The sequence below is a fragment of the Anarhichas minor genome, unplaced genomic scaffold, assembly GCF_050575085.1.
Source record: "Anarhichas minor isolate MPS153535 unplaced genomic scaffold, ASM5057508v1 ptg000033l, whole genome shotgun sequence".
NCBI lineage: Eukaryota > Metazoa > Chordata > Actinopteri > Perciformes > Anarhichadidae > Anarhichas > Anarhichas minor.
In genome coordinates this window covers 3951461-4015301 of record NW_027466479.1, presented here as the reverse complement: position 1 = coordinate 4015301, position 63841 = coordinate 3951461, and the positions used below count along the sequence as shown (strand labels likewise).

Sequence of the window (63841 nt, the reverse complement as noted above, 5' to 3'; positions counted from 1 at the left end):
CTCTCATTCTTCCTCCCTCGGTTCTGGGTCGAGTTTTCCTTGCATGGCTGTCGACACTTGTCCTACTTCTCCATCTTTCACTCTCCCCGCCTCTGCCTCCTCTGATCCTGCGTCCTTCTCCCTCTTCTTCTTCTACCCTTTCTGACCGGCCCTCCCTCTGCCTTTACATTTCCTTAGCCCTCTCTCTCTCTCTCAATTTCCCCGCCTCTCTCTCTCTCTCTCTCTCTCTCTCTCTCTCTCTCTCTCTCTCACATTCCCTGTCTCTCACTCTCTTCCTCTCCTCATTTCATGCAGCGCTGGGGTTACCTAAGAGACCGGGCCTCAATAGAGAAAATCTCCTTGGGTACAATGAACTGGGCGAGAGGCAGTGGGGAGGGGGGAGAAAGGGGGGGTAGAGAAGGATGAGGGGGTGTTGGACACAGGAGTGGAGGGAGGGAGGGGTGAGGGAGGGAGTGAAACTAGAGGGAAGGATAGTGGTATGCACATGCACGCAAGGATGGGATACGAAATCCCCAAAGATGAATAAGTGGCTTCTGTTGTGTGATTTAGCCTCAATGGTCAGTTGTCTTTAATGCCCCCCCGGACCTACTCCTCAACCAGCCCAGTTGGTTTAACTAAAAAATACATTTCAAGTATGTGGTTTGCATGAAACTACCTCAAGAAGAAGTGCTCTATTTACGTTGATGGTAAAATGAAAGTTCCATGCCTTTCTTCTGCTTCGACACAGTTGAAAAAAACAGCCTAACAAGCATGAGAGCGGAGATCTCCCAGAACTCCGTTTCGTATCGGCGGTCGCCATTTTGTTTGTTTACTTGTTTGTTTGCTCTCTGCTGGGGGTGCAGGATGAGACCCGGAGAATCCCTTTACAAAGACAAGTGCGTTTCAACAGTATCAACCCTCTCTTCATGTGCACGGCGCCCATTCAGCACAAGTAATTACACTAGCCTATAATGTGTTCACAGAGTCTGTCCGAGAGTTGTCCCCCCTGATGAAGACAAAGCACGCGTAACCTTGTTTGGAGGTTAGTTACTGATTAGCACCAAAACTGTTGCAGTTCATTATTGAGCATCATTATTGAGCTCCTCAGCGATGCTATTCACTTCGTCGCTTGTCTCCGAGTTAGCAAACAGATCCCCCGCTGCTCAGCTCAGTGTCTTTACAACTCCCCCCCAGCCCCTCTTCTCATCGGAGGATGTGAGAAACAATAGGGCTAATAAAAGAAGCAGAGAGATAATTGTGGCACGGTGATGAAGTTAGTGCTCCTACGCCCGGGACCATAAATACCAGCAGTGTGAAATGGGATATGTGGGTGACTCCGGTGTGTCTTTTTATGCTTTTCTGTACCAACAACGGAAACTTATTCTTACTCCTATGTAAGTGCCAGAGTGAATCTGGGATCCCTGTGTTAATGACTCTATCAGGCCCTGATACAGAGGCCCCTGCTGAGGGAATGCATCCAAGGGGATTGGGGTGTTAGAATGTGGCCCAGGAGGTGTCAAAGATGGGTTGGGGGTGCTGTGTGTGTGTGTGTGTGTGTGTGTGTGTGTGTGTCCAAGTACGTGTATGTGTGTGAGACAGGGGAGGGGAGGAGGGGGGCTTAGGGCAGATTGTCCATGGTGCTCACCCCTCCGGGCGGGGCTGAATGAAGTTATTTCCAGGCCCCTGTCCATCTGTTACCGTGGCAGCAGCAGTGGCCAAGGTGTTGCCATGGCGAGGTGGACACAAAAAGGCGTGGCGTGGGAACGGGTCCAGGGGTCAGGAGTGAGGTTCAGGGGGTCAAGGGTCACAGCCAGCTGGACAGCACACAAGAGGAGGCCGGGTGAGAAAAGAAGGAGGGAAGGTTTGGTTTTCTTTCTCTGTTTTCACCCTTTCTTCTCGGGAGGGAGACGTCCGAAGAGTGGACACCACTGGACATTAACATTGAACTGAGGCGGCGAGATGAAAAAGAGAAGGGGGGGGTGGGGTGTAGAGGGTGAAGGGGTGTGAGAGGGGCCGTGGGGGTTCACAGAGTGGGGCCCCCACAATGTCCAGGCTTTGGGAGGCGCGCTGCATTAGGCCTCATACCTACTGGTGCCTAATCGCACATAGCATTTGACAGGCAATTGACTCTGTTCAATGTACACGCCAGTGCGACTATTGAGAGGACGTGGACGGCTGCGTGTGCGTCTGCCTGTCTGTGTGGCCCGCACTTTAGCCAGATAAGTGATACCCGGAGGAAACAAAAGGCCATTCGACCACATTTCATTCCGGTCCTTTTGAGCTCCAAACCGCTCACAGACAATAAGCCGGGTAATAAATCCATAATTTGTTGAACATGGGAGAACACATTTTTGGACATCTTCTTGCATCTTAGACCTAGAACTTCTCTATCATACTTCTTGCTGTCTGGGCATGAAGTGCTTCTTTCCACTGACTGCTGTTTGCACAGCTAAGGCACGCTGTAAAATTTGGGAAAAAATTAAAGTTTGTTCTCGAAGAACTGAATATGAGGAAAGAGTGAATCTTCGGTGGTGTGTAAAAAGACATTTGAGGACAGTTGATGCTTTCAGCTTGTGTCTTTGTGTAAGGTTTACTTGTTCACATTTTCAGTTTGATTCATCATTCATCTTTATAAAGCTTTAATATTTAAGACTTGAGACTTAAGGCCTTTACACACCGGGGGGTCACGAGAATGCAACATACTCGGCTGCAAATGTTTTGCATCAAAACTATTTATTTATAAGTTGCAGTACTTTTTCTTTCAGAAACAGCTGCCAAGATCCTGTTGACCCAGAAGCAGCATTTGGTAGTCTGTCTGATTTAAATTGTTGGATACAACAATAGCTTACGGTAGTTCAGGCTATAGCTCTGAGTGAATGTCAGTTCCCTCTGGTCTGGGGCTTTTATTGTGAAAGGTAAGGACTGAAGGAGTGGATCTGTTCCGCGCCACCTTTGTCAAGGTTAAAAGGAGCAATAAAGTTTGCCATCGTGAAGTGCAAATTAAACGCACAAGAAAAAACACAAGTGCTGTGTAAAGACTCTTGCTCTGGTATTTGTACAGATGTGGCGACAACAAACATTTTGAAACCATTTTGAAAAAAGGCTTTATTGTTTAATTTACGAAGTGTATTGTGATGTGAACCTTGTAAAAGTAAATACAATCCGGCATGCTAAACTATGATCCAATCCAAGCTATTCGACCTCCACGATGCCAACAGAGTTGTCACATGTCAACATTTGAAAGGAAAACATCTGTAAATAGTGAGCTTTATTTTGTTGAAGATAGTTATTGTACTTATTTTATGTCCTTTTCCTGCAAGACATTCAAACTGAACCTTTTTTCACATTGCACCATCAAATAGGTGAGGCTCCATCATCGATAGATCAAGCGGCTGAAGTTGTGCTGAGCTACGGCAGCAGGAAAGATTGAAATGTCCACCTGCCCCGTAGCAAACAGAAAAAGACGGCAGAACCTTAAGCCGCATCAGTGGATAACACATTATGACAACGTGGATAAGAAGTCGCTTACAATGCAATTACACACACAAGAACACACACACACATATACGGCGTAAATACACAGGGCCCCTTAGACTTTAATAGTTGCTGAGATCCATACTCCTCCACAGCCCACAGTAATAGGATTAGGAGCAGCCTCGGGAGGACATGGCAGGCCAAGTCCAACGCTCCGTTTGACACCTTTTGTCCACAAGCCCTGAGACGCAGATCACAGCAATAGGATGAGGGACAAAGGCTTTTGAACATTGCGTTGTAACTACAAATATACCCCGATGGGAGAGCGCTGAGCCCCAAGTTCCACAGCAGATAAAAAACATTTTGACAACTCAATTCATTTTTGAGAGAAAACCTGCTTTTTTCCATTTCCCTATTTAGTGAAGGCACAATCTCACAGTGTTCACTCATTTTAATGAAAGATTTGATTGAAAATGGATTTGTGCTCTTCACTAAATTGAAAGTCTAAATGATCCTTTGGATGGGAAATGTTAATCCACAGGCCCTAAGCAACTTTTCACAATTCAAAAGTTATATCAGTTGTATTGATTAAGTACATTTTTATCCAATTGCAAGTTTTTTTCTTAAAAATTAACACATTGAACTCATTGATAGTTCTCCTTTTGATTTACCCATCATGCATGTTGATCCATGAAATGACTGGAGAACATGATTTGAACCCTTGTTATTATAGTATATATTGTTATCTGTTAATCTGTTGTATGGATTGTCTGCGTATAAAGTTCCTGTAGGCCGTGTTCTTTCCTCAACCCGTTTTCTTTGTCTGGTGCTGCTCTTCCTGACTTTGCAGTTCTTCGACTTTATTCCAAACAAAACAGAAACATCAAAAGCATCACTACACGCCAGGACTTTCCCCTACAGATGACAAAATCAACACATTTATTAACTAGCTGTAAATTGTAGTAAAAGTGTGTAATATCACCGTTAATAGTTTGATCACACCTTTTCTTCAAACTGTATATGAAAAGGTTTTGTTTATACTGACAGATCAGATTCTTTTATCACACTTTTTTCTGTTACATTAAAACTCACATAGAAAAACACAAATGTGAATTCTGGATATATTGCTTAAAGCAGCCACGACGTAGCTACAGCCTATCTTACCATCTCGTCACACAGTGATGCTTGGTCCGGACCCTTTGAAGTCACTTTCTAACGCACTGGGTTGCTCAGCACGTCTGTGATGCTCAGCTACAGTCACCTATAACGTTGGAATTTCAACCTAAAAACACTCGCTTAGGTTTAGGCAACAAAATCACTTTCTCTGTCTTTCTACTACGTCGCCGCTCTTCCGGAGCAGTTTCTCCGAGTGTCATTGATGTGGAAGGGTTTAGAATACAGTTACTTAATAATAGTTACCATGAGGGTAAAACCCACTGTAAACATGCATACAATGTGAAAATGATAAAATCAAAGGTGTTCAAGATGTTACATGTCACAAAGGTGTGTATGATGTGAAAAGTGAAGCTGTATGTATACCTTAGGACGGCCATAACATGAGCTGACGTGGTTTCGTGACAGAATCATTTGAATCTTTTATTCTACGTGCGGGTTTCTCTGCGTAGTTACTCTGAAAAAAGGGCACTTCAAAAATATATATTTTTTTAAATAATGAAAACAGGGTTTTTGCTTGCAGTACGTAAAACAAATCTGCCAATGGAACAAGGGGATACTTGCTTGGTAAGATGTGTTGAAATAAGTAACATTAAGGCTTTCCAAGATTGAGAAAAAAACCTTGAAATTGGCTGAAAACTCATTTTGAGAGATATTTCACATATTAGGAAGTCTTGTGTGTCATAATAAGGCTGTAATGCTAAAAAGTAGTATATGTTCACTAGATTTCACTGGCTGGCTGCGGCTCATGGGGCAGACTGGTCGTCCTGTAACCAGAAGGTTTCACATTCGATCCCCGGCCTCCTGCAGAAGTGTGTCGAAGTGTCCTTGAGCGAGACCCTGAACCCCAGGTTGCTCCCCGGGCGCTTCACAGCAGCCCACTGCCTCTAAAAATGCTTAGAATAGGTAAAAGTGCAGAGGTCAAATTTCATGTATGTATGTATATATGTATGTATGTAAATGATGATTGTAATATAGTTTTTGAGATATTCCAGATGCATTGTCTGAAAACAAGTCCCTATATCTCACTGAAATATTACTTTATTTGAACTATAATTAGACAAGAATTTGTAAGATTTTGCGTTTCTGCAGTGGAAATATTGGATGTGCATCAACAGGGGAGAACCTGCTACACATAACTCAGAGCCTGATGGTGTGACGTCACTCTGGCCGTGCGGACAAGCTTGATATCAACTCACATGGCAGCCTTTAGCGTCCGAATGAGACGCACTGTGCTTTTAATAAGTAACTTTTTAATTGAAATTGGCCCTCCACTGCTCACGATAAACAGATAAAACAACATGCATCATCTTCGCATTATTTAGGAAACAAAAGCGCCATAATTGCATTTATCTTAGAGTGACGTTCAGGTGGCTCTGTTGCACTGCGAGCGGGCAGCAGCTCGTCCTCGGTTCGAGCGATTATTGACATTCCCAACGATCTCCTCACATCCCGTGCCACGGCGAGGCGACACAGAGATGCTCTGTCCTCTCCCCTCCCAATGCACTCTGGGAGAGCGACCAAAAGCAGTTTTACGACCAAGAGCTGCTGACGCTCACTTCCTGCCAAGAATCCGAGAGACGAGGTTCAAAGTGACCAGCGGCACACATGCTGACACGCGTGCAGTGAGGAACACACATCAACCTTGGCACAGGTGTTTCAAGGTTCACACCATCAGACTTGAGTATTTGTCTTTTTTAAAAATCCTGCATATTTGTGAGAATGTTCAGCCAACAGGTGGATGTAACAAGTCCACGCTTGTTCTCTGGCCGCTGTCAAAAGGCATTCTGGGAAGAAGATGAAGACGAGACAGGTTGAGGGGAAGTGAGATGAACAAAAGAGTCAATCACAGCACCTTATCACAAAGCAATAAGAGAACTACGGTAACGGCCTCCTTTAAAGGAACTCATCAACAAGGGAAATGTACTTGTTTGCTGTCCGGAGACAGATGAGGAGATGGTTCACTCTCTGTGCGTTGAGTAGTACAGACAAGGTTTCTGGGTGTTTGAATGCCCCGCGTGGCACACAGAAGCCACAGACAGCAGGTTCCCCCAGCCTCAGTTCCACCTGGCTACATGTAGCACAAAGACTTTCAATAAGAGGGCACTGCTGTTAAAGGTTCATACTGGGAAGTTGATTTTCCTCAAAACACATTATCCGCTGAGTTACAGACGTCTCTTTCACAATGTAAGTCTATGGGAAAAAGTCTTTTTGGGCCCCATGGCATCATGTGACAGACCCAGAAGTTGTAATTCCATAGTTTGGCCAATGAGGAAATCAGCTTCAAACCCTGACAATCTTCCTGGGTCTTAGAGCAACTGCTCTGAAAGTCCGGTGACGTAATATAAAGAGCGACAGAGTCCATGGCGGGAGGACTACATACTATGTCTCGTACTTATTTTACCTCAAACCACGATCTTTTACTAAACCAAACCAATACCTAAACCTAAGTTACACCAAGGGCTCCTCACCAAGCGTCTGTATGAACGGTTTGAGATGCTGCATGCACAAACACAAAGCTTATTATTGCTCCTAAAACCACAAAATGACTTGTTTTTATAGCTTTTGCTGCTCCATAACTCAGTCAGAGACACTTACATTAAGAAATGAACCATTTATAGCAAATGTTTATTCAGTTAGATTCAGCAGAAAATATTCTTGATCTGTTGGGAGAGCACATACGGATCCTTGCCTTAATGCAAGATAATCACAGTACATTGTACATTTTCAGTCTATTACATATGACAAACGTTGGTTTAGCACGATTACATTAAGCATTCACTCTCATTCACACATGAGAGCGGCAAGGATGAACTGCAGCAATAACTTAATAAATGGATGCTTTTAACCAATTGTAAAAATGTTTGAAATGGTACTCAGAGTAGTTTACGGGGCTTAAAATGACACAAAACACACACACACACACACACACACACACACACACACATATATATATATATATATATATTGATTTCAACCTATTATAATTATCATGTGATAAGTGTCTTCAAATCATTAGACAGGAAATGGGCAAAAATGTGCCTATTTTTAGTGAAATGATAAACTTCACACTTAAGAACATACTGTGTCACCAAAATGTAAACTTAAAATATATCAGCAGTTCTAACAACAGGTTCTGGTAGGTTTTATTGCATGGGCATCACATCACGTCTCAACACAGCATTGTGTGGTAAGGCTCAACAAATGTTGCTTTAAACGTCTTGACATGCTCTCTCTCTCTCTCTCTCTCTCTCTCTCTCTCTCTCTCTCTCTCTCTCTCTCTCTCTCTCTTTCCAGCACTGAAAGACCTGATGAATCAATACGAGCGATAAAAAAGAAAAGGAGGGAAACCGTCTGAGTGGCAGAGATGTCTGAATAAGAGCCAGCGGTCGGATTTGATTACAATGGAAAAGCTCCAGAGAAAGGAAACCCTTCATTTTCCAGGCAAAGTCGTGTCTTCTCAAGGAAAAAAGTTGTGATGAAAAAAAGGAGTGTGTGTGAGAAAGTATGAAAAAAAGAGCGGTGCATGTGATTATTGGACAAGGGCCGGACCGGGGCCACACAGGGCAGCCCGCAGACGGACCCAGAGAAAGGGACATTTACCTTGAACTCCAATCGTCCCGTCTCTGGGGCGGGTTCAGGTATTGTAGCCGGGCCTGACAGGGTCAGGAGGGGAGACAGGGGGAGGCGGGTGGGGGCCAGGGACAGGCTGCCCCTGGGGTCGTGGGGCGCTACCCCCGTGGGGGGGCCAGAAAATGTGGGGGAGGGAGAGTAGGTATTGGCAGATTTTCATGGGGTGCAGATGCTCAATATGCAGATGTCTAATCGAATTGTGCGACGATGAATTGGTTCCCCCTCCTGATTAGCATTAGGACAATCCCCAGCAGTGGCTCAGGGGTCAGCGGAGTTCCCCCGGACAAAATGAGCAGCCGGCTGCAGACGCCCTGAGAACGTGTGAACTTGGAGTAGACTTTACTCAATGACAAGGATATTGATTGATTCAAATTTCTGTCTGTGTGTTTGGAGAGAATCTGACATCTGTCATTCCAGTGAAGATGTGTCTCAAAGTATGACATGGAAAAACATGTAACGTTTGATGATACATGTTGAGTACAAAGTTTCAGATTGAAGTGCTAATACACGTGCATGAAGTATACTTTATCTGCTATTGTTCATGTTTTGGAGTATGGCCTAATCTCATTGGCCTACTTGTGCTAATGCAAATGTATTCTGATACGTGTGAGTTGGTTCTTCGATAGCCGATGCTGCAAAAACACGGTTAATGCTTTGCTAACATTGTTTATGATACAACATGAATATTGACAGATAAATTATACTTCACACACGGACCAAAACCAGCATGAATTCTTCTCTTCTACATGAATCAGTGCGATGAGCAGCCAGCACCTCCTGAGCAGAGGTTCCAGAGGCAGCAGGACCGACGAACACAGAGACGACAGAGAGCAGCAGCTCAAATGAAGAGGCTCTGAATCTCAGTCAGCCTTCTTTAGCCTCACAAAGTGCTCACTAAGATACAGCAGAGTGCAACTGGAAAAAGAGATAAATTAGAAATTTAATTTTGAATTTAGATACATCAACAGAAATGACTTTTACAAAGGTCTGAATAACTTTTCTGATGTTATTAAGTATTGGAATAATCCACCAGCATTGGACAAACACTGGCAGGACGAGTGTGAGGCAGCAAGGAAGAGGACCCAAATGCAGACAACTGGGCACACAGGAGCAGTTTGGGGATTATTTGCAAAGGTGATTGTACACAAGCTCGTGGGAACAGAGGTATTGAGTCCAGAGGATAGCAGGACTGGCTGCAGGTAAAAGAGACTTAAAAGAAAGAGCAAGAAGCAACATTGGTGGATGTGGCATTGAGGTGAAAGTCAGAAGGCATCGTGTGGACAGGTAGAGAATAGCAATGAATGGGTTTGAGGAAGTGGGAATGCGGCCGGAGGGAGGGACAGAGAGTTCTGTGGGTGCCAATTTTACGCCTCCACGATTCCTCGCTCCCCGATATCCGAAAAATCAATCTCAGAACTCCATCTTGAAGGACCTCCCTATTCCTCAAATGTATTTCAAGGAGCGAGGAAAGAGGAGCTATGAGCGAGGATACACCGGTGTATCTTTTGAGGAACTGTTTTCGGCACCAGTGACGTATAAAATACACACAAAACCTTCTGCCGTTCACAGTCTGTGTAGCACCTCGCACGGTACTGTTGTAGCCACATTCCTTAATGATATTCATCATGATATTACTTATGTTTTTATCTTAAATGTAGGCTACATCCCGTTCAACTGCTATAATCCTGAAATGAGTGTGTGTTTGCGTGTATTTAATATATCACTCAATCATACGTCACTCTTTATTTCTATAGTACTTTTTATGCAGAGCTTCACAGAATAAATTATATAAATCCTACAATAAATACAATGCCTTGCATAAGTATTCACCCCCCTTGGATGTTTCATCCTTTTGTTGCTTTTATACATGAAATCATGGTCAGTATAATTTGGATTTTTTTGACAATAATTTGCAAAACAAACCTCTTTAATATCAAAGTGAAAACAGATTTTTACAAAATAATGTCAATTAATTAAAAATATATAAGGTAAAGTAAAGATTGCATAAGTATTCACCCCCTTCAGGTCAGTGTTTAGTAAATGCACCTTTGGCTGCAATCACAGCACTGAGTGTGTGTGGATGTGTCTCACTCAGGCTGGCACATCTGGACACTAAGATGTTTCTCTATTCTTCTTCAAATCAGCTCAAGCTCTGTCAGGTTGCTCAGGGATCGGGCGTGAACAGCTCTTCTCAAGTCCAGCCACAGATTCTGGATTGGATTGAGGTCTGGGCTTTGACTTGGCCACTCCAGAACATTCACCTTGTTGTCTTTGAACCATTTCTGTGGAGCTTTTGCTGTATGCTTGAGGTCGTTGTCTTGCTGGAGAATAAATCTTCTCCCAAGTCGTAGTTCTCTTGCAGACTGAGTCAGATTATCATCCAGGATTTGGGGATATTTTTCTGCATTCATGTTCCCCTCTACCTTTACAAGCCTTCCAGGGCCTGCTGCTGAGAAGCATCCCCAGAGCATGATGCTGCCACCACCATGCTTCACAGTGGAGATGGTGTGTTTGTGGTGATGTGCAGTGTTTGGTGTTCACCAAACATAGCGTCTAGTCTGATGGCCAAAAAGCTACATTTTTGTCTCATCAGACCAAAGAACCTTCTTCCAGTTGACCTTGGAGTCTCCCACATGCCTTTGGGTGAATTTTTTCAACAGTGGCTTTCTCTTTGCCACTCTTCCACAAAGGCCAGATTTGTGGAGTACACGACTAATATTTCATCATGGTAGAACCAAGTCAACATTATGAAGCTTTTCCTAAATCCTTCTGAATTCTCCTTCACATCTTTCCTTGACCTCGTGACGTTTTCCATCGAGGTCAAGTTAAAGTGGTTAGGAATAGACGTTAGTACGTCATTTTACTTTAAGCGCATACTGCAGCTGTCCTTACAAAGTACGTACTGTTGCATGCAGTATGCATTCAATGGGGACATACTACTTCTCATAACATGGCAGCTTGGACTAAATTGAACTCTTATATCTGCAGCGCAGAGCATTGTGGCCAGAAAAGCCTGCAGGCCTGCAGACTGCAAAATCGTACGGGATGCAGTGGGACATCCTGGTGTTTTTTACTATACTATGTATTCGGAAATACAAAATCTTTTTCTGGCATCCTAAATAGTATGGTAGTATGGGTAGTATGGGAATGCACAGATATTGTTCTATTACCCATACAACTATACTAGTAGGAAAATATCTATTATGTCCCAATACAGTATGTCAAAAATACCAGGATGTCCTCTTGCATCCGGTCACATTTTGCAGTATGCAAACCAGCATGCTTTCCTGCTATTCTGACCCACAACCCTCTGCACTGGGTATAAGAGGTTCAAAGTTCAAGGTGCAAAGTAGTGTGTCTCAACTGAATGCTGCATGCAACAGTGCGTATTTTGTAAGGGCAGCTGCAGTATGCACTAAAAGTAAAAAGAAAGAGTTTGCGTGTTGAACCGCAGTGAGAACGTGACATATACCCGTTACCCACAGGCAGTGGTGAAAGTACTAATACCACACTGTAAAAATACTCTGTTACAAGAACAAGTATCAAGTATTGAAAGTAAAGTACTCATTGCAGAAAAATGTGATCTGTTGCTGTTATACTATTATATATATTCTATCATTAGATTATTATTACTCATGAACTGATGTAAAAGCAGGATTGTATTGTTGTAGTTGTAACTTTTAACTGTTTTAGTTAATGATTGGGCAGTAAACTAGTGAAATATCTTCAGAATTACCCAGAGCCCAAAGTGACACCATCACAATGTTTGCTTTGTCCAACCAACAGTCCAAACCTCAACATTCCTACAAAGAAACTGGCTAATTCATTAATTGACTGCAAAACATCATATTTTATAAGCTCTTCATATGTTTTGTGTGCAAAAATCTTAATTTGTAGTGCAACTAAAAAATGTCAGATTAAGAGGAAGAATAAGTACAATATTTCAGAATATTAGAGGAGTAGCCAAATAAAGTACAAGTACCTCAAAGGGTAACTTCATCCCCAGGTCTGAACCCAAGTGCACCTACGGTACTTTGGGGAGCTGAGGATTGAAACACTAACACTGTGGTTAAAGGACAACACACTGAGCCAAAGAATTTAATAAACTGCAATTTATAAACCTGACTCTAAAGACGTAAGAGGACGATGTAGTGCAAAGACTAAGACTGATGGAGATGTTTTTATTCCTCTGATAGATGCAACATTTGCCTACAGTATGAGTGAAATATCTGAACTATAAAATGAGAAAACTATCTAAAAGATGTGAAATTTATTTGTGAAAGTGAAAAATGTTTGTAACATATTTCAAAAATGTAAACAAACAATGTCAGAAATATCCTCAAATCATTGGTGAAATATGTATATAACTAATTATTGAGAAAAATCCAAAAAATACGTGAAAAATATTTGTGAAAAATATCAGAAAAAGGTTATTGTGTTTATGTCTATGAGGATCTGAACCAGTTAATTAAGGTCCATCACATAAAGACATTTAGATCTGTTGTTTTGAAAACAAAACCATTGATGCTGCACATTATTTTTTTTAAAGCGTTCTAGTTTGATTCCACTTTTCAATGGACTAAAATGCTCTGGCGGCTCATTGTCAGCTGACGGACATCAGAGTTATGTTGCTCTCTAGTGGTGACTAAAGGTAATACACACTCTAAGCCTCAAGATGCAGTGCACTCGTCGCTGGGATGTCACTGACCAAGGTCTGCCATGGAGGAACTACAACGAAGAAGGACTACAAAAAGCGCAACTAAAACACGTCGCCATGAAACTGTTCCTCAGCAGCGCGCAGGCTTTATGAAGAGCTTCTTCTGTGAGAGGCGGCTTCACTCGTGTGTGAAGGAGAGAAACCGGAGCTCCTTCCACCTGCTGTCACACAGTCAACATGCTTCAGTAGAAACAATTCACTCGTGTGCAATATCAATGAAACTGTTCAATATCAATATTTCCTGCAATAATGTAGATTCAACGGTTTGGCTATATTGTGCTTTTTATCAGTTTAATAATCTATCATAGGCCTAGCTTGTTGTTTTTTTTTACGAATGCTTCTTGTTATTGAGAACGAGAATTTTTTCATTGACAGTTTGCTATATTTACTGTTCATTTTATTTTGTATCCTTTTTTCTACTTATTTGTCTACTCATGTTCGAAGTAAATAAATACATATGAAATGAAACGTAAGGATTGTCACTGTCTATTCATATTCATCAGCATGAATCCCATTAGTTTATCACTGTATGAGTATGATTATTAAACCTGTGTAAGATAAGCATATCCTTTGTTTTCCCAGAACCAGAGGAGGAGGTGTGGGCTGACCATGAGGCTGCCGGTGCCATCGATGGGTGCCACGTGAGGATTCTTCCTCCTGGAGAGCCACATACGAAGACGTACATAAACAGAAACATTTTCCCCTCAGTGCTACTGCAGGGCATCTGTGATGCCAAGGGCACATTTCTGGACGTTTACTTCGGCAATCCAGGATCTGTGCACGATGCTCTTATGCTCCGGAGATCACCGATGTACCGACAGGCCCTGTAGCCACCAGCTGGGTACTTTCTGTTGGGAGATGGAGGCTACCCGTGTCTGCAGCGTCCCGTTGCTATCATGACACCATACCGCCGGCCTGTAGCAAGTAAGAACAAACGAACACACACACCAAATTGTTACTTTGTTGACTTCGAAATACACCTTACATTTTCTATGTAAACGTTTATTCACAGGCCAAGTGGAAGCCCGCTACAACAGGCACCATGCGAGAGCCAGGAACATCCTAGAACGCACCTTTGGGATTTTAAAAACACGCTGGCGCTCCATCTTTTTGCCCCGAAGGTGATCGGTGCCTGCTGTATCCTCCATAACATTTGTGTTAGGAGGAGGAGGAGGAGGAGGAGGAGGAGGCCCAGATGACATGGAGGATGACACGGACAACCCTGATGACAGGGTCTGGGGTCCGAGGAAGGCGTTCTGCTTTCTGCTCATGAAGGACTGCCTGCATGTCTGGGTGAACATGAGTACATCTAGTAGTAGTTATGTCCGCTAGAAGACATTTCAAAAATAAAGTTGGTGTATATATGTTTTTGCAATGTTCTTTTTCTTGTTCTGGCTCATTTTAATGTAACTGCATGACTGTAAATAACTGTACCTGTATAAAATAGGACTTTGTAATTGTTTTTTTTCTTTCAAAAATGAATATCCTGGGTTGAATTTCAAACATAACATATTTATTTACAACTCGTTTCTCAAACAGAGAAAGATGACGGTCTGATCTCTCTGTGGCAGCCCTCTGTCTCTCCTCTTCTCGGTCCCTCTCCTCGTCCCTCTCTGCCTGCTCTTTCATGAAGTCCAGAACACCCTCTCTGTCCCTGGTCCTCTTCCTTTGTAGCAGGCTGGCACCCCTTGCCGGTGCACTGACTGTGCCACCTGTAGTAACAGTAAAGGTAGCTGCAACAACCAGGGGCGGACTAATTGAATGCTGCCCCTGGAGTGCAGCATCCATGACCGAGTACCACTGCCAGGTGGCAGCAGTCACACTACCGGCCTCCACCCCTTTGCCTGTGGGTGGGTCCATAAGCTCCTGAAAGTAGGGTATTATTTACTACACTATGAAGCTGACTGTTTGAATGTATTCACAGTCCCAAAGAACACCCACTGCAACCGTGTTATCTGTGTTAGGTTTCATAATTGGCCTGGCAAATTAAGCTTTTGTTTGATTCAACCAAACCGAATTATAGCTCATGTTTAACCACTATATGGAGACGTCAATACCACCGGCAAATTTCAAAAAGACTCCCGAGATAAGGCTGTTCTTGGCGGGTAATATGAGCTCTCTTTACTGCCACTGTAGTTTTCCCGCTAGCATCTCCGAAATCATCGGAGCAGATTTTTAAGTTGGCTGAATCTTGACAAACGGACCACAGATGTGATGCTTCAACAACTAACTTCAGCATAAAACAATCCTAAAATGACTTTCCGTGACTTAACAACAGTAGTATTTAGAAAATTTAAACTTACAGTTGTGTGACTTTTCCTCCGCCATTGTTCCCTGTTGCTGGAGCGTAATGCCTTCTGGGATATTTGGCTGTCCCAAGTACACACATTTGGACCGTGCTTTGCTCGATGCGGACTTTTGATTTGGAACAGTACTTCAGCTGATGACGTTTCAGTCCACGAGAACACAAGTACCGACAAGAACGCAGTGACGAGTCAATTTTACTCAAATTGAAAACAAATTACTGTAAAAAATATAGCATTTGGTCCCAGTCTAAATAGAGTAAAATCTACTCTTGCCTCAGAGTTAATAATTCAGAGTATTTTTTACTCTATTGAGTGTTTATATTTAACTCTACTTGATGATCATTTACTCATGTAGCATAAAATGAAAACAACTCTACTGCCATTTCACTCAATTTAGAGTTATATGTTACGCCATTTAGAGTATATTTTCACTCTATATGGAATTGAATTTCACTCGATATAGACTTAAATTATGACTAAAACCTGTGAGAACTTACTCTGGAAGGTTATCTTGAAACCCAACAAGTTAAATAAATCAGATATCAGTATTTAACAAAGCACACTTTATTATTTTGAAAGAATATATAATAAATGTGCAATACATCAAAACATATTTTACAGAATACATTTTAAGAAAAACTATAAAAATACGACATCATAGGAAACAGTATGGCATAATAAACAAACTTGCGTCATCACACCTGTATGACATTTGTATATCAAATGCTTTGTAACAGAAAAGCTCTTTCACATCAACTGCATGAGGTCCTCTTTACACACAACTTTAAATGCATTCAAATACTCATCAAGACACTGTTTGCAGGGCAAATGTAACCAACAATAACCGCTCATCTTTCAGAACAACATGGTGGATTTAGAAAACTGACATCTCACAATGGACTGTCAGACAAACAACTAAACCTGCTGATACATATTTCCATGGTGTTTGGCCTATCATTTAAAACCTCGGTGTCAATTGGTACCTGAATAGTCTCAGCTATCTCATAGCCCCAGTCTAGCACATTTAAAGCTACCATTTTACCTGGACCAATTATCACTCTGTTGGGATCAAATGTCTGCCACCTGTATGCTGTTTGATTGTGGTGTTTCTAAGCCAAAATATAATGTTTACAATTTGAAGCAAAAGCAGTAGCAAATACCAGGGTTGATCATTTGGACAAACTAAGTCTCCAAAGATAAGTGGTAGATTGCAAAGTAAACACCAGGATTGGATGGCATTCAACCCCAATTCATTTGAGTCCTCTCCTAACTTAACTGTCGGAGGTTTGTTGTTTTGCTCCATATAACCATAGTGAAAACGCTAATTCTCCTGTCTATTTATTTTGATGTTGTGTACTCATCTATCAAGTGCAGTAATAGCAGTTTCATTTCGTATTGTGCCACACTCCAAGATGTCGTGTATAAAGAAAAGTTTTTCACATCTATTGAAATATTGCAAGGAATTTAGAATGCAAGAACGTTTAACGCCCATCACATAGGGAAGACTTGAAACCAAGCCAGTGCAGAGAAATGAAGTCAAACGTGGAAGGGCCGGAAACTCCAGTTCTTTGAATAGCAACTTGAGGCTTGCTCCAAAAGCGAGTCAAACCTGTTGACCATGTTGAAATGCCCAACTTAACGGTAGAAATTAACGTGTTACAGCTTGGTCCAAAAAACGGTTTTGGTCTCTCAAGCAAATTTTCCCATTCCTGAAAACATGGGTGTACATTTTAATGTTACTCAGGTCTAAATTATGTTAAAGTGTAAAGTTAGGCATAAATAAGGGCACGGCCGCTTTGAGTGACAGGTGGGGTACCAGGGCGCTAGCTGCTCGCTGTCTCTGCCCAGGCTGTCACCTGGGCCTCAGCTCCACCTCTTCTCCCATTTTTAGAAATGGGAATCGCTGGAGCCCTCCATTTTGAGCTTAACTAGAGCGCTACAGAAACCTCTGGGTGACATCACAAAGACTACGTCCAGACTACTTGAAACCTGCCTGGTCGTCACTTTGCATACTTCAATGAACCCATCGTGTGAAGAGTCTTCTTATAAAATCATACTCATATATAGTTATATCTTTCATGTTACAGGCAGTTTGCGGTACATGCTGATTGAGTATGCAGTAGGCCTACGTTTGTATGCGATTCTGAACACAGCCGAGGGACGGGCACGAACATGTACAAGCGGCTGGGCCCAACTTAGAGTTATTTTGCCGGGGGCAAAGTCATTAAAGTGATAATGTTCCCCGTGAACCTGCCAAGTGTGAAGCCGATCGGAGGTGCAGTTCTTGAGATATGCAAAGAAAAGACAGACAAACATTCCTTGCTTTATAATAAGATTCATTTGAAGTAATATTAATTAAAATGCTTAAAACTACAGATTAATAATTTGCTCATTTCAAATACTTAATAATGTATTCATCTTGTCATTAACATAATGACAAGAACAAACTCACAAGAACCAGTCACATATATTTATAAGACAACAAAGCATGACAAATCAATCCAGCAACACTGCAGCGTAGAGCACGAGCCATTCATATTATTCATAAAAACGACACGATAGACAAATGAACACAGTAGTAACGCTACTGCAGATGTAAAAAAACAAAAGCAGTTCACTTACCAAAGCTGCTGTTCACTTAAAGACAAAGTCCATCCTCCTTTCTTTGATTACAAAGAGTTTAATACCGCAGTTGTACAGAACATCGGTGCGGGTCAGTTCCTCCTGCGAACGTGTTCGTTGAGTTGTAGATCCAAAAGAAGCCATAAAAGGTGTAACGCTTCTCCGCCGCTGTCAGACAGAAATACCGTTCGTACAAATCCTTTTCCATGCTGGGTCAGTGCTGCTAGCTGTGGGGTTGACCGACCCTTTGATACGATGTCCAGTTTTTCTGGAAATGTCCTTCTCCAGGAATCCGTTTCTCCTCCTTCAGCCATTGAGTGTTAAAAAAACACAGCTAGGTAAAAAAAGAATCTACACCAAGCAAAATGCTAAAAATGTCATAACTTCTCTTACATATGTTTCAACCTGAACTCTTACTAAATACTAACATCTGTTAGCTAGCTTTCTGTTTGACAAAAGTCACGCTGGCCCACTGACCAATCACGGTGCACGTTAATGCAGACGTACTTAGCAGGCTACCTGGGTACCACTGGCACGTCAAAGAATACACCCAACATGTCAAACTAAAGATCTGATTGGTTGAAGACTATGACAATCAACAATATCGTCTCCATTTACTTAAACTGCAAAGGCTCTCTAGAGGGCATCGGGCCTCTCCTTACATAGAGACATAGAGGCTGAATCTGATTGGATAAAATCTCTACTTAAAGCAAGCTGCACTGGAAGCAGCGCAACAGCCTCTTTTATTTTCTCATTGCACAGGACCTGTGCAATGAGAAAATAAGCTAATGGGAAAAAAATGACGATACATGTAGTGTATTTGTGAAAAATGATTAAATTATAAAATAGCTATAACTTTGTGATTCTGTTTAGGCCAGCAGAGAAGGCTTAGCTGGCCCTGACGGCCCACCACTGGTTTTGAGTGTGTGTTTGCATGGTTTTAGTAGTTTATATTTGGAGTTATTGTTGCAGAAATTTGTCCTTGTGACATTTGACATTTATTTGGATTGTGGATCAAGATAATGAAAAACAGCGGACTAATTGGACCACACAGCTGAGGATGGGCAGGATTGACAGTACCTTTTAATGAAGCGCTGACGTAACCTAGCAATTATGTCCATTTTGTTTTGACAGTCACGTCTATACATAATTGTTGTATATTTACATATTATGCATGCATATTATTTAAAGTTTCATTACAGTATATTATTATTGCTTTTCTTTCAGTTATCATATCGAGAACCTCTTCATGCAAAGAGCCAAACTGATGACTTTTAAACACAAAGTGGTGATCTACATAAAAAATGTCACTCTGAAGCAGTTTATGAAGTTTTGATAATTATTAATAACTTCATCACCACTGTCATACATCTTAAATGTAGGGGAACACAGTATGGTTAAAAATAAAAGGCGTATTTGTAGGTTTTTGTGTAAATGACTTCACCAACAGATTATTTTCATCACCCTGTTTTTAAATGTTACTCTTTTTAGAGACAGTACGGTGCTGCTCACTCGCTGGCTTGTAATGTTTTTTAACGAATTTAGATTTAGTCTTAGTCTATTAACTGAAATGTATCAGTACTATAGAAAACTGTAGTTTTATGTTCCCTTTTTATAACCCTTAAAAAGAGTTTTATGAAGCCTCATGAATTTCAAACAAAGAAACAACTCAACCTCATGAAACTTGTGCTGCTGCTGGAACTCTTGTCTGTCTGAAGGAGGAGGACAGCACACACACACACACACACCTGTTCACTTCATCAATCTCTATTTATTTCAACAACATTGTGCTGAATCAAAAGCCCAACATTTCCCCATGCGTCTTCTTCAGGGGCCGAGCAAGAAGTCTAAGTTACAAACAACTTTTTATACATTTCCAAAAACATGTTAACACATAACAAGGCATCCTATAATAGAATCACATTACTGGTGATCAAACCATAACATGTATCACCTGCATTAATGTGTCACCTGTGTGTGCTTTAAATATGATGGCACCATCTTGTGGTTGAAATAAGAAATACAAAAAGTTGTATCCAAACTAAATAGTAACAGTTGAACTTAACATATGAGGATTCATCTCAAGTCTCAAATCTTTGTGGACTCACACATGAAGAAGCTGCTGAACGCTTTGCCCTCCGACATACAAGACACACTGACATGCTGCTGAAGAGCAGAGCTCTCATTGTTGATGAGAAGGATTCACGAGTAACCACAGATGTGAATTCATTCTGTTCCTCATGAGGACGATGTGAATGCTTTGAGATACTTTCTGTCCATTGATGTGAACCAAATGTTGTCGGTAGATTTTGTGGTCAAGAGAGCTGAGATGATTTTCACCGAGAGTTACTTTAATTTTGATGAGTCATTTTTTCAAATGGATTGTATTTAACACAATGACCACTGTGGTCAGTACATCACAGTTTGGGGCTGATCTGTAATGATATTTGTCTTGAGCTCAGTGGTGAGTTAGAAAAGCTGGAAGAATTTAAAATGTATTTGAACAGTTTGACTCCAACTCTCCCTTTTGACACAAATTTTAAATCAACTTTTTAGATGTTAAATTAATACAAAATGGTGAAAAAACTACCAACAAGTATTCCCACTAAACCCACTGACAGGAACACTCTGATGACTGCAAGCAGTTTTAATCCAAGACCACTGAAAGAAAGTCGTCCTTCAAGACAACTACAGATTGTGAAGAATTGCAAGAGACTTTGATATAAAATCAGTGGATCTTAAAAACAAAAACAAGTTCCAAACAAAGGAGTTTCCTCCTCGACAGACTGATTACAACAAGACCAGCGAAAGATTCAGAATCTTTACTGAAACCAGCCGGAAAAAAAGGTGACAAGTTAATGCGGGTGATACATGTGATGCCTTGATTAACAGTGATGAGATTATCCCATAGGACGCCTTGTTATAAGGCTTTATAGGTATATTATAATGTGTTATGATTGTGCTTATAAAGCATTGAAGACATGACTTTCATAAGACGTGATGATTTATTATTTTACAGTGATAAACATAAGCATTTTTAACCAATAAATAATTTGTATCAACTCATTTATCAGAAAGTAAAAAGTAAGTAAAAATATCTGCTGGTAAACTGAAGTAAAAAACATAAAAAACTGACTCTGATCTCTAATATGAACGTGTCTGTTTTATGGACACAAACGACTGATCTGATGACTGCAGAGAATGATGGACATTTATTGAGCAACAGTGAAAAGGTTTACATGTGCACAGTAACAGAGCGAGCTAACTGGCCGTCTCTGCATCCTTCAGACCTCCACTAATCTGGCGGTGGTGCTGAGACAGGGAGGGTCACTCTCAGTTTGGGAGAGGAGCAGCAGGAGTCGGTGGAGAATGTGCAGGATGTGGAGGAGGACGGAGCATCTCTGGTACACGGCTCTGGTAGAAGGGATCGTCCTCATCGGTCCCTGCTGTTCCTCTATGGTCTTCACATGGCGATAGGAGAGGAGGCAGCGGTGCAGGTTGATGGAGGAGGCTTCAGGTGGAGCTAGAGTCATCTGGCAGCATCTTCAGGTGGAGGCCGAGGTTGATGGCTGCAGGTGAAGGTTCGGGTGGCGGGTGTCTGCGAGGATCTGCAGGTGGAGGCAGCGGTAATGGTTGTTGGTAGAGCCTGTAGGTGGATATTACGATGGCAGCTGTCAGGTGGAGGTTGCACCTGCAGCTGCACCTGCAGGTTGCTGGCAGAGGCAGTAGGTGGAGGTGGGTTTGTCATTTCGGAGGCAGCAGGTTAAGATGGATGGTTTGTTTTTAGGCTGATGGTGGAGGTTGTAGGTTGAGGGTGGAGGAAGGTGCTTTAGCTGGTTGTCAGAGGCTGTTTGTTTTCTAGAAGATGATTTCAGGAACTGTTGAGGCTGAAGCTGAATAAAAAGATTGTGGACAAAGACTGCATTTACCGACTCAAACAAAAAGAGGATTCTTCAGCTGTGAAGAAGATTACTTAAACTTAACATAACATAACATAACATAACATAACATAACATAACATAACCTATTACATTTAAACATTTACTACAATAATATTTACAGGTCTGATCATATTTGATCATTATTTTAGCTCATGGCTTCTTCCGAAGTGTCAAGAAAATAAACAGGAGGATAAACCCCGACCCCGTATGAGACGTCCACGTGCACCTGTCCGTCCTTGTCAGCTGTCTCTGTCAACGTGGGACGGTCCAGTCTCTCCCAGAGCTTCTGCTTGATGAGACGTCCCAGTGTTAAGCTGTGCGGACGCAGACGGCCGTTCTTGAACCTGTGACGAGAGGAAGACACAGAGATTAAATCATAACGAGACAAGAGATTCAAAATTTGATACATGGAATAAATTGAGTGAAAAAGTAAAGTGATCGGAAAATGTGATAATCATCAGATTGATTTTTGACACAACACACCTCAGCATATCGTCCACAACTTGGTGGTAGAGTAGCTGGTACTCTTCCTCAGAGCGCTTGTGGATCAGAGGGCCGTCGTGGTGCAGTGGAGTCGAGGAGGGCCGGGGGCCGGGGCCACACTGGAGGCAACCGGCAGGTCTGCAGGCCGGATGGAGGCCCGAGGCTTTGGAAGAAAACACACAGAGACAGGAGAGCCTCTGGAGTCTTAGCAGGTTGAGAAGGACGGGCCACGGAGCTCCTCCTCCTCCTCTGGGGTCGGTCTCCAGTAGCAGCAGAGCGCTGGCGCTTGCGGGTCAAAGTCGACACCTGGTGAGCAGCACATGAGAGGATGTCAAACTAAAACCTGTGTAATACTCTCTGGAGGGTTCACACTGAACTATTTGAATATGAGGATCTAAATGTGTCCCCTGGTCGTCCCTGCAGCATGAAGAGGAGAAGATGTACATCACTGCCAACAGCAAAAAGAGTCACTCAACTTATGTTTGATCAACACACACACCATGGTTTCAAATGTTCCATCTGTCAACATGGCTGACCTGTCCTGGGTGCCCTCCTCTTTATGGTCTGCGCATAGACGTAGGACTGGTGAGGGGGCGACACCTCTGGTGGTTCACCCAAAATTCAGATTTACGCCCATGCATGAAGCAATATTCACTGAGAGGCTATTGATGGTATTATACCCGTTTTTGAGTCTTTATTGGAGGCTGGTGTAATAATCGAGTGTGATGATTCACTGGTGCGCACACCAATTTTTCCGGTAAAGAATTTGAGACCTGGGGGAACCAACTGAGTGGCAATTTGTCCAAGATTTACAAGCAGTAATGCTTCGGTGCACCCGCAAGCATCTCAAGTTTCTAATCAACACAACATTCTGTCACTCATTCCTCCAGACACGACCCATTTTTCCTTCGTCGACTTGGCCACTGTATTTTTCTCCATATTCCTCAGAAAGAGAGGCACCCCTCTCTCATGACTCATGGTAAACATCTTTCTGCGCATAACAAACTGACCTGGACTGACTCCTCGACTGCTGCCTTTAATGACATATAGAGCGCATTACTTTCAGCTCCGACACTTGGACTACCTAAACTTGACACACCGTTTACACAAGCCGTTGACCAAAGGGACGGTTACATGAGAGCTTTAAAGGTTTTGAACGGTAGTTGGACAAAACAAATAAATTATGAAGCTGTCACTTGGAAGAAATAACAGAAACATGAATTTGTAAATAATTAAATTAGTTTGGTAATATGTGTAAGTTCATTGTTGAAACAACTCAATTATTCATGATAATACAAGATTGTTCCTGCAGACAGAGAGGATGGACAACCGAAACATGATGCATCATTAATAACATGATGAACTAGAAAGTTGCACTCAGTACAGTGCACATCTCCGCAAGGTGTGTCTGCAACGACCACTGCTGTAATGTGTGATTGAATGAATACGCACAATTGGCTAACCTCTGTCTAGACAAGAATGGACATTAAGGCATCGTAATATACACTTTATTTAAAGTAAAAAAAACAAGCGCTGATGTATGCAGGCAATCGGCTCAAAGTTGTTGTATGAGACATTTCATAGAATCCTGCCAAAAACAAAATTAAACTCAACAAGCTCTCCACCTGTGTAGCAGCAATGTAGGCTGACTCAGCAGTGTGTGTGTACTGGTAGTTGGCTGTCAGCTAACCAAACAACAAGATGAAACATGTTCAGATTTCTGCTCTGGAAATGTTTGCAAATGAACACTTTTGATAAGGTGTGCCTCATTTGCATATTTAAACATTTTCAGAAAACTTGTAATTCAGAAAAATACTTGCCTTGATGTAAGTAATCAACAGGGGAAGTATAGTGATATCTATCAGTTAAATGTGTTACCTCGTTAACCTGAAGTGTCTCCCCTTAAGTGCATTTCCCTTATTGGCCGACCTACTTTTACTCAAGTAACATATGTTACATACATATACATATGCAGGACTTTTACTTGCAACAGGGAGTATTTGTATACATCCTTCACCACGATCTGTAAGTGATGCAACATTACATCGAACTGACAGGAGAAGAGGCTGCATCGTCGAACTGGCAACATTAAAGTAACATCCCGCTCGTCTGTGGATATAGCCTTCAAAATAAATCATTCACCGAAGAATTACAAGCTATTTGGAAGACAATTAAATGTGAATGAGCTAAGTAAAAGCCTCTGCAATCAAAACAATTGAACATATATTTTTTAGTATATGGACTGCATACAGTATGTAGTCATATGACTGACACGTTTTTCCATAATCTCACCACTGCTAGTACGTAAGCTATCCAACTAGAAACTACTAACTGCTGTATTGTCCAGCTGTAGTTTATTCTCTCAATTTTGTAACACATATAGTGTCATTTGTGGCAGAATGTTTTGCTTTTCCCTCACTACTACAACGTGGCTGTACGCTCTTATTTTGAAGACACATTCACTGATTCCGGTTAAACATGATTGACATTGACCAAAGGGAGTCAGTGCGGTTGCATCAGTAACTGTACATCAAAGAGACGCTACTGTTTTAGCCGTCAGTGCTACGGATAGCGTCTTGAAGAACAAGGTCAGTCCAGCGGCTTCACTAGTGTTTGTTCGTTCGTGTTGTACATCTGTCTCGTTAGAATGAAATAGTGACTTTCACTCGAACGGAGTTTTTAAAAAGTACTCTACTCAATTAAAAGTACACGCACCCATGGCGAATAACTACTGGCCAATTCTGAATGGGGTCGGCGTATTCGTGAGCCACCAGGCAGCGTCTTAGTTCATGGACATATTAGCACGATACAGCAGGCACGTTGCGAAGCTCCCCGCTGCGGACCACCGTGAGGCGGAGGAGGGTGCTGGGAATAGATCAACCTGCCTGACATACGGAAACATGTGCAGCTTTGCCTGTGCCGAGTAGAACAATACCACATAATAATGTGTGACAGCTCCGTAGCCATGTTGCTGGCTTCTCACGTGTTTGGCCAGAGCTATTCAAAGTTTTAATAGGTAGGATTTTGAAAGGAGCTTGGTGTTATTTAGAACATATGGTAATCAGAATCACCTTATTTGCCAAGTGCACGTGCACATACAAGCAAGTTGATGTACTTACAGGCATAGAAATGAAAGCTAGGGACAACAAAGCTGGACAGATACAGTTCAATAACAGACAGGATTGTTATGTGCACAAGAAGTGAACAAATGGTTTTCTGGAGGTGTATAAGTCCTGGATGGAGGGCAGGCTTGCACCAATGATTTTCCCTGAAGTCCCTGACTCTTTGTCCCGTTTGGTGGCTGATCCGAACCACACAGTGATGGACGTGCAGAGAACAGACTGGATTATTGCAGTGTAGAACTGGATTGAGCTTCCTGAGCTGGAGCAGGAAGTACTTTCTCTGCTGGGCCTTTTTTTCCTCAAGGTGTCTTTGTCGAAAGTCCACTTCAGATCCCAGAAACCTGTTCATTATGATGTTTTGGGGGCAGCGTAGTGGAGCTCCCCTGAAGCCCACTGTCATCTTTAGAGCGCTCGGCTCCAGGTTGTTCTGACCACACCAGAGGGCCAGCTGTGCAAACTTGAAAAAGTTTAACAGATGGTCCGGGTGCTGGAAGTTTGTGATCCACTGACAGGTGGAGGCTTGGACAGTGAGCTGGGTGAGTTTGGAGCAGAGCATGTCTGGGATGATGGCGCTGAAAGGCAGTCCACAAGCAGGATCCTTGCATATGTCCCTGCAGAGTCCAGGTATTGCAGGATGTAGTGCAGACCCGTGTTAACTGCATCATCCACTGACCTGTTAACATGGTATGAAATGGCAGGGGATCCAGGTGGTCTTTTAAAGTCCTTCAGATGGGTTAACACCAGTCTCTCAAAGGATGTTATGACTACAGACGTCATGGTGTCATTTGATCTGTGATGGAGGGTTTGTTGGGGGCCGGGATGATCGTGGAGCATTTGAAGCAGGAGGGGACTGCACACAGCTCCACTGATCTGTAGATCCGTGTGACGTAGGGGGCGGCTGGTCACCACAGACTTTCAGACAGGAAGGGGGGCACGCCGTCTGGGCCTGGAGACATGTGTGCAGGTGGGGAGGGTCAAGGGTGATTGATTGACGTTCGGAGTCAGACCTGTTTTTCAGCTTTTCAGAGTAGCTGCTCTGTGAATTGAATTTATGAATTACTTTTCGTAGGTCTGCTATTTTAATAACTTTAAAATAGATTAAAAGTGTTAAAAATAAATTCAAGTGTTCTGGAGTGGTGCTGAGCTGACTAGCATTTTGTACTATGAATACATATTAATAACAAACAACTCAATAATTCTTTTAAAGGCTTGGTAAGGTTAGTTTCGGTGCTGTGAAATGAATCTCCCGCTGAACGCCAGAAGGTACAGTTGTTCTTTCTATGCGCAATTCCATCCTGTTAATCAGCACAAGTGCGGGTGAAACAACCAAACTTCTGACCACGTTGTGTTGCATTGGCCCCTCATGCGGCTGATCACTCACACTAGCTCATTGACGTTAGATTCTATGGACTGAATACATCTTCATATTTAAATTTGGTTTTCAGCTGTTTTTAGCCAATCCTTACAATTGGATATTTTTACAAACATTTCTGAGAAATCGAAAACTTTGGAAACATTGTATTAGTTTTCCACAAATGATAAAAAAACAATTCATCTTGGTTCTGGACTACATTTAGTTTGTATGCCACGGTATTTAACCTTTCAGGTTATTAATGTTTTATTGTATAGTTATAAACTGCTCACTAATCGACACTGTGTCTGTCTCTTTGTTTCTGTCCCTTTTCCACAGCTGTGAAATGTGTGGAATCTGGGCTTTGTTTGGCAGTGATGAGTGTCTGTCGGTCCAGTGCACCAGTGCCATGAAGATCGCTCACAGGGGCCCCGATGCCTTCCGCTTTGAGAACGTCAACGGCTTCATCAACTGCTGTTTCGGCTTCCACCGGCTGGCTATTGTGGACCAGCTGTATGGTATGCAGCCCCTGCGCATCAAGAAGTTCCCTTTCTTGTGGCTCTGCTATAATGGAGAGATTTATAACCATCACACGGTAAGACACGCTAGCGTCTCTGTGATACCATCGGTGTTAGCGGAGGGTTGAGGAGCTCTGTTCTTAAGGTCCAGTGTGTAGGAGGATATAGTGGCATCTGGTGGTGAGGCTGCAGATTACAACCAACTGAAACTTCTCCCGCGGGCCACGATTCTATCCAGAGTTGGTGTTTGGTTTGTCCGTTCTGGGCTACTGTAGAAACCTCTCCCTCTGTAGATATATACGCCTCCTTCTAAGCTAACAGAAACACAGATTCTTAGCTTCAGGTGATTTTACACTGAAGAACACAATCTTATTAATATCATATTCCTTTTCTGCCAGTAGATCCCATTGGACCTTTGAGAGGACATGCACAGTGCCTTAGTTCTGTTTAACAACTAACCAGTTGTCATATTACTAAACCAGTTTTTGTGACTGATGCTGATATTATCACTCTAGATTTTATGGATATTTTTTACGTAAACAAAATCTTTAAAGTTTGATATATAAAGAGAGTGTGCCATTTTATAATGTAAAATAGACTTGTCACTCATCTGGTGAACAAAACTGTAACGGAAACAGTGATCATGTGACACTGATATATCTGTAATAAGATAATATTGGCCAATAAGTTTCCCCTGCGGACTCATTGGTTAGACTCTACAGAACACTTGAAACATATTGAAATCTCAAAAGCAAGTTCAGAGTCTGGCGATACGATATGAATCATGACTCAGGGCTTACGAGTCACTATATTGCGGTACTGTAAGCAAGGCAATATATTCAGTTTTTTTCGTAGTATAAAGAACACACCGCCATATGCATAATATCTGAGTAAGAATATGTTTACTTTTTTATGGAATCAGAACAGTTGGATCTGCATTTGCATTTATCACAGTCCCTGTAACACCCGACATCATAGCTCTACTTTGAGAAGGCATACTGAGGGCACACGTCTTTACAAATTGCATAAAGCGTGGACTGAGTTAATCTTTGCATGAAAACTAATAAATACAAAATCTACAGTGTTTTTGAGAATTGATACAATATCACAAATCATAATATAGCGATATTGGATATTTTGGATTTTCTTTTTCCCCTACTGGGGACAAAGTGGAATCAATGACATTGGGCATACATTTTTACCTGGTGGAAGCGCAGTTCTCATAACGCATCTAAAATAACCCCGTCTGTGGTATTTTCTTCCATTTTCTTTCAGCTGAGAAAGCAGTTTGACTTTGACCACCAGACTAAAGTGGATGGTGAGATTTTGCTCCATCTGTATCACCGCTTCGGCATCCAGAAGATGTCTTCTCTGCTGGATGGTGTCTTTGCTTTTATTCTGCTGGACACTGCCAACAGAAAAGTCTTTCTGGGGAGAGACACGTACGGCGTCCGGCCTTTGTTCAAATTCCTCACGGATGATGGATTTCTTGCAGTCTGCTCCGAAGCCAAAGGTAACGGGATAGTTTATTACACCCTGTGAATCTGGGTCTCTCGTACTCGTTTTACAGCTTTTTTTAGCGTTGCTCAACTTGTTGTTATTCTGATCACAGGACTCACAGACATCACCCATTCAACGGCTTCCCCTGCCAACATCGTGGCCCTGCTCCCTGGGCACTTCGAAGCCTTTGATTTGAAGCAGAACGGAAAAGTTGAGTCCGTTCAGATGGATCAGTTTCACTGCTGCACAAAAGAGCCCGCCCATGCCGTCTACGACACTGTGGAGAGACTGCGTACAAGTATGAAACCGTTCATTGTTGACTCCTGTATATCTACTCATTTGGTAAACAATTTTGATGAGTTTCATCTCACTGATGTCTCTGCAGGTTTTGATGAGGAAACGGTGAAAAGCAACATCAGAGCCCTGTTTGAGAACGCCGTGAGGAAACGTCTCATGGCTCAAAGGAGAATTGGCTGTCTTCTGTCAGGTAATTTAAAATATGGAAAATGACATAACATACTTTATATGAACGTAAGCCTTCATTAAAACAACACACTGTCTCCTCACATGCTAATTCCTCCTGTACCAAAAACTAGCCTGGTGTGATGGTGTGACACAGAGGATATGATCGTTTTACTCTATGTGGGACTTTGTTCGTCTCCGTTCCCTCAAAGATCAGCGCTGTCGAGAAGGTTTAGACAAATACTGAAAATGAGTAGGGATTCACGATACCGATGTTTAAAACAACAATTTGGCCGATGCTGATACCGATTTTGTTTGCTAAATAATTGTAAAAAGGGATCTATTTAAAAGTCATTCACCAATTCATTAAACTGTCTTTGCATGAGCACAAATTCAATAATACAAATGTACTGTATGTCACAACCTTTGATATAATCTTTCACATGAATAAGATTCTTAAAAAGAGAACGCTTCAAAGCCCTTTCATTTGTAAACCAACCACATGAGTGCACGGCACCCATCCTCATGACCAGCAGGCGGCTTCTTCTCTGACTCAGCAGCTGGTAACTGTTGTCAGGTTACCAACCCAGCAGCTGCAATGCAACAGATAAACATCGGCCAGTCAACAAGGCCGATATCGGCCGATAGATCAATACATCCCTAAAATTAGCATGTCAAAGTTCACATACATTAAACTCAATGTGAAATTTGATCTGGATTTTGTTTTGCTGAGTCCCCTGATTATTGCATTTCCATTGAAACTAATTTATTTTGGTCCAAAATGTCCCTGTTAGAAATGCTGGTGTGAGCAGCCGTATGACTGACTGCCAAGATCCAAGAATGTGGTGGTCTTATGTGAATGCTAAACACATACAGCAGACATATGAACAGTATTGGTGAGATAATAGAAAATACAGAGCAGTTCTGTCAGCATATTTTCAATATGCAACACACTTGTTGGTATCAGTTCTGTCCACATATGTGATTTGCTTAAAATAGAAGTTTACTGCACCTCATGCAGCCCAGTCACATGGTCAGTCGTTGTTACGTTGTCATCAGCGTAGCCTGAATTTCATTATTTCTTGGTAAGCTTGTGTTGATGATCCTCACTCATGTGGTCTCCTCTCTAGGTGGTCTGGACTCCAGTTTGGTTGCTGCTACGCTGGTGAAGCTGGCCAAGGAGGAGAAGCTGCAGTATCCCATCCAGACCTTCTCCATCGGGTCAGAGGACAGCCCAGACATCTTAGCTGCTCGTAAGGTCGGTGCTTCTGAAAGGAGTGTTTGTGTGAAGGGTCACATCACTGATCACGATGGCAGCTCCTTTCAGCTTTCTTTTAGCACCGAGGCCGTGTTGAGAGCCGTGTGGAGGCAATGGAGCACCTTTAACTATTTCAAAATGTCTTATATTCATCAGTTGCAACTTCATAATAGCCATCCAAAAATGATTATAGAAGGTTTACAAACTAATTATTTATCATTAACAAAGCGTTACAAATATCTGTTCATCTATCTTATGTCCTGTTTATCTTATGTCCTGTCCTAAAGGTTCACAAATTATTTGAAAGTCCTGAACAAATATTTTATATAGAATATAAAATATTATGTGTGTGAGAATACACTGTTAACATAACAGATTTTATAGCATTACTAATAGTTAGTAAAGCTATTTTAATTATCATTGAATTGTTTAACAGCAAAGTCCTTGTAAAAAAGGACAAAACAAATATGACGTTTGTTGTGTTTTTACTCGTCAGGTTGCAGCTCACATTGGCAGCGAACACCACGAGGTGAACTTCACTGCAGAAGAAGGCATCCAAGCTGTCGAGGAAGTCATCCATCACCTGGAGACCTATGACATCACCACCGTACGCGCCTCTGTTGGTGAGTGTTTTATATCTATATCTATAGATATATATACACATTGTGAACAACAGATCTGTGTTGAGATCAGCAGGAGGAGAGCTAGAGAGCTAGCTAAGGTTAGCTGTTAGCACACAGAGCAGAGCTAACGGCTAACATTAATGGAGATGCATTGAGTTTCGTGGTGATGTGTTCACGCTCTATTCAGTAAAAATAAACAGTAGACAATGGTAAATTATAACGTTGTCGTTAAGTGCTCGACTGTAATCTTTAGACAGTTGTTTGAAGGAGATGTTTTTTACAGCAATATAAAATAGATATTAGAGCGGGAATTATGACCTGTTTACCTTTCAACAGCTCTAAGTGTTTAGTTATTTATACATTTTTTTATTGTGGATATTGAATGGGGTAGCGAGAATTGTGGAATTTCACTGGTATTTGTATTGTCTACTAAATGTCTGGTATGGTGACAACTCTAGTTTATACCAAGTGTCATAATCTGGCCTATCGAGTGTTTTTTCTTACATTTTATGTAAGAAATAAGAGACACCACTGGTAGGAGGTCCAATTCGTGACATTCATTCGCATAAACTACCTTTATTGCCGCTTATGATTAAGAAAAGACATCTACATTGTTCACAGTGGATTTGAATCCATTTGGTTTAGTGGAGGAGCAGTGGAGCAGTTCAGTGCTTTGTTTCCACATCTGTGAAAGGCCGCCTCACATTTCTGCTGCAGCGCTGCATTCCTTTTCCTCCCGATTGACTCGTCTGAAACACAGGCGATCCAGTGAGATTAGTTCAGTGACAAAAGAGGTGAATGCAGAACGCATGGGACATTTAGAGGCCACGACCCAGCAGTACAATCAATGATGCGTCATGAGATGCATTGATAAAACAGAATAAATGACTGCAATGCAACTTTATCGAAGTCTGGAAAACAGGAGCTAAGATCACATCGTACACTTAAAGATGAAGTGCATTTAATTTAATTAATATATGTTAGCATATGTTTTTGAATGTGGTCATTTGTTATTTCAACAGTTAAAGTTGGCATCGCTCTATGCCATTATTTATTTTTAATTCATTTTTGGCACAGGAAATGCTCCACAGGCAAAGAACATCTGTTCGTAGTGTGAGCCTGATTCACATGCTTCAATGATAATCAATCATCAAGGCTGTTTACATCGTCCTTCATAATTGTAGCCGTCTTTCAAAGGTTCCTATATGCGCGATTATTAATCGTTAATATTTGGGACTTAAACTGTGGCGTGTTTTTCCCGATTCAGTTGAGGATATTTATATTCTGATTTGACTATTTCATATGCCATATCTGTGTGAGTTAACCCTTCTTCTGCTCTAGGGATGTACTTGGTTGCAAAGTACATCAAGGAGAAGTCTGACAGTGTGGTGATCTTCTCTGGAGAGGGCTCTGATGAGCTGACTCAGGGATACCTGTACTTCCACAAGGCAAGTCACTGCTGCTCAATCTTCTTTTGTTTGGCAAGAGAAACCTTTTTGTTAATAACAATATATAGTAGCATATTCAAATATCAAATATAAAGATATCCCTGCATAGTGAGGAGCGATATGATCAAGGTGCCACATTACAATAATAATTTGAGAGTGAGGACGTTATTATTTTGGGCTCACAGAGTCCAGCAACAGAAGAAGAAACAGGAGGGTCTGCAGCACATGAACCATGAAACATAAACGTCACAACGTTTTAGAAGCCACGATGTGAAACCGAGTCGTGCATTTAGTTTGAGTTGAGAAAGGTTTGGGCACTACTGCTGTAATTTAGTAAAGTAGCCACCGAACAAACAAGGAACAAAATGTGGAACCATGTGACCAACTAACCTCCCTGAAGGCCTTCAGACATGACCAGCAGCAGCCGGGTCACTGAACAGTAGCTGACAATCTAGTCTTTGCTGACCTCCAGTGGCAGAAGTTCTACTAAATGTGGAAGTCTACTCTTTTTTTGTTGTTTACTACAATTTGCCTGTATTTGAGGATTAGGGTGCAACACATGGCCTTTATTGAAGTGATTCTGCGATGTAGCCGTTACCTGTGTGCTCTTTAGACTGTCGGGGCACGAGGACATCCCGAGGTTTCGTTTTTGACAAAAGACGATATAATGTCGGCCGAACCAGGTCACTGTTTTTAAGGGGAGACACGAGGATGCAAGGCAGGAAGATACAGGGTTTGTTCTCTTTGTTTGTCAGAGCATTGGATTCCTCCATTGCTGTCAGGATGTAATGAGGATTTCAACATAATTATCTCATGTTTACATTTAATGTTTCTTATGGCTCCATTGAGACATGCCGGTACATTAACATAAAGAGACGATGGTGGAGAACAAGCATTCGGGCTGTCATGCCGGATGTTCATTTATTCATCCATGCAGTCATCATAAATCAAAATGATGAAACACCGTGTTGAATTGCCATGAGGTCGATGTAAAGGAGTGCATGTTTGAACGGAGGCTTTGTTATGCTGACGTAGTTGAGTTCCTCCTCCAGGCTCCGACTCCCAAAGCAGCCGCAGAGGACAGTGTTCGACTGATGAAGGAGCTGTACTTGTTCGATGTCCTCCGTGCTGATCGCACCACTGCTGCACACGGGTAACACCTTCCACTCACTGAGGAAGTCAGGCTCCATCAACTAAAAGACATGACACACAAACCAGCAGAGGGAGAGTTGTCTCTTGTTGTCGAGCCGGAACCAGCAACTCTTTTTTTTTAATTTTATCTTTGCCTAATTAAACAACTTAAACTGTTAATTGAGAATTAAAACAGTTTTCTGTCGCTCAGCTAACTGATCCACGAATAGTTTCAGCTCATTGAAACTGTAGTGTACTTTCTGGCTTTGACTGTTGGCTGTGATTTGTTTTTGCTTTTATTTCTGCAAGTCAATTAATTAAGCAGAAACACGCTGACATAACGGACAGACACTAATTAATATTAGTGCAACAGCTTTTGATGAATGTCATTTTCAGCCTTGATGGAAGACCTGAAAGGTTTTACAATCTCATCTTTAATTTTTCCACCAAATTGTAAATCATTCATAAGAGCGTTGAACAGCTCCATCAACGGCAAAATGAAAAACGCATCATAATTAAGGCAAAATGTGATTAATTATACCTTAATATTGGCTTAAATATCTGCAGCAATGGAATCCATTAAAGCCAATAAGGTAATACTGGTTTTAAATAAGTAATGATGAACAGTGAAAAGTCCGAATAATGGAGCCGTTGACCATCTAATACAATACCACTAGTTCGTCCAATCCTTCCACTTCATTAATAATGTGTTATTTATATGTCTCGGCTCGTCTGACGCTCCTTTCCATCCCTCAGTCTGGAGCTCCGAGTGCCGTTCCTGGACCACAGATTCACCTCATACTACCTCTCTCTGCCCGAGGAGATGAGGATTCCCAAGGTCAGTTCATCTGTACCCGGTGTGTTTATCTCACGTGTTCCAGCATGGCTTCGTGATAATAGCGTTCTCCTGTCTTAAGCAGCATGGGGTGGAGAAGCATCTCCTGAGGGACTCCTTCAAAGATCTCAACTTGATCCCGGATGAGATCCTGTGGAGGCGCAAAGAGGCCTTCAGCGACGGTATGATGTCTGTGAAGAAGTCCTGGTACGTGTGCCTGCAGGAGCACCTGGAGTCCATGGTATGTGTTCCAGTAAGACCTGTTCAACAGTGTTCACTTTAAATCCGTGTTCTCTCTGGCAGCTACCTTAGGTTTAAGGTCTTCTTTCACCATGGGCCTGACCAATAAACGACACGAGAATATTCATAATTCATACCTGCAGCGATGTGGATTTGCATCAGCTGCACCACTTGTTCACCTGGTGTGTGTTTCCTTTGTCAAGGTTGAAAGGAGTAATAATAGGCTCGTAGAAGACTAGCCAGTCCTGCGCAGAATCGATCACCAGCGATCGCCGAACAATGCATGCCGGTTAGATTTGTGTCCGACTTGCTCTGACGTCATGAACACGTGGTCAACAATAACCTCACGAGAGCGAGGAGGCCATGGGTCCTCTTCACTGACTGCACTTCCTGTTTCTTTGACTTCCTGTTTATTTATTGAAGGCGGCTAGTTTTTTTCCCCGCCCCCTGCTGCTGCCGCCTGCTCTCGTCCACTTTCCAGGCGAGGAGCAGTTCATCTCAAACGAGCCTAATGTCTGCCGTCTTGGTTCGGTACACGAAGCCTCCGAGTTCTTGAACTCTATTGTGTACTTTTTGAATATGTCCAAGTTGATGTGATTGATTGACGCTTCTTTTCGTTGTCTGAAAAATGTACCTTGTTCCAGGAAAAGAAAAACATTATGTCACTTGTTTTGTCGACTAATATTTGGGTTCCGTGTGATTGTACCCATAACAAAAACAGCAGATTGACGAGATATATTGACGTGCAAATTAATCACAAAGAAATCTGGTTTGAAGATGTGCAAAGGCCTTTAGTCTTAGTCTGTAGAAGAAAATGCTTTAGTTTTAGTCACACTTTCATCCCTCATAGTTATTATTATCTCCGCCTGGAGGATCATGTGATCGGTCAATTGAGTTTATGCGTCTGTGAGTGAGTGTGCACCTCTGTGTCTGTCCACGGCTAATCTCTCATTCTGCTGCAGCACACTGCAAAATATTTTGGGTGGCCAGTTATGGCTGCATGCGCAAGGACCTCTCGTTGTTGGGTTGACACACACTTTGTCAAAACACCTTTTATTGCCTAATTATTGCCGCTAATCTTAACCGGCCCCCGGGCGGCAGGGGCCGCTAGTGATACCAGGGATGAGGTCATCTCAGACCCTCAGCTGTTACTCCGCTGCCAGAGACAGAGTTGGTCACTGTCATTGTTTTGGATGATGTGATTGGCTATCAGCTAACCAGTCCCAACATATCCACATTGAGCTGCTGCTGTGCGGGCAGACAGCATGCTGAGTTTAATTTAGTTTTTGGCAAGCCTGTATGACTGTATGCCTGTATGTCTGCATGACTGTATGCCCGTATGCCCGTATGCCTGTATGTCTGTATGCCTCTATGTCTGTATGCCTGTATGCCTGTATGCCTGTATGTCTGTATGCCTGTATGTCTGTATGACTGTATGTCTGTATGTCTGTATGCCTCTATGTCTGTATGCCTGTATGCCTGTATGTCTGTATGACTGTATGTCTGTATGTCTGTATGTCTGTATGACTGTATGTCTGTATGCCTGTATGACTGTATGCCCGTATGCCCGTATGCCCGTATGCCCGTATGCCTGTATGCCTGTATGACTGTATGTCTGTATGTCTGTATGACTGTATGCCTGTATGCCTGTATGACTGTATGTCTGTATGACTGTATGTCTGTATGACTGTATGCCTGTATGCCCGTATGCCCGTATGCCCGTATGCCTGTATGCCTGTATGCCTGTATGTCTGTATGCCTGTATGACTGTATGCCTGTATGCCTGTATGACTGCATGACTGTATGCCCGTATGCCTGTATGCCTGTATGACTGTATGACTGCCGCTTGTTTTTGAGTTTGAATGAGGTCTATTTTATGACGTTTTACAGTCCATTTGGCAACGTTTTAGTCGACTAAAGTCATCACATTTAAGTTATTACTTTTAGTCAAAATGTTCTATCTTCATTTTGTCACTTATATTTAAAATTGGTCTTCGTGTGAGTCAAATGTCCTTTTTTAGTCATCAAATTATATTGAACATTTCAGTGAATCTAGTTGAGACAAAACCAATCATTTTGTCATTTTTGTGAGACTTATTTCACATGCTATTCTATTTTATCATTATCTGATGAGAAACACAGGATGAAGGATGAAGGACTGTGCTCATTAGTGGTGAGCGGGCCAACATGCAAAAAGATGTGCTCCTCACCCACCAGAACCCAACCGCCAACTTTATAAAAAGGAGTCAATTTTATACTTGAAACCACAATTTAGTTTTTTCTGTCAACAATATTGCATGTTTGATGTGGTCGCCATTAGTGTTTAATGACGTCTCGTCATTTTCATAGTTTTTGTTAATGAGATTGACACTGGTTTAAATGACCTCATCCCAAAAACATTCAAACAAAAAACACACTTTTTAATGATTCGTCCTCTTTGAAATTGTATTTGATCTATTGTATCGCCTATTTTATTGTTTATATTTTATTCAAATTTAGATCTTTTGAATATCTGTTCATACATGTGTGTGTGCAGAACGAGCGGGGCTACAACTACAGTTCATTGTGCAACAATAATGACAACAACACATCCTGAGAATCCTTGTTGTTCACAGGATACAGTGTCTCTTTTGATGCAACCACTAGGAGACGTCATAGTCAAACATTTCAAAGCTGTTAAAGTCATACAATACAATCCAGGAGTGTGGCTGCTGGAGGAAAATACATGAACGCATGAACGCCTTTGTGTACGCGGAGCTCGTCTGCAGAGCGCGAGTACACACAGAGCTTAACTCTGCATGGTGGATGCACTGCTAGAGGACCACGTGAGGGGAACGAGTGTTCAGGGAACACCTCGACCACGACAACCTTGATAACTTCGTCCAAATAATTATTTTTCTTGGTCTTCCTCTCGGTTCTAAAAAGAAAAACCTTTATTTGGGATTCGTGAAAGGAAATTGCGTACTGGCAGGCATATGCAAGTTTTTATAAATCAGAATATTTTTTTGCCGTAAGTACATCAGTACGTACGCTAACATTTCATTAATGAGACCTCAGATAATTATCCATTTAACCGTGAACAAAGGATGCGAATGCTTGTTTTCCAATGTACACAGAGAAGTGTGTGAGCTGCGTTCTGTCGTCTCTCAGGTGAATGATGACCAGATGGAGAAGGCTCACAAGACGTTCCCTCACAACCCTCCGCGCACCAAAGAGGCCTACTACTTCAGACAGGTGTTTGAGAAGCACTACCCAGGCCAGGCCAAGTGGCTCTCCCATTACTGGATGCCCCGCTGGACCAACGCCAGCGACCCGTCGGCCCGCACCCTGGCCATCTATAAACCTGATAAAGACCAGTGATTCCCTGGAGCAGCTGCTGGTCTGTGTGGGTCCGTCAGCAACATGTTGGCCTTAGAACATTCTACTCTGTGTCCTACTCTGTCTCCTACTCTGTCTCCTACTCTGTCTCCTACTCTGTCTCCTACTCTGTCTCCTACTCTGTGTCCTACTCTGTGTCATACTCTGTGTCATACTCTGTCTCCTACTCTGTGTCATACTCTGTCTCCTACTCTGTGTCCTACTCTGTGTCCTACTCTGTGTCCTACTCTGTCTCCTACTCTGTCTCCTACTCTGTGTCCTACTCTGTGTCCTACTCTGTCTCCTACTCTGTGTCCTACTCTGTCTCATACTCTGTCTCCTACTCTGTGTCCTACTCTGTCTCATACTCTGTGTCATACTCTGTGTCATACTCTGTGTCATACTCTGTCTCCTACTCTGTGTCCTACTCTGTGTCCTACTCTGTCTCATACTCTGTCTCCTACTCTGTGTCCTACTCTGTGTCCTACTCTGTGTCCTACTCTGTCTCATACTCTGTCTCCTACTCTGTGTCCTACTCTGTCTCCTACTCTGTGTCCTACTCTGTGTCCTACTCTGTCTCATACTCTGTCTCCTACTCTGTGTCATACTCTGTGTCCTACTCTGTGTCATACTCTGTGTCATACTCTGTCTCATACTCTGTCTCCTACTCTGTGTCCTACTCTGTGTCCTACTCTGTCTCATACTCTGTCTCCTACTCTGTGTCCTACTCTGTCTCCTACTCTGTGTCCTACTCTGTGTCATACTCTGTCTCCTACTCTGTCTCCTACTCTGTCTCCTACTCTGTCTCCTACTCTGTGTCATGTTTTGGAGAGGCAGATGTTGAGGTGGTGAACTGAAGCCAGACTGTAGAAATGAAATGTGAGAGGCATCATTACAGGTTTAATGATGCCTCTCACATTTAATATCACTTCACACGTTACTTTACACCTACATATTCTCTTTATCATTAACAGTTAAACCAGCAGTGGTAATTGAGCTTGTACTCGTGAGCCATAACTAGAGACACATTTCAATTGTTATTAAGATATAAACCAACTCAAACCTCACATCAAATGTTGCTTAATATTTAATCAGCTCTCCTCAGCGCAGAGCAGAGACCGAAGTACCAACACTCGTGGTCAGCTGATGAAATGATCAACTGATCACTCCATATCATTATGTCATAAGTAAATAAATTGCGTTCACCTATCAAACTTCCTTTTAAAACAATAGATACTCTGGAACTGGTGGAATACTGTCACCTGCTCTTTTTAATCTATATATGGATGACCTTTCTAAAAAGTTAAAAGAGTGTAAGACAGGATGTATGGTGGGGGAAAGTCTTATTAACCATCTAATATACGCTGATGACTTAGTGGTCCCGTCTCCTTATAGCGCTGGTTTACAGTCTGCTCACGGTAGGTGTGCAGTATGATATCAAATTCAACTCTAAAAAGAGTGTTATCGTCATTGCTAAAACCAAGGAGGATCAGAAGCTACATTTTCCCTCGTTGTTTATGGGAGGCCAAGAGCTAAATGTGGTGCACAAAATGAAATATTTGGGTCAGATCATCAGGAATGACCTAAGTGATGATGACAATGTGCAGCACATCGTATGCACAAGCTAATATGCTGGCACGTAAATTTCATATGTGCACAGATGACGTTAAAACAGCTCTCTTCAGAGCCTACTGTACTCACTGTATACAGCCCACCTGTGGTGCAGCTATAGTAAATCTAAAATGAAGAAGATTCAGGTGGCATCTAATGATGCTTTCAGAATCTTGCTCAAGCTTCCAAGATGGACAAGTGCAAGTCATATGTTTGTGAGTCGTAATGCACCTTCCATACTGTGTTAGCTGTATTAGCAAAATATTAAGTACAATGTGTCAGTTTGATACCGTTAATGAATTGTGGCCATTGCCGTCTTGGTTTTTGGCCATCAATCACCCTGTAGCCCCGCCCTAAAGCATACTCTGCTTTATGGTCTGTTTGACTCTAAATGGACCATAATGTACTAAATGAACATCATGCTGTATTGAAGAAGACTTGAAACTAGAGTTTGAGACTATAAACTCATGTTTGCAATGTTTACTGAGGTAATAAATCAAGAGAGAAGTAGAGTCATTTTCTCATAGACTTCTATACAACCAGAGGAGTCGCCCCCTGGTGGACAGTAGAGAGAATGCAGCTTTCAGACTCTTCAGCATGGCTTCACTTCTCAGAATGGGAAATTACTGCTAGTGTGTTACAGCTAGTCCTGACATGCTCCATCAAAGACCGACAAAGACCAGCACATAAGGTTAGGTTAGACTGATCTGTGAGGTCTATATGTGCATTGTGTTTAAACACATCAATCACCTCAATCACCTCAAAGTTAGTATCTTTTTTTCTATTTTTTCCTGGTACTTCATAGATACTGTGGGCTCATAGATGACCTTAGACATGATGATACATTTATTTTAGTAGCTTCAGACCATCACTAGATTTTGTACCGGTCTGCATTAGACCTGTATGTAAAATGATGTCATGTTTCTATGGTGGTTTAGGGTTTAACACCAAATGGTTTTACTTCAAGCTGCTAACACCAAAATGGCTGCTGACTAGTATATTACAAAATATGTGTGAGAGACCTTTTTACACTGTCTCATGGGTAGAGGTGGGTCGTATGTGAACATTGTCAGTTACACTGTTAACGCTATTCACACTGTTTAACGTCATCTCTGCTGTTATAGGACTGGCTATGCAAACGTGTGCGTGCGTGCGTTATATAATGTTCCATTTACCATTACGGCATAAAAAGCTCACGTGGAACTGAATCTGTTGCCAGGCTGTTGTATTGGATTGCATTCATTATATAGTCCTCTTTGTCATCTTGTCCAGCTAACATCATCTGTGTGACTTGTTTTCTATTATAATAAATTCACCTCTGACACTGCGTCCCTGGTGTAGTGCCTCTGTCGTCCACCAGAGAGCGCCCTTCACCTCTAAAGACGCTCTGAACCCCAGAACCTTTTGGTTTGTTTTACTCAAGGAATTCACAACTTGCAAGCTGAAAGTTGAACCGGTAAAGAAAATAATTTTAATATTTGTTGAACCATAACACAAAGGTATCCTGTCATATGACACCATGTGTCCAGCTGGAGAACTTCTAAAAGCCACTTGAAAGCCGAAATGGGAACCTTTCCAGGTGTGTTGTATTTATAGAACAATCAGTTGCAATTAAACAGTAATGAGGCACTATACAGTGACTTTGGCAGTACAATGTTTAGCACACCCTGGGGCATAGCCGTGCTTTGATGGTCCACAACAACATTTAGTCTTTTGTAGCATGGCAGATGGTGGAAAACGCTCACAGAAACCACGAACATTGATAACGAGGCTCCTCGACCTTCAGCCGGGGTAAATGAAAACTGTCACAGGTACAGCACCGCTACATCACTACGATGTGGAAACAGAATCAATTTTATTCGACTAACAGCTATAGGCTACACAGTTTGAGGGAAAACAAAACCAGCGTCGGGTATCCACTCCCACGGAGAAGGAAAGGCTCGATGAGGTGCAGGCTGGTGAACAGGTGACCGCCTAGCGGCGCTTGTCGTACGATTGTACTGTGTTCCACTCATACGAGCCTGCAGAGGGAGAAAGACGTTAGCTTCATCCGGTGCTGTTGTTACCTAAAAGGTAAGATGTGGCACGAGACATGAGCAGAGTTCCCTTGAATACGACTTACCCGGCTCTTCTTGGCTCCTTTTCCCCATCAGGCCAACAAAAGAGTTGACTTTATGCCCTTCAAAGTAAGAGGATTTGATTTGAGACAGTCCTCTTAAACCATTCTGTACACTGAACAGCATTATAACATTTAGTTCACTGCAACCAGCATTTTAGACATACTGAGGTCAACGGTTCCTCCAGTGCAACCCCAGTCCTCTCTGAAGAGAGTCTGATTATTTATATTTAATCTCATTGGCTTGTAAAATGTCAGATCGTAGTCATTAATTTAATAGTTCCCTACATATTGGTCTCAATGTTAGTTCACAGCTGCTGTCTCCACACTGCCGGGCTATAATTCTGATGGAAAATACAAACACTTTAATTTGACTCATTATCTTTAAAAAAAGAAGAGAAAAACATTTGATCTCAAACGGTTCTGAACCTCTTTGGCTTGTGACTCATTAAAGCAAGTCTGGACATAGTTGTGTCTGTCATCACACTATGCATATTATTGTATGTCTGCAGGTAGAGACCACGCTAACACGTGATTATTCCTCATCAGACTGGTAATTTAAGGTCTGAAGAGAGAAAACTAAAAGTGGATTTTTCTTTCCACTTACCCATTTAACCTTCTTGGGGCCCCTTTGGGGGGGGGGGCTCAACCCCAAGATTAGAGTCTATAAACCAGCCATGTGTATTCTGTGTGACTGTGGAATGTAACCTCTTCCTCAGGGTTCCCTGAAAGTACACCGTATGGCCTTGTGGTCTCCTGTTTTGCATCACGTGGACTAAAGGAGCGTTTAGTTCTGCAGATCCAAACTGAGCTCCGAGACACTGGGTCCTGTCTGTCTGTCTGAGGATGGGGTAATACAGGATTTTATCTTGGATCACAATTTTTTAAAAACACGGTGGCGATTCGCAACGATCACACATTAAGTTGATTATTTTTCATTATCAGGATAGCGGTGAATATCCTCAAATGAGTGACTTTAAAAAGCTCGCTATCGTGGTAGAGAAGCTCAAATAGATTCTGCTTTTAAAAATACAGGAATTATAATGTAAGAATGAGCTGACTCACAATGTGGCAATTTTTTAAATGTATCTCGTATTTATGCAGGGGGAGCTTATGAGTTGTGATTACCATATTTAAGATTGTTTGTTTTTCACTAAAAAATGATGTTCACTAAAAAAAAGATGTGTCCTATCTGTGATGCAATCAAATGATGTGTTATGAAACAAAATGTAAGATCAAGTTATTCCAGTGTTTCTTAATCCCATTTTTAAGTGTTTTATGCATATTTTGATCATTACCACCGGTAATATTGTGAATCTCTGTTATTTTGGTTCTTTATCACAGATAATATTGTGAATCTGTTATTTTGGTTCACTATCACAGATAATGTGATCTCATGTATTTTGGTTCTTTATCACAGATAATATTGTGAATCTGTTATTTTGGTTGGGATAGCCGTCGACATGTAATAAATGTGACGGACAGCTGCATCACAGGCTGAAGGGGACCCCTGTCAATCACAGTAATGGACTGTAATATGATCACGAGGGTGTGTGTGTGTGTGTGTGTGTGGCGGGGGGGGGGGGGGTATTGGATCGGGGTGCTATAAATTTATCGAGAGCCCTGAGGGAATGTCTGACATTACACACATCAATATTTGCATTAGCCTGATGAGAGTTTGCGGTGAATCTATAAAATAGGCCGTGTCACTCGGGGCTGAAATCTCGAGCCGACTGGAGATCAAGAGGAAGACGGTTGTGTGAGAGGGTAGATTGGGGGTAAAATGCGTATAGTCCCCTCCATCCGTCACAAGCGTAAACAATCCAATTGAACTCTGGGATGCCCTTGGGGCATTGATCCTCCCCCTCCCTAATGATGAGTGACTTCTAGTCATGCCTGCATAAGAGGAATAAATGAGATGTATGCTTACTTCAAGCTGCACTGTGTTGCTTCACAGACTAATTTAGACAAAAAAAACTACCCTGACAGAGGAAGGAGAAAATCCCCTCCTCCTCATTCCTTTTGCCTGTGCGCTCTTCATCTCTCCCCTCTTTGTCGCACACAGACAGACGTCTCTGACTGTGGTCCACCATTCAAAAAGGGAAATGCAAAAACAATCATCTGTGCTAGTTGTCAATTAATTAAACCCTGTGAAATGTTGCGCTCTCCCTCTAATCAACCCACTCTGTCTTAACCACTGACAGAAATATACATTTTGAATTGTTTAATACTGCGGGTGAAATATGAAAGGCTTTGCTCTTTTTCCCCAATGTGCCTCCACCATTTAGGCTTTTTGGAACTCTGCATCTGCAACCACATGGTTCACCTGTTCCACTTTTTATGGGGGTGAGTTCAACAATCAAGGTGTGTGTATGTGTATATATATATATATATATATATATATATATATATATATATATATAAATAGAAATACCCTAAAACACCAGCTGGCTCCATGCTTGATCTTTCACTGCTGTCAAATATGTACAGAAACCCATTCATCTGATTTTGACCTCCTCATAAAGCATGAGAATCTAAATGTAATCTTATCATTTTAGTATTTTGAAGCATTCTGAATAATTCACTGGGTTTATTTGAAGCCCAATGCGCACTAGCAGGGGTGTAGCTCCCACTGATGACCCTGTCATCATGTTCACTGTAATCTTTATGGAAATGTAGGGGAGATTACATTCCATAATTACAAACTTACACATGGAGGGTATTTCTTCGGTTGATTGCAGAATTTTTTTTCAGTCTTCATATGTTTAGATGTGATCACTTTTAAGTCAACAACAAAAGGAATGTTAGAGAAAGCACTAAGATTTTCATTTTAATGAAAAAAAAAATTTTTTACAAAATCTTACGTTTTTTTTGGAGATAATATTTGGTGTCTGGTAGGTGCGGGGTACTTAGGGGGACGTATGACCTCAGTATTTCTAAAGTGCTACACAGTAGTATTTTGGGAACCAAATAAATCCTACAACACGTACAAATGATGAAATATGGAGACGGGTGGTTTGTTTTTAACTGGACAGTGACGACGAGTTGTTAGAGAGTTACCCCTTCTTACTGACTTTGGGGAAAAGCAGTAGAATGACAGCTGAATGTGATGTCGTACTTACTTTTGCGGGTGATCTGTGCATTTGCTGTGGGAGGGAAGAGAGAGCAACGTGTTAACAAAGACAGGTCCACAGAGGAAGAGACAAACGGCGTGGCGTGGAGAGCGAGACGTACCCATGGAGCGTTTCCCCATCAGGCCGATGAACTGGTGCGGCCGCGGCTTCCTTGTCATCCTCAGGAGGATTTCTCTGAATGGGTCGTTGGCAAGCCAGCCGTCCTGAGGAGGGAGAACACATCTCAATGAATGAGCCACCAAGCGAGAGCGAGTAGCACCAGTCTTACTGTACATTTCCGTAAGTGAAAGGTATTTTTCTCGGGTCTTATACTAAATAATGTAACTGTTTCTGAAAGCACCCCCCCCACACACACACACACATATAAACCCCACAGAGTAATAATCCATATACGGTTGTAATTTTGAACTTCCATTAAGTGTTTCAGGATATAGTTGCACAGTCTGCATTAGTCTGGCTGAGCCACTAATGTCCCGCACGTTCAGTGATGATGTATTGCGGGCTCGTTACGCCCGTACGGTCCAAGCTGCTGATGGAGCAGCTTGGCGCGTTTCCAACTTGCAATGTCAAACGCAGGACGTGCGTTTCATGTCGACGGAGACCATTCTGGCTGCAGCTCCCACTATACTGTGCACTTAAGGGTTGATCTAATTCACAGTCGGCTTGCTGCTCCGAGGAGGTCTACTGATGGGTTGTCCTTAACATTTCAACTTTTTCCTTAAATTCGAATTCTTTCACATGATACAAATCAACTTGTTCACAGAATTTTCTCGGCTCAAGTTTAACATATTTCCTTGATAGAAATAGCATTTTCTGTATCTCTACATTGTCACTCATTTGGGAATATTAATGAATCTGCAGAGAACAGAGAGGATTATTATCTCACACTGGTTGTTTGTTTCGGAAAACTGAAACTGATCAGCCACACAATTGCTTTTAATTAATTGAGGCGGAGAAGTGTGACAGTTTTAGGACTAATTCATCATATTCTTCTCAAAATGATGGCTAAATGGAGAGAGCAAAGAATGAGTCAAATATGACAAAAATACACCAAACCACATCTTAAACAAACCGTAAAGAAAACGTGCCCACACCTGTAATAATCTGCATCATTATTGCTCTACTCTATACAGAAACTTTACATCGCTGAATTGACATCCCTTAAAGTAAAAAATAAAAGCTGTGCGCTCTTTCATATTTGGGTTAAACAAATGTACAGTAGTAGCCTATATACAGCTTTTATGCAACTTTCCTCCAGAAGATAAAAAAACAAATATTGATTCAGATTTTTTTTTCTCGAGACAAGAAGAAAAAAAGTGGCACATTTATAAATAAACATCTTGCAGCAGATTACCTGAATGTCATTACTGTTCGTCCAGTAGTCCGCATCTTGTTTTGGGTCGTTTTCCTCGCAAAAAACTTGGGCGACGGCGAAAAAAGCCATTAAAACCGGTAAAATGACTAACTTCATCATGAACCTGCAATTATCTATGTTAGACTCACTGTTGTGTTAAAGTAACCGACGGTATTCAACTTCAAAACAAAAAAAACAACAGCAGCTGTTCTGTTTGTGCACTGCTTCTACCCAAAGAGCTCAACAGTAGTCCATAGTGCGTGAGTGCGTGCGTCAAAAACGCTGTGCCGGGATCCCAAAAAGCTCTCCGCGCGCTCAGCCCCTGCAGCAAGCTTCTTCCGTCTCGTGCGTCCTCCTGTCCAGAGAGCCGCACATGCGCTCCTATATATATCAGCCATTCCTGTATCGTGATTACTCGCGACCCCAGTCACGAGTAGTCCTTCAATTTAGTTACAGTCAGAGCCCTTTGATGGCACGAGCTGCACATGTTGTGCGTCACTGGACATTCTCCAACTTAAAGTCGAATTGTGATCAGATTTGATATATTCATTAAGTCATTCAGCATCCTGACTGATACTTTATCTCATCATAAAAAGGGCCTTATGTAAGCTGTTAGTCTTTGATGGGGGATATTTTATAAAGTGGAGGGAGCTCAATGTTGTATTCACGGTTGTATTTTTGCTAAACACTTAATTTGTGATTCATTTCAGTTACAGCAAAGTAAAAGAGTCAGATCCAAACAGATGCACGTGTCGGCCTCCTTATTGGGTGATCGGTCGGGTGAGTTACTTTTCCTCCTCAAGGTGTCTGATCACCCGGAAGTTTGGAGGAAAAACAATTTTCTAAAGTTCTATGCTGCGGACATGTACGTGAAGCGGAAAGCTCGTGCACACATAATAACGTGACGGTCACGTAGGTGTGTGATGACGCACTTGGATTTACGCAGTTTGCACGCGTAACTGCGTTACGGTCTGTAGCAGCTGAGAATGTAATAACGCCGTTATTAACCTGATGGAGAATGTAATAAAACTCAACACATCTACTGACTTCATGTTCGGAAATGTAAACTAGGCTTCATGTGGAATTTGAAATTGACAACAGATAGTCGAGGTGATTTGCTTTCAGAATTTGTTTTATGAAAATAAAATCCCTATCAATGTGGAAATGAACCCGCCCACACCCACGCTGATTGGTTCATCATACACAAGTGAGCGATGAAGGCGAAACGGTCAATTCAATCTCCATGAAATGTTCTTTTCCATCTGCGTCAACAGTGATTCAAAGTGTCTCTTTTGCCAGAACTCATCGTGTGACATCTCCACATTCCAAAAAGTCTTTCAAATTGAATTTGAAATGAACAGAAAAGGTGACATTAAAAGGCTCCGACAAACTTTTTGACTTTTATTCAAATGACATTATCGGTAAAATGTTAGTACAATATCAGCCAGGACATTTTACCACATTACTGGTCAAGTTTTTACATTATATAAAACATCATATATTATGTAATACTGTACAGAGCCTGTTCCTACAGCTCAAAGAAGAAACTGTTTACAAACTGTGAATGAAAGGAAAGGGCGTGTGACCTGAGGACGCCACTGATTTCCATCAGAAAAGCTGTTTTTTAAATGAATAGAGGACTACGCTGCTGCATCAAGTTCAGCGTCCACGCACCTCAACGAGTGCTTGATTTGCCCAAGTGCCTTTATTCCATTAACAATGAGTTCATTTTATTTACCCATGTGCTATTGGCAAATGCAAATCTTTTCCCTGGGGGTGGGGATGGACCTCAGTCTGTCTTCTATGGCAAGTGTTATTCATCTATTAGTTCAATTAATTCAAGATACGATATCAATTCACATTAACTGGAGTGTTTTTGAAGGACTCTTTGCATTGACTGGCTCTATTTGACCTTGATGTTCTGTATATTTTGTTATTCTCTCTGAGAATTCAGAGCCTCGAGTTCAAACCATGATCATGTTTCCTCTTTTCTAAATTGCCACCATGACTGATTGTGGGACATATAAAGTGAAGAAGTCCTGTTGAACGTCCTGTGCAGGTGAAGTGACGGTGGATAGGTTTACACTAATATACATTCACTTATCCAACGGGAGCTCTGTGCTCACGAAGGCACTCCGAACTGGAATTTAATCTTCCTCACAACTGTGACAGCTCATCCAATTAACAGACGGAAGGGGGAGGTGAGGAGAGAGAGATGATGGAGCTGTTGGAACCATGGGAGGGATTTACCACGGAGGAGGAGGAGGAGGATTAACAAGGAAGAAGCAGGAGGTAAAGAGAGCGGGGTGCCATTGAAGTTGGGACACAGAGATAAACAGATATGCGACGATGTGGGGAAACGTGGACAAATAGGACGTCGGTCCGGAGAGACCGAGAGGTGTTTTCTGTCATTATCGCTGCTGCATAGGTAATAAGATCAGACGGGTTGTGTGGTCGGTCACTGTGGACGCTCCTCTGGCTTTGATAAAGCATCCAGCAGCAGACGTGCTCTGAGATGCATGAATATATTAGAGAATAAGGTGATTTTGTGCGTGGAATGAATCCATAGCATGCCGTTTGTTGGAAGAGACGACTGATTTAAAGCAGCACAGTGCCAATAGCGATCAGAAACTCCCTGGTGTAAGCAGGGATCATATCACACATCCAATTTATATTTAAATTAAAACAGCCAAGAGGATGCTGAATAAAAACAGAGATGTTAAAATACTATCTATTGAGAACAGAACATTAGGACGAGGATCTTTTGAAATGTACACAGAAGAACCCTTTTAGTTAACCGTAATACTTTGAGCGTGGGACGTAATTCATTTTGTTGTAATTACACTGTCTGGCAATTCATGTGGCAATCATTTATTGATGTCAAAATGATATCATGTGGTAACCTTACCAACATGGATACAGACTAACTAACAAAGTTTCCAATCAAAGATGAGCTGACCACCTGTTGGTATAATACGCTCACCAGATACTTCACAACGGGGCCTCGTGAAGTTCATTCTCCTGCATGAGAACCTGGTATGATATGACAAGATATGAGATGAAGTGAGAGCTCCTTCTTATGTAGATATGAGAGACCTTTTGTACAAAATGAAAGGTTGCAACCGTTCTTCCAAAATAAACGACAAAACATGCTTTTATTGCCTCCCAAAAAACCCAAATGAGTGATGTCATATGTGGTGCCACTATCGCCTGGACAACATCATCTGTCGGCGTCTTTTTTTGGAGAGACGGTGATTATTAGCATGAACACGAGAGGCTACTTACAATGCTTGAATTGGAACAAAAAAGCAGCAGCTGCACTGACTGTGGCTTTTATCTTATTACATATGACTACTGTACATCATCTATAAAAAAACATGTAAATTCACGAGGAACAAGTATTAACCACAAGATGTTGTTAAAGGACACGCAATCTAGTTGTCAGCAAATGTATTACACTGAGAAAGACTGCAACTGAAGGCGAGGTCATAATGTTTCCAACAGTGATCATAAATTAAATGTTTCCGTTGGCATCGTGGATTTATTTCGACACAGAAATGTTCAGTGCTCTTAAAATATGTTTGCGATGGTGTTGGTGCCTTTTGGAGAATTTGTCATGCATAGATCGGTAAAATAATATGGCTATAAGTCTGTGCTCCAGTTTTTTCAGTTCAAGTGGAATTCTAGTTTTATTGATATGATGTTCCAGCACTAATTAGCAGGTATTGGTGTCTCCACTCACTATACCTGTATTTAACTCAATACCATGCCTCAATATAACAGAGGACTCCTGTGATAACATTACATTTAGCAGACGCTTTTATCCAAAGCGACTTACAATTCAGAGTCTATCACATCTCTACACCGTAGGCACAGCTACGGGAGCAATTTGGGGGTTAAGTGTCTTGCTCAAGGACACATCGACATGCGACTAACGGAGCCGGAGCTGGGGATTGAACCACCAATCTTTTGATTGAAGAACGGCCCTGTTCCCCACCTAGCCACAGTTCTTATAAACCTCAGAAGAAATTACTTCATGAACTTCTTTAATGATCAGATTATAACTATTAGAGAGAACATTAATAATCTCATGCCCTCGACTAGTACTGATCTCTCCTCAAATAGAGTAACCTTAGAAGCAGCTGTAAACCCAGATATATATTTAGATGGCTTTACTCTTCTCGACCTTGACAGATTGACTTCACCAATTTCTACGTCTAAACCTAACTTTAGTCCATCCCAGATTGATCATCTTGTCGATAGTGCTACAAGCTCACTGAGAATGACACTAGACTCTATTGCTCCTCTAAAAATAATTTGGAAGAATTTGGAAGAATCTCGATTAGTTTGGCAAGACAGTCTTAAGACATATAAGAAGGCCCTCCGTAATGCCAGAGCAGCTTATTACTCATCGTTAATAGAGAAAAATAAGAACAACCCCAGGTTCCTCTTCAGCACTGTAGCCAGGCTGACAGAGAGTATTCTTATAAACCTCAGTAGAAATGACTTCATGAACTTCTTTAATGATCAGATTATAATTATTAGAGAGAACATTAATAATCTCCTGCCCTCAACCAGTACTGATCTTTCCTCAAATAGAGTAACCTTAGAAACAGCTGTAAACCCTGATATATATTTAGATGGCTTTACTCTTCTCGACCTTGACAAATTGACTTCAACAATTTCTACGTCTAAACCTTCTACCTGTCTCTTAAACCAGTGGTTCGCAACTGGTCTGGCTGCGGGACCCACCATCACCCCTTCATGACAAGCTGCGACCCAAATCGTGGAAAATGTTCAACTTCTCAAATGCATTTAATGAAAAGATGGTGCAGTTTGAAACTGAGCTGAAAATGTCCTCTGCAGTCGTAGTAGGGAGCTCTCTTGTGCAGATAAATTGTTCCTGTCAGTCCCCGTCCCACACATGTTTCACGTAAAAGAGTGAAACTGCTTTGTTTGTTATGTCTGTAGATTCGTCCAATTGTAATGCAAAATGACCTCTTGCCTTAATTCGAGCTGTGGTCTGTTGTTTGATGTCATCCGACATGTCTTCAATTCACCCTTAGTGTCATTTGACAGGTATAGTTTTCAGTTTATCCTCTGCTGATATTAGCATTACAAAGCATTAACGCCAAATATTGTTGAGGAGTGTGAATAGAGGGCACTCCGCTGCATAAAAAATAGGATTATTATTATTATTTTTTTTATAGGCAAAGGCCCTCGACCCACTGAAAATGGGTCGCGACCCACTTTTGGGTCGCGACCCACCAGTTGAGAATCACTGTCTTAAACCCTATACAGACTAGGCTGCTTAAAGAAGTTTTACCGTTAGTTAGCACGTCTGTGATCAATCTGTCTTTACTAACAGGCCATGTACCACAGTCCTTCAAAGTAGCTGTAATTAAACCTCTTCTTAAGAAGCCCACTCTCGATCCAGAGATGTTGGCCAACTACAGACCGATCTCTAACCTTCCCTTCCTCGATCTTAGAGACCTGAACACCTCTGAAACCAGTTATCTGATGATATAGTTTCTCTAGATGGCATTGCGCTGGCATCCAGCAGCACCGTAAAGAATCTTGGAGTTATCTTTGATCAGGGTGTCGTTTAACACCCAGATAAAACAAATTTCAGGGACTGCTTTTTTCAACTACGTAACATTTCAAAAATCAGGCACATCTCAAAGCGATGCAGAAAAATTAGTCCTACTGCTATAGTCCTAGACTGCCGTGGGACTTCCTAGGATACACTGAGCTCCTCTCTCCTATTCTCTCTCTCCTTCTGTATAAATTCATGTCCCATTAATGCTCATTACTGACTTTGCTTCTTCCTCAGAGTCTTTGTGCTTTCTCTCCTCACAGGTTTCCATGGATCCTGGTCCCTGGTCCTTCCTCCTGCCGTGGTCCTGCCCGACACCCACTGCTACTGTCATTATTATTAGTAGTTGTAATGTTTCCATCACTATTCTGCTCTCATTACATGAATCATGTATGTCATATGCATTGAATGTGTTGTAACTCTGTTATGTTGTTCATTCTGTACACATGACATCTATCACACTTCTGTCCATCCTGATAGAGGATCCTCCTCTGTTGCTCTCTAAGGTTTCTTCCTCTTTTCTCCCTGTTAAAGATGTATTTTGGGGGAGTTTGTTTTATGTTCTGATGTGAGGGTCCTGGGACAGAGGATGTCGTATGTGTACATATTGTAAAGCCCTCTGAGGCAAATTTGTGATTTGTGATTTTAGGCTATAAAATAAATTAAATTGAATTGTTTTTCTCTAGACCGTTAACATGAACACAACAGTTAACATGAATTACAAATACACCTTGCTAACCATGCTAGCTAGCAGCACGATTGTTAGCTGGTGACTTAGCATTTGTTAAGCTAACCACACCTGCCATACCATGCCAGGTATTGCTCGCACCTCTCGTCCAAATATGGTCACTTCTGGCTCCAAAAAAAATAAATAGATGGCGATGACCAAAATGGAAAACTCAAGGCATTAAAGCGGTAGTGCTCAAAGCTGTGGGTGCCGTCACGGTGATCACGTCCACTTCTTATGGAAACTCTATGGCAATGATCAGACATACTCTGTACTGGTGAGTACCCGTCGCAAAAAAATATATATTAGACGAAGATGAAGAAATTGTTTGTACATCAGCCATGGTCATGGTTTGGTATATTTAGAGGCCTCAGAGGCACCCTTTACATGTTGTATGTGAGGAGGCTCTGAGTGTCTGGAGGTTAAGTTAAAGGATTATAAGACATTTGTGGCATACACTGTATAAAAGCTGAGCGAATGTGATGTTATTTTATGTTTGTGGTATTACTGTATTAATGCATGCTGTACCAAGATCTTCTCTGGACAGGTTTGTGTTGTATTCAACTTATATATTCAAGGACAACTGGGCCTAATTGAGTTATTGTTTTTTTATTGAAGTGAAGATTGACCTGGAGTACAAGGTTTCCACGAGTACCAGTCAGCAAAACATAAACAAATGTTGGAAGAGTTTGTCCACACAAACAATGCATGTTGTATTTTGGAGGACTGTCTCAAAGGTTGATGACCATACCATTGAGTGAAAGATGGACCCATTTGGGCAATTGAACTTCCATAAGTTAAGCAGTGGAAGCTGGGACATCCTGTCTTTAGTGTACATTTGCTTTAGAGGCCCTTCCCTCCCTTCTCTATATGCCACGGTCACTTTAATTCAGAACCCCCCCTTAGTGGACAGCAACAAATATTAAATGGAGTGCCATTTTAATCAGTAAACAGAGTATGACACTAATCATCTTAAAACATTACGTCAACAATAACTCAAGACAAATCAATGACATTGAGCCAAGGAGTGCACTGTGTGCACAATGGCAACACAGAGCTTTTTAATTAAAAACCTGCTTATTCTAGGGCATCCTCGTTCTGTGTCCACCAACACTCTGCTAAGCAGTCAAAAGAGCTGTCATTTGCACCACTGCTGCAGTCTGACTTCACTGAATCCTGAAATGAAATGGCCTGAAATAATATTCATGTGTGAGTAAAGTAGCCTCACTCTTATTTAGAATCTCATGTGTATTCATGCTGGTGTGTGTGCGGTCTGCTTGGACTAGCCATGAGATTAATGCATTTTACTGATGCATTTGATCCATTTCAATTTCAGCACAAAACACCTCAGTAGATCCAAGAAGGAGGCCAAAACACTTCTAAAAAAAGGCTATGTGTAGGGCTGTGGTTAATCCTTCCAAGAACGTGATATTAAATTGAGTTTGATTTAGTTTGATTTATCTTGTTACTGCAAGCACCAGTTGGCTCCATAAAGCCCACAACATCATTTTCACATATTTTATGGCTTTGCTGAGCATACATTCTCTGTTCCAACATCATTTCCTTAATCCATAAAACTAAGAATGTTCTTATTTTGGGGTTTCCCAGTGTATTCTCCTGCTGGTGGCCACTCAGTACTTTCGGTCTGTCTTTTCAACACTTTTGTTCAGATATCTTGCTGGCCAGATTGCTATGAATGTAATGATCCACAAAGGCAAATTCATTATATTCAGAATAAATTCCTTTCATATTCATAACTATAAGAATCATAAGATTGCCATGAAATTCAAGTTCACGGTCCCCACAGAGTCTGTACAAACAAATGTGTGAATGCATTTCAATATAATAACATGCCATCTAATATACAGTACTAATACATCTGCATTGCAAAATGCTAGTGTTCGCATGCTAATGTTAGCAATAATAGAGTAAAATGAGAAGATTTTTTGAAATTGAATGTCAGAATTGTTTGTTTTTTTCCATCTGCTGAAGCTAAATCTTTACACTTTTTAATGTTGAGTACCAATTACATTTGCTAATCTGAGTGCACATTTAAATGCATCCATCCGTTTTCTGCCACTTATGGGTGCTGGTCACGGTGGCATCAGACCGGTAAGGTGAGGTAGCCCTCCAGTGTGTTCTGGGTATGACCCAGGGTCTCCTTCTAGATGGCTGTACATGGCAAACCTCCAGGGGGCCTCCTAATTAAAGAGTGCAAAGGAGGAGCAGTTCTTCTAAATGTCTGAACTCCTTACCTACAGATCTCTACAGATGAAGGAAGCTCATTTCTGCCACTTTAATCAGCATTCTCATTCTTTCAGGCATAACTAAAAAGCTCATGACTGTAGATGGAACCTAAACAGAGAGCATCGCCTGCAGTATAGGATCTGTGTCTCAAGGCAAATTGGTCCCAGGTGAGGTGCAGGCTAGGGGCCTTTAAATGAATTGCTTGTCGAATCTTTTACAACGAAGAACAATAGTGTTCATATAATATCACAAACACAACCAACAAATATTGGTATAATTGTTTTGGGCTTGTCCGAATGTATGCATAATTCCCCGCCCTTATGTCTTAAAATGGGGCAAATAAAACTGGTATAATTGATTTAGCCTTTAAATGTCATTGGACAATATGTCAAACAACAAGGTTTGTTTTAAGCTTTTGGGACCCTTTAGAGTGATTCAGGAACCTTTGTGATTCTGAGTTGTTGTGAGGATATCTCGCCAAGTGTGGGGAGACAAAGTGTCCTTGGAGGCATGCAGGCCTGGGAGGGGAGCCAATCTGCAAGCAAATGGTGTCCAGAACTGTTTCCATTAGAGTTCAGGGTAACACTTTATAATAACTACACACTATGAAGCATTAGTTGAGTATGAATTAAAGCATTGTTCCTACATTTACACTCATTAGTATACAATTCATAACAACAGTCATAAATGTGTTATTCTTGATTAATAAGCTCGTCTATTATGTGTTTCGTGATTGTGTTTTCATACTTTATAAATGATGGATTCCCCATTTGTAAATTAAGTATTATATATATTACAAACCAATTATTAAGGAGTTGTAGGTGATTAAAAACATAATTTAAAAAGTGTTAGTAAATGATTAAGAACTTATTTAGATGTAGATTATTCATGCATATATAATGATTTAGATATGCACTAATGGTTTACTCGTACTTAACTAATGCTTCATAGTGTGTAGTTATTATAAAGTGTTACCGTGTTCAGTCAAGTTTGAACTTTGAAGAGAATATAAGGTGGTATACGCACAGGCCATATGTTGCACTGCCAGGCTGGCTGCAAAAAACAAGTTAGTCCTATTTAGGGAAGTAGATAGGACACATATGCGTATTCTGCACGTTAAAAAGTAAATAGACATAATATAAAAACACTTATTTTTCAACAGATCCCTCTACTGACTCACGAGTGCACATTTCACAGGTTTAGATTCAGGTTCACAACTCTCCACACATTTTTGCAAATGATTTATCAACAATCTAATATTGTCCCTAAAACGCCCACCAGCCGTGACTTTTGTTTTAGTGAAGCGATGCAAAGTGAAGTGGCTGTGCTCGGCCATCAAGTACACAGGAGCACCAGGAGTGGGATTTGCTTCCAGTGTGAGAGGCGTTTGAACGAGTCGATGTACAATTGTCATCTGCACTTCACACCGTCAACTTCAGTTAGCTATTGTTATCCGTGAAATGTCAAGTACATCGATGGGGCAGTAGGATGAATGCAGCAGTGGGGGAATGAAATCATGTGGGTCCTGCTGGAGTGGGGGAAAAACAACAACAGCTTTGTGTACCTCTCTCACACATGAATCACACAAAAGACCACAAAATACAATTTCATATTCGAAGGTTGTGACGACGCTTTAATTTTCGTAGATGCTACAAGAATGAGTCACACGATGGGACATCTGCAGGAATCCAGTTTGCCACAATAGTTGCCCACACACACACAGAACACACACACGTACAACTCCAATGGGAAAAAAAGAAAGAACCACCTTTTGAAAGTGGCTTAGTGGTGACTATCTTCCAGTGGCTTTGGAGGCTCGTTTCAGAGGAATTTTAATCAAGATGGTCCAGATGGGACACGTCAGCTCTGCTCGACACACTCTCATCGCCACTCATTTCTTACATGAACAGTTCTCACCTCCCTGATCCTGCTCCTGTTCTCTTCTTCAAGTGTGCTGACACAAGCGAGATGATGCTCCTGAGTTTGTCCAAATGGACCTCTGCAGCTACTGGTGACGTCTCAGAGCCCATGCCTCAGTAAAGCTGAATGTGCATATTTCCATTTTATGGGATTAAATAGGCTTTGTGAAAAAGAAGGCTTGGTAAGTATTAAAGTATACGTATTGATTTTATGGGTTTTACTGGTCCGCACATTTTATTGTTCCATTGCTGTGAATTGCCTTCGGCGATTCGGCGTTCCCTGCTGCACTCAGGCCTGAACACACAGCAGTGTTTACGGATAATGAACTGCGTCCATTTAAGTGTGTAAATACCGATTCACTGATTTTGTCTTTTTATGTCTATCATCTCATATTTCTGGATTGAAACTGTAATGATCAATTTAGGTCAAAGGCTTTTACAAACTACCAGTGTAGTACAAACTAGAAAAGTGCACTTGGTAGAGTTCTCTGCCAGGTGTGTCTGCACCGACCACTGCTGTAATGTTTGATTGAATGAACACAACCCACAATTAGCTAACCCAATGAATAACATACTATTCATACCAAGTTTTGAGTATGTAGTGTGTTCACATTGCATAGTATGTGGATTTTGTGTGTGCGAGTACAGCCTGTATGAGTAGGAGCCTCCTGCATATACTCAACTGCCCCACAATGCATTGCAATTGGGTGCCTTGAGACCTTCCGTCGGTCATGTGAGATTATAAATCAGGCTCGGATGTGAATATGACACTTTATTAAGTTTCAACATGTTTTAATGTGAGAAAGTAACAGTTTAGATTTCCAATATGTGGTCAGTTTATCCGACTGTAACTGTAAACCAGACGTCTAGATGCTGACCTTATCATTCGGCCTCTTCCATCTCCCAGTGAATTTTCCCACTGTGGTCATTGGCTGTGTTTACATCCCACCCAGCGCTAACACCAGAGCAGCAGCGGAGCTTGAAGCCGAGGGCACTAGCTCAATGCTGGCTAAATACCCCGAAGCCCCTGTGTTCATCGTGGGTGATTTCAATAACTGCAGACTTGATGTTATTCTGCCCTTTTCCCACCAGTGTTTAGACGTTCCCACAAGGAAAGACAATATTCTGGACACAAAAACGTAAAAGCAATACATGTATCTAAATTCCAAACCCTGGATTTCCCACTGAAGGCATTTCAATGGCGGGACTTCCCTTAAAACAACCTTCCATGAGCCTGCGCATCCCCCCTTCACACCGGAGGATGTCCGACAGCTGCTGGGAAGTTGCAAACCTGGCGAGGCACCAAGGCCAGATGGAATTGAAGCTGAGGTGCTGAAGCTCGGTGCCATGGAGCTCTCTCCACTACATTTTCTGGGAATCCTACTGGACAGGATCAATATCCACCCTCTGGAAAACATCCAACGTTTTTTTTGTTTTATATATATATACAACACCTTTTATTATATATATACTGTATATAAATGTACTTTCATTCAGTCTGTATATACTGTACATATACTTGCTACCTTACACAACTTATAGTATCATCCACACAATATTTGTTCCAGTCCAATAGACCAGCATCCAAACAATCCAATCTCTGTTTGTCCAGCTGCGGTTGATCATCTCTATTTTTATAACTTCTTGCCTGTACATAGTAGCAATATGTTGTTTGTCCTTATTGTTTCTGTCTTATCTTTATCATCTTGTTAGCTGATGTCTATTAACTTCCTGCATATGAGCTCACATGAGACACGTTCCCTGTGAGTCAATGTCTGGCCAATACACTTGAATTTCTACTGTTTTCATCATTTATTCATGGAAACTCAGTCTTCAATAGTGAATAAATAAATAAGACATTATGAAATAAATGCTCGTATAAATGAACAAAGAAAAAAATGCACAATAATAAAGTTGTGAAATAATCAAATTTAACGTAAAGAGTCAATCTGGTCTGTACTTTTCCAAGGTTGAAAGGAGTAATTACGCTACACTACAGAGCCTGTGTGTTGTTGTAGTGTATGTTTTGAATATGTCCATTCCACACAACGTGATTGACTGATGTCTTTATTCACAGAGCAAAAATATGTGAATAAAGGTATGTGCGCAACATTCACATCCTGTGTGAAAGTACTCCTGACAAAATGAACAGTTTGAAAAAAGTATTTGGACGTACATGAAAAAAAAAGTCCTTTGTGTGTAAACCTCTTAATTGTTGTACAAACCATCAGTACATGAGAAGTGAATAAATTAATTTATGCACGCGTGACTCCTTTATTCCCGGTCAGTCTGAGTGAATGTACCTGTGAGTGAAGTCACTCCTCGAGCAATGACAAAGAGGACGGAGCCCAGACGTTATCAATCACACTCAGACAGGGAAATACGCAGGAGCTCCCCTGGCACTACCACCACTACAGTGAGGAGACATGAGCAAGAGGGAGGGTGTGGCCCGCTGACGCACTCTTTAACTCAATCAAGAAGAACCCTCCTGCGTCACAATGTCTAAGTGTTCCTGTAACAGTATTTGACAACCACTTTTTGTACTTAAGTTCCTCTTAAAGGAAGCCAAAGAAAGCCGTTTTAGCTTCTGACTCTTTTCGCAGCTTTGAACTCTGTCAGGTCAGGAGAAATACAGGCTGCAAAAGAAGACTGCTACCAATCTGGGTAATGAATCCAATACTGCTGCTGTTGGCTGCCGGCCCGTTCAGGATGAATGGTTTTTCTCAACGATGCCTACGGAATTCTTAAAACGGTCATGACTTGAATGGGCTTTGAGATAGGGAAGCACCACTTACTCCCATTTCATTCATTTATCCATGTATTCATTCAGTAAGTCATCGTTGTTTGTGGCCGTAACCGTCCGTTACACTGAACCAGGATCAGTGACTCATCCTCTCTGCAATACTGGAAAACTTACTTAGTATGCTTTGTATTTATAAATGTTCAAAGAATACGCTTTAAACATAAAGGGGTGGACAAAACAACAGAAACATCTGACACATAAATGTGATCCCAAACAAAATCCACGAATAATACAAATACAAGGGTGTATCTTGTAACACAGGCGGTTATTTTGTCCACTACCTGTAAAGGATCATGTGAATAACAGGATCTGCAGTTTATTTTTGATTTCTTCGTGTTGAATATAATACATGAGACCATGTCAGACACTGTGAGGCTGTGCTTGGGAACGGAGTCCAATGCTAGCATCAGCATGCTAACATCGTCATCATCTTTGTTTACCATGTTTGCATGCTAACATTTACTAGTTAGTGCTAAACACAACTTCTGGAGCAAGAACTGAACTTCTGACTCACCCAGAATCTCATAGGTATTTTATTATTGCTTCAACTAAGTTGTCTTTATAGCTGTACTTAGGCTTGCCTCAGTGGTGATTGGACTGAGTTTCTGCCTGTCTGAGGAGGTGTGATTTAGTCTCAGCTGCTGAATAGCTTTGCTAATTGCAAGGGAGGAGCCTACACTCCTGGCAGACAATCAGTAGATTGCTGTCCTTAAGCACTTCTGTAGGCTGGAAGCGTCAGCTTTCAAGCGTCTGGCAAAGGAAGGCTAGGGCGAACAAAGGCAACAAGGTGACTTTTTCAAGCCCGACTTCGTCAAGCTAAGACTTCTCGAACGTGTAGTTACCTCATTTTTATTGTTCAAACCATGTGTTTGCATCCGATCTCGGTCCTCTCTTCTGCTCGGTGGTCATGTAGACATTGGGCCACTCCCAGGTGCCGTGACCCCGCTAACCTCATTTATCCTACTCTCTCAGCTCATGTTGAGCAAGTGGTATCGGGAGGGCTCTGGAATTGCCAGTCGGCAGTGCCGAAAGCTGAGTTTATCTCGGGCTACGCTTCCTTGCTCTCTCTCAGCTTTCTTGCTCTAACTGAGACCTGGATCACGCCAGAAAATACCACCACACCTGCAGCTCTGTCAGAAGTGTACTCTTTCTCTCACACTCCCAGAGCTGCGAGGCGGGGTGGTGGTACTGGCTTGCTAATTTCCCCAAAATGGAAATACACTCTTGTCTCGGTTCCTCACTTCTCCCCGTCCTCTTTCGAATTTCATGCGGTTACTGTCACTTATCCAGTCAAGCTCACCATTGCTGTTGTGTATCGCCCACCAGGCCCTCTTGGAAGATCTCGACACATTAGTCTCACACTTCCATGATGATGGCTCCGCACTCATCCTGCTCGGAGACTTTAACATCCAGACTGATAAATTAGAACCGCTTCTTTCCTTCCTCTCCTCATTTGACCTTTACCCCGCCTCTTCTCCTCCTACCCACAAGGCCGGCAACCAGCTGGATCTTATCTTCACTAGACACTGTTCTACTGCTAACCTCTCCGTCACTCCCCTCCAGCTCTCTGACCACTATTTCATGTCGTACTCCCTCTCCCTCTCCTCTCCCCCCGTACTTCCACCACCTACCCACTTGGTTTCTACCCGTAGTCATCTCCGCTCCCTCTCCCCGGCTGATCTTTCATCTTCTGTTACCTCTGCTCTCGCTGACCCTGAAGCCTTCTCTCTCCTATCCCCTGATATTGCTACTGATCTTCTCCTCTCCACCCTTTCCTCTTCTTTGGACAACCTCTGTCCCTTCACCTCCAGGCCTGCACGGCCAACCCTACCTGCCCCGTGGCTGTCGGACTCAGTGCGTAATGACAGACGGAGCCTAAGAGAGGCTGAGCGTAAATGGAGAAAAGGCAAACTCCCGGGGGACCTTCTTAACTTCCAAGCTCTTCTTTCCACTTTTTCCATCACTCTATCTACTGCTAAAGCTGATTTATTTCGCTCCAAAATCCTAACCTCTGCTTCCAATCCTAAAAAACTCTTCGAAACTTTCTCTTCACTCCTCCAACCCCCACCCCCTCCTCCTACGTCCTCCCTTCTCCCTGACGATTTCGCCAACTTCTTTGACAAGAAGGTAAACGATATCAGATCCTCCTTCTCTCAGCCCCCCTGTCCACCCTCTCCCTCTCTACCATCTCCAGCTCTTCCCCCACAGCTCTCCCTCCCCTCTCCATGCCCCATCTTACCCTATCTTGCTCCCCTCTCCCCTAACGAGGTCCTCAACCTTGTTACATCTAACCGCCCCACCACGTGCTCCCTTGACCCGATCCCCTCCCCTCTTCTTCAGTCTATTGCGACTGAACTCCTTCCTTTTCTCACCCACCTCATGAACACATCTCTTGTTTCAGGATACTTTCCCACGGCTTTCAAGACTGCTAGAGTCACCCCCCTTCTGAAGAAACCATCACTTGACCCCTCTGATGTCAAGAACTTCAGACCGGTGTCTCTTCTACCCTTTCTTTCCAAAACACTTGAACGTGCTGTCTTTACTCAACTATCCTCCTATCTCCACCAAAACAACCTCTTGGACCCTCACCAGTCCGGGTTCAAAGTGGGTCACTCGACTGAGACAGCCCTCCTTGCGGTGACGGAGTCGCTTCATGCAGCGAGATCTAAATCTCTCTCCTCTGTCCTGATTCTCCTGGACCTGTCTGCGGCGTTTGACACTGTTAACCACCAGATCCTCCTATCCACCCTCGAGGGGATGGGCGTTTCAGGCTCTGCACTCTCCCTGTTTGCATCCTACCTGACAGGTCGATCCTACCAGGTGTCATGGAGGGGCTCTGTGTCGGAACCACGCATACTGACTACGGGGGTTCCGCAAGGCTCAGTCCTGGGCCCCCTTCTCTTCTCGCTCTACACAACATCTCTGGGTTCTGTTATTCGCTCGCATGACTTCTCCTACCATTGTTATGCCGATGACACCCAGCTGGTCTTGTCATTTCCCCCCGGGGACACTCAAGTGGAGGCACGCATCGCTGCGTGCTTGGCTGACATCGCGAAGTGGATGACGACACACCACCTCAAGTTCAACCTGGACAAAACCGAGCTACTGTTCCTCCCGGGGAAGGGTTGCCCGCACCGAGACCTGTCCATCACCATTGATGATACCGTGGTGACGCCAACTCAGACTGCGAGAAACCTGGGTGTGACCCTGGATGACCAACTGTCGTTCTCAGCAAACATTGCATCGGTTACACGCTCCTGCAGATTCCTGCTCTACAACATCAGGAGGATTCGCCCCTTCCTCACTGATGAGACGGCGCAGGTGCTAATCCAGGCTCTTGTCATCTCCCGCCTGGACTACTGCAACTCACTACTTGCCGGAGCCCCGGCGCTGGCCATCAGACCTCTGGAGCTTGTCCAGAAAGCTGCAGCTCGCCTGGTGTTCAATCGCCCCAAGTTCTCCCACACAACTTGCCTTCTCCGTTCTCTACACTGGCTACCTGTAAGAGCCCGCATCCAGTTTAAGACTCTGGTGCTAGCCTACAGGGCAGTGAAAGGAACAGCTCCTTCCTATCTCCAGGCCATGGTCAAGCCCTACACCCCGGCCCGACCACTTCGCTCTGCTACCTCGGGGCGACTGGTTGCCCCGTCGCTCAGAGGTCCCTGCGGCCGATCGACCCGGTCGCGGCTGTTTTCTGTCCTGGCCCCACAGTGGTGGAATGAACTCCCCACTGACGTCAGGACGGCAGAGTCGCTGCCCATCTTTCGGCGCAGGCTGAAAACTCACCTCTTCAAGAAGGCCTACCCTTCCGCTTAGCACTTACCTAGCATCTACTGTATTCATACTAGCTTATTGCACTTATTGTTTTTATATTAGCTTGTGGCACTTATTGCATTCCTTTGTTTCTGCACTGTACGTTGGCTCTGGTTTATGCTCTTAGATGCTTGTTTGAGGTAGGGACATGCACTTATTACTTCTGGTGACTAGTTGTTCTCTCGAAAACCGATGTTGAATACACTTATTGTAAGTCGCTTTGGATAAAAGCGTCTGCTAAATGACTGTAATGTAATGTAATGTAAAGTACAGCTGAGGCAGATGTTTTGCAGGTATTTGGCCAAATTAAGATTTTGACATAATGTTGATGAAAGGTTTAATGGATCA

General features: G+C 42.2%; 2 protein-coding genes and 2 long non-coding RNA genes across 4 annotated transcripts; 2 read left to right on the top strand and 2 right to left on the bottom strand.

Moving 5' to 3' along the window:
- Window positions 1-19674: 19674 nt before the first annotated feature.
- LOC142965245 (uncharacterized) lies at window positions 19675-24340 on the bottom strand. The gene is made up of 3 exons (XR_012957644.1): window positions 24207-24340; window positions 22329-22634; window positions 19675-22189 (listed from the first exon to the last, which is right to left on the bottom strand). It is a non-coding gene; the product is annotated as an uncharacterized LOC142965245 (long non-coding RNA).
- Window positions 24341-24822: 482 nt separating this feature from the next.
- Window positions 24823-41111, top strand: asns (asparagine synthetase). Its single transcript, XM_076105799.1, has 12 exons — window positions 24823-24916; window positions 27141-27396; window positions 28595-28832; window positions 28932-29117; window positions 29205-29306; window positions 30412-30539; window positions 31036-31162; window positions 32504-32610; window positions 33663-33763; window positions 34498-34579; window positions 34662-34817; window positions 37967-41111. Exons 2-12 carry the CDS (start codon window positions 27148-27150, stop codon window positions 38174-38176), a joined length of 1686 nt encoding a protein of 561 aa, XP_075961914.1. The 5' UTR covers window positions 24823-24916; window positions 27141-27147; the 3' UTR covers window positions 38177-41111.
- Window positions 41112-45018: 3907 nt separating this feature from the next.
- On the bottom strand, window positions 45019-46508 carry tac1 (tachykinin precursor 1). Its single transcript, XM_076105970.1, has 2 exons — window positions 46389-46508; window positions 45019-45237 (listed from the first exon to the last, which is right to left on the bottom strand). Exons 1-2 carry the CDS (start codon window positions 46506-46508, stop codon window positions 45019-45021), a joined length of 339 nt encoding a protein of 112 aa, XP_075962085.1.
- Window positions 46509-48035: 1527 nt separating this feature from the next.
- On the top strand, window positions 48036-53299 carry LOC142965514 (uncharacterized). The gene is made up of 2 exons (XR_012957685.1): window positions 48036-48680; window positions 52248-53299. It is a non-coding gene; the product is annotated as an uncharacterized LOC142965514 (long non-coding RNA).
- The last annotated feature ends 10542 nt before the right edge of the window (window positions 53300-63841 follow it).

Excerpts from the sequence above, each read along its gene's own strand:
- tac1 (XM_076105970.1), bottom strand. The coding sequence starts at position 46,508 with ATGATGAAGTTAGTCATTTTACCGGTTTTAATGGCTTTTTTCGCCGTC. Across the intron at positions 45,238-46,388 it reads CGAACAGTAATGACATTCAG|GACGGCTGGCTTGCCAACGA; the intron begins GTAATCTGCTGC and ends CTCCCTCCTCAG.
- asns (XM_076105799.1), top strand. The coding sequence starts at position 27,148 with ATGTGTGGAATCTGGGCTTTGTTTGGCAGTGATGAGTGTCTGTCGGTC. Across the intron at positions 29,118-29,204 it reads TGTGGAGAGACTGCGTACAA|GTTTTGATGAGGAAACGGTG; the intron begins GTATGAAACCGT and ends ATGTCTCTGCAG. Across the intron at positions 34,580-34,661 it reads AGGAGATGAGGATTCCCAAG|CATGGGGTGGAGAAGCATCT; the intron begins GTCAGTTCATCT and ends TGTCTTAAGCAG.